Raw genomic sequence first — 72089 nt, 5'->3', positions numbered from 1 at the left:
TGCCACCACATCAAAATAATTAAACTAATTTCAAGATAGAATTCAAAATTCATGAACTTCTTGTTCTTTTGCAAATAGAAACATTTTTCTTTTAAGAAAGGTGAAGGATTCATGGAACACTCATAGCTTTAAGACATAGACACTAGACATTAATGATCATGTAATAAAGAAACAAACATAGACAAAACATAAAGCATAAAAACCAAAAAATAGAAAAAATTAAGAACAAGAAAATTAAAGAACGGGTCCACCTTAGTGAGGGCGGCTAGTTCTTCCTCTTGAGGATCCCATGGAGTGCTTGAGCTCCTCAATATCTCTTTCTTGCCTTTGTTGTTCCTCCCTCATGGCTCTTTGGTCCTCTCTAATTTCATGGAGGATAATGGAGTGCTCTTAGTGCTCCATCCTTAGTTGCTCCATGTTGGAACTCAAATCTCCGAAAAAGGTGTTGAGTTGCTCCCAATAGTTGTGTGGGGAAAAATGCATCCCTTGTGGCATCTCAGGGATTTCTTAATAAGGGACTTCCTCATGCTCTTGTTGAGGTCTATAACTGGGCTCTCTTGTTTGCTCCATCCTCATTTTAGTGATGGGCTTGTCCTCTTCAATGAGGATGTCTTTCTCTATGATAATTCCGGCTGAATTGCATAGGTGACAGATGAGATGAAGAAAGGCTAACCTTGCCAAAGTGGAGGGCTTGTCAGCCACCTTGTATAGTTCTAGAGGTATGATCTCATGAACTTCCACTTCCTCTCCAATCATGATACTATGGATCATGATAGCCCGATCCACAGTTACTTCGGACCGGTTGCTTGTAGGAATGATGGAGCGTTGGATGAACTCTAACCATCCTCTAGCCATGGGTTTGAGGTCAAGCCTTCTCAGTTAAACCGGCTTGCCTTTGGAGTCTCTCTTCCATTGGGCTCCTTCCACACAGATATCCATGAGAACTTGGTCCAACCATTGATCAAAGTTGACCCTTCTTGTGAAAGGATAAGGATCTCCTTGCATCATTGGCAAGTTGAATGCTAACCTCACGGTTTCTGAACTAAAATCTAAGTATTTCCCCAGAACCACTATGAGCCAATTCTTTGGGTTCAGGTTCACACTTTGATCATGGTTCTTAGTGATCCATGCATTAGCATAGAACTCTTGAACCATTAAGATTCCAACTTGTTGGATGGGATTGGTGAGAGCTTCCCAACCTCTTCTTTGAATCTCTCATCGGATCTCCGGATATTCTCTCTTTTTGAGCTTGAAGGGGACCTCGGGGATCACCTTTTTCTTGGCCACAACTTCATAGAAGTGATCTTGATGGACCTTTGAGATGAATTTCTCCCTCTCCCATGACTCGGAGGTGGAAGCAATTACCTTCCCTTTCCTCTTTCTAGAGGTTTCTTCGGTCTTAGGTGCCTGGTGCACGAAATTGTAAACCACACTTTTCACAACCCGTACAACTAACCAGCAAGTTTACTGGGGTGGTCCAAGTAATACCTTACGTGAGTAAGGGTCGATGCCACGGAGATTGCCGGCTTGAAGCAAGCTATGGTTATCTTATTGTTCTTAGTCAGGATATCAATAAGGGTTCTTAGTTTTAATTGTGAAAAATAAAAGAACATGAAATAATTACTTGTTATGCAGTAATAGAGAATGGGTTGGAGTTTTGGAGATGCTCTGTCTTCTGAATCTCTGCTATCCTACTGTCTTCTTCTTCACGAACGCAAGGCTTCTTCCATGGCAAGCTGTATGTTGGTGGATCACCGTTGTCAATGGCTACCATCCATCCTCTCAGTGAAAATGGTCCATGTACATGGCTAATCATCTGTCGGCTCTCACTTGTGTTGGAATAGGATCCAGTGATCCTTTTGCGTCTGTCACTACGCCGAACGTTCGTGAGTTTGAAGCTCTTCACAGTCATCCCATCCCAGATCCTACTCGGAATACCACAGACAAGGTTTAGACTTTCTGGATCTCAAGAAGACTGCCAATTGATTCTAGCTTATACCACGAGGACTCTGGACTCACGGATTGAACACTCTGTTGTCAGGAGAGGCAATCAAACTCGTGAACCAGGAACCCAAGAGATAAACACTCAATCTAAGGTAGAACGGAAGTAGTTGTTAGACACGCGTTCATAGGTTGAGAATGGTGATGAGTGTCATGGATCATCACATTCAGCATGTTTAAGTGCGAGTGAATATCTTAGAATAGAATCAAGCGTGATTGAATAGAAAACAGAAGTAATTGTATTAATTCATCGAGACACAGCAGAGCTCCTCACCCCCAACCATGAAGTTTAGAGACTCATGCCGTCGGAAATGCAAATTTAGATGTAAAATGTCATGAGGTATAAAATAAATCTCTAAAAGTAGTTTTTATACTCAACTAGTAACCTATGTTTACAGAAAATGAGAAAACTAAGATAGATAGTGCAGAAATCCACTTCAGGGGCCTACTTGGTGTGTGCTGGGGCTGAGCATTGAAGCTTTCACGTGCATAGGCTATTCCTGGAGTTAAACGCCAAGTTGTAACCTGTTTTTGGCGTTTGACTCTAGCTTGTAACCTGTTTCTGGCGTTTAACGCCAGAATAGGACAAAAGACTGGCGTTGAACGCTAGTTTGCGTCATCTAAACGCGAGCAAAGTATGAACTATTATATATTGCTGGAAAGCCCTGGATGTCTACTTTCCAACACAATTGAGAGCGCGGAATTTCGACTTCTGTAGCTCCAAAAATTCCATTTCAAGTGAAGGGAGGTTAGAATCCAACAGCATCTGCTGTCCTTTTTCAGCCTCTGAATCAGATTTTTGCTCAGGTCCCTCAATTTCAGCCAGAAAATACCTAAAATCACAAAAAAACACACAAACTCATAGAAAATTCCAGAAATGTGATTTTTGCATAAAAACTAATAAAAAATATACTAAAAGTAGCTAGATCCTACTAAAAACTATATGAAAATACCCCCAAAAAGCGTATAAAATATCCGCTCATCAATTCCATTAATGGTTATGAAAAAATAAAAAGCAACACTTTTTCCCACACCAGACTTAAGAGGTTTGCTCGTCCTCGAGCAAAAGAAGAAAGAAAGGAGGACAGAGGGGTTGAGTGGTTCAACCAAGGAGGGTTTTAGGTGGTTATGATGTGTGAAAATGAAGGAGTGAGCAGGGGTATTTATAGGGTAAGGGTGAGAGGGAGTCCGTGTGAGAAGGGGTGGGTTTTGGAGGGGAATAGTTTGAATTTGAATGGTGAGGTAGGTTGGGTTTATTTTGGGAAATAGTGGATGGATGTGATTGGTGGAGAGATTATGGGTAAGAGGGTAGGATTTGATAGGTGAATGGTGTTTGGGGAAGAGTGTTATAGAAGGGTGTGAAGAAGGGAGAGAGTGAGTTGGGGTAGGTAGGAATTCTGTGGGGTCCACAGATCTTAAGGTGTTAAGGATTTCGCATCCCTGCACCTTTCTGGCATTTAAATGCCCACTGTGTGCCATTTCTGGCGTTAAATGCCAGGCTTATGCCCTTTTCTGGCGTTAAACGCCAGTCTGGCTACCAATTCTGGTGTTTAACGCCCAGAATGCTGCCAAAAAGCATATAAAATATACCCAAAAGCGTATAAAATATTCGCTTATCACAACACCAAACTTAAACTGTTGCTTGTCCCCAAGCAACTAGATAAACAAAATAGGATAGTAAGAAGATCAAGAGGCAATCTTAGAGTTTTACATGAAGCTCAATTCTAATTAGATGAGCGGGACTAGTAGCTTTTTGCTTCTGAACAGTTTTGGCATCTCACTTCATCCTTTAAAGTTTAGAATGATTGGCATCCATAGGAACTTAGAATTTAGATAGTGTTATTGATTCTCCTAGTTTAGTATGTTGATTCTTGAACACAGTTACTTTATGAGTCTTGTCCGTGGCCCTAAGCATTTTGCCTTCCAGTATTACCACCGGATACATAAATGCCACAGACACATAACTAGGTGAACCTTCTCAGATTGTGACTCAGCTTTGCTAAAGTCTCCAATTATAGGTGTCCAGAGTTCTTAAGCACACTCTTTGGATCACGACTTTAACCACTCAGTCTCAAGCTTTTCACTTGGACCTAAGTGTGACGATTGAATTTTTGACGGTTTAGAATTTCACTAATGAAATCTCATTGTAAAGTATAGTTTCTAAATCAAGCAATAATCCTTTCATACAGAAGATTGTTTGGCACAAATAACAAACCCCTAAAATTTATAAACCGAAGTATTGAACCTCGAGTCGTTCTCCATAGGAATTACAATAAAGTGTCTTGTTATTGGTTATGAGTTATTTTTGGGGTTTTGATAAGAAACATGAAAGATAAATGGCAAGAAAGTAAACTAATAGCTAAAAAGGTCTTGGCAAGGTTTGGTGGTCAAGGATCTCTATCCTAATCACTAATCACAACTTGAGAATTGGCAAGGATTAATCTCATTAAAATCATCCTCTAACTAGTAGTAAAGGAAAGTTAAATGAGATATATCAATCCAAGTCCATAGGTCCTAATTCTCCACTAATTCAATTAGTGAGAACTAGAGTCAATGGCTCCCAATCATCAATCACTTGGACATTAGTAACTCAAGAGTTCCTAACTTACTTTTCCAAGCCAAGAGCATAAAATTCTACTCTAAAATCCAACCAAACATTTCATCAAACACTTGGAAGGCATAAAAGGAAAGCTTAGTAAATCAACAACAAGAAAAAAATCTAACAACAACTAATTGCAAAGAATTAACAAGAACAAATCAAATGAACACAATTATTATGAATTACTTCTAATTGAATTGAAAGAAAAGAGAAGGAACAAGAGTAGATCTACAACAAAATATAGAAGCAACATAAAGGAAATTACAACAAAAGAATAGAGGAAGATGAATGTAACAACAAGGAATTGAAAGGTAGAAGTAGATGAAAGCAAAGATTAAAACCTAGATCTAAGAACTAAACCTAATCCTAATCCTAATCCTAGAGAGAAGTGAGAGCTTCTCTCTCTAAAACTAACTCTAAACTAATCCTAATGAGTGTGAATGATGGAATCCCCCTTGCTCTTCAATCCTTGGCTTTAAATAGCATTTTTGGCGCCAAAGTTAGTTGGGATTGGGCCCCACAACCCTTCTGAATTTACTGGCCATGTTTTCATTAAAAAATCATATTCCAGCATCGACGCGTACGTGCACAGCATGTGTACGCATCCATGGGGTAATTCGCAAGGTGCGCGTAAGCGCCTGGTGCACGCGCGCGTCCATGGGCGAGTTCAATTCTTTGGCTTTTCATGATTTCTCCACTTTGCATGCTTTCCTCTTCACTCCATTGATCCATTCCTAGCCTTTTCAATCTGAAATCACTAACAAACACATCAAGGCATCTAGTGGAATCAAAGGGAGATTAAAATCATCAAGTTAAAGGCCTAAAAAGCATGTCTTCACACTTAAGCACAAATTAAGGGACAATCATGAAACCATGTTATTTCATTGAATAAATGTGGGTAAAAGGTGTCAAAATCCCCTAAAATCAATACAAGATAAACCCTAAATATGGGATTTATCAGCGTGCCACAAGCACATGGTTAGGGATAGCTTGATTCAGTCGCTTAGGCCAGGATTTTATTCCTTTGGCCCTCCTATCCCTTAATGCTCAAAGCCTTGAATCCTTTTTACCCTTGCCTTTTGGTTTAAAGGGTTATTGGCTTTTTCTGCTTGCTTTTTTTTTTCTTTATTTTTCTTTTGCACCAATTTTTTTTTTATTCATTGCTTTTTATTGCTTCAAGAATCAATTTTATGATTTTTCAGATTATCAATAACATTTCTCTTTTTCATCATTCTTTCAAGAACCAACATTTTCAACATTCATAAACAACAAGATAAAAAAATATGCACTATTTAAGCATTCTTTCAAAAAACAAAAAGTGTTGCCACCACATATAAATAACTTGAATTTTTCTTATTAAGAACTCGAAAAAGTTGCCTCCTTATTCTAAAAATATTTGCTATTTCATTCATGTTTAATGATGATGAGAAAAATAAATTATAGCTTACTTGGAGATGATAAAAATAAAAATAAAAATACTAACTACTACTACTCATATGACTCCTAAAATAGATTTCTAATAGCAGAAGTTATCACAGAGTTAAGATTAGGACTCAACAACCTTTATTTTGGGAGATGGATGCTCCTTCAATCTGTGGGGTGTCTGGTCCCTCAAGGGAGAGCCTCTGGCACTTCAGTTCCTGTAGCTCATGCCCTTACTTTTCTTGTTCTTTAAGTAGCTTACAGATTATACTATTTTGATTTTGCTGTTCTTCCTTAAGTTGATCCATAGTTTCTTGTAGCTTGGTGACAGATGCTTCTAGGTGGGTCCAGTAGTCAATCTGATGGATTTCTGGGAGGAACTCCTGCGCCCTCCTTTTGATGGAGTTTTCTTATACTTGTTGTCACTCCATTGACTTCTTGGTGATTGGATGTTCGACTGGGATGAACTCATCTACTCCCATGTTCACCCCAGTCTCTTTACATAGCAGAGAAATCAAGTTTGGGTAAGCCAATTTGGCTTTCTTGAGTTCTTATTTGCAATTGTGTAGAGCTCACAAGAAATCGAATGATGAATCTCCACTTCGTTTCCTTGCATAATACAATGGATCTTCACTGCTCTCTTGATAGTGACTTCAGAGCGGTTGCTGGTAGGCAGTATGGAACGCCCAATAAAATCCAGCTAGCCCCTAGCAACTAGTTTGAGATCCCCTTTCTTGAGTTGGTTTGGAACACCTTTTGTGCTGGTTGTCCACTTGGTTTCAGGGATGCATATGTCCTCTAGAATTTGGTCTAAGCACTTATCTGATCTCACCATTCTCCTATTAAAGGATTCTGGATCATCTTGTAGTTGAGGTAGCTTGAAGACCTCTCTTATTTTGTCAAGGTGGAAGTAAATAATCTTCCCTCTGACCATGGTTCGAAAGGTATAGAAAGTGGTTCCAGTCATTCTCTACCTCTCTGTTTGCCACAGATTTAAGTAAAATTCATGAACCATGTTTCTACCCACATTTGTCTCAGGATTAGCTAGAATTTCCCAGCCTCTGTTTTGAATCTACTCTTGGATCTCTGGATATTTGTCTTCTTTCAGATCAAATTTAACTTCTGAGATCACTGACCTTAGACCCATTATTTTGTGGTAATGGTCCGAATGTTCCTTGGTTAAGAACCTCTCTTGATTCCAAAGTGATTTTAGATTATTCTCTTTCTTGCCTCTTGAAGTGGTTTGTTTTCCCTTAGGAGCCATGATCTTAGTGAGTCTTAGCTTAGTGATCATGCAAAACACACCAAACTTAGAGGTTTGCTTGTCCTCAAGCAAAAGAAAGGAAAGGAGAGGAGAAGGAGGAGAGCCGAATTCGAATTGTGGAGGAGAGGGGGTGGCCAAACGTGAATTTAAAAGGAAGGGGTGGGTTCAAAAATTTTTGAAAAAGATATGATAGAAGATATGATTTGTAAAAGATAAGTATGAAATGCAAAAGATGCAATTTTAAAATTGAAAAGATATGAGAGAATTTTGAAAAAGATAAAACTAAATTGGAAAAGATAGTATGATGAGTTGAAAAAGATTTGAAAAGATATTAAAAAGATAGATGGGTTTTGCAAAAGATTTGAAAAGAAATAAAAAAGATATATGAGTTTTGAAAAAAAGATTTGAAAAGAAGAAAAGATTTTTAGGATTAAGAGTTATTTTTGAAAATGAAATTGAAAGATGAGGATTTGTAATATGTTTATGCAAGAAATTATGGATGAAAATATAAAAAATAAAATATTTGAGTTGGAAAAAAAAACTACCCCCCTCCACGTTCTTGGCGTTAAACGCCCAACTGTTGCCTGTTTTGGACGTTTATCGCCCATTTGTTGCTTGTTTTGGGCGTTTAACGCCCAGCCAGGTACCCTGGCTGGCGTTAAATGCCAAAAAGCCTTTGTCACTGGGCATTTTTCTAAATGCCCAGGATACTGTAAGTCTGGCGTTAAACACCCAGAATGGTACTCATTCTGGCGTTTAACGCCCAGAAAGGTATCCTTACTGGCATTAAATGCCCAGAATGATGCTCATTCTGGCGTTTAACGCCCAAAAGTGCCTTTTACTGGCGTTTTCGTGCCAGTGAGCTTCTTTTCTCTGCTCTCTGCTCTGAACTCTTCTATAACTCTGTGAACTGCTGTAAATGAGAATTAATTCTGATGATAATTTATTAAACTCCTATAATTATTATTTAAATGACAAATAAACTACAATAATGGCTGGGTCACCTCCCAGCAAGCGCTTCTTTATTGTCTTTAGCTGGACCTTACTGAGCCTTAATCTAGTCTTAGTTCTGAGCATTCTTGCTCAAAATTGCTTTCAAGATAATGTTTGACTCTCTGTCCGTTAACAATGAACTTTTTGTCAGAATCAATATCTTGAAGCTCTACATATCCATATGGTGACACACCTGTAATCACATATGGTCTTCTCTACCGGGATTTTAGTTTCCCAGGGAATAGCCTGAGCCTAGATTTAAACAGCAGAACCTTTTTTCCTGGCTCACAGACTCTGGATGACAGGTTCTTATCATGCCATCTTTTTGCTTTCTCCTTGTAAATTTTGGCATTTTCAAAAGCATTGAGTCTGAATTCCTCTAGCTCATTCAGCTGGAGCAATCTTTTCTCTCCAGCTAATTTGGCATCAAGGTTTAGGAATCTGGTTGCCCAGTAGGCTTTATGCTCGAGTTCCACGGGCAGGTGATAGGCCTTCCCATACACAACCTAGTATGGAAAGGTTCCTATAGGAGTCTTGAATGCTGTTTTGTATGCCCATAGAGCATCATCCAAGCTCTTTGCCCAATCCTTTCTATGGGCAATTACAGTCCGTTCCAGGTTTTTTTTAGTTCTCTATTAGAGACTTCAGCTTGCCCATTGGTCTGTGGATGATATGGAGTTGCCACCTTGTGGCTAATTCCATATCGGACCATGGCAGTATAAAGCTGTTTATTGTAGAAATGAGTGCCTCTATCACTGATTAGTGCTCTAGGGACACCAAATCTGCTAAAGATATGTTTCTGGAGGAACTTCAGTACGTCTTAGTATCGTTAGTGGGTGTTGCAATTGCCTCCACCCATTTAGATACATAGTCTACTGCCACCAGAATGTAAGTGTTTAAGTATGATGGTGGAAAAGGTCCCATGAAGTCAATACCCCATACATCAAACAACTCAATCTCTAAGATCCCTTGTTGAGGCATGGCATAACCATGAGGCAGATTACCAGCTCTCTGGCAACTGTCACAGTTACGTACAAACTCTCGTGAGTCTCTATAGAGTGTAGGCCAGTAGAAGCCACATTGGAAGACTTTGGTGGCTGTTTGCTCACCTCCGAAATGTCCTCTATATTGTGATCCATGGCAATGCCATAGGATCTTCTGTGCCTCTTCTCTAGGAACGGACCTACGGATTATTCCGTCTGCGCATCTCTTAAAGAGATATGGTTCATCCCACAAGTAGTACTTCACATCAGAAAGTAATTTTTTCTTTTGCTGCCTACTGTACTCCTTGGGAATGAATCTTGCAGCTTTATAGTTTGCAATGTCTACAAACCATGGCACTTCCTGAATGGCATAGAGTTGCTCATCCAGAAAGGTTTCAGAGATCTCAGTGAGGGGGAGAGACATCCCTTCTACTGGTTCTATTCGGGATAGGTGATCTGCTACTTGATTCTCTGTCCCTTTTCTGTCTCTTATTTCTATATCAAACTCTTATAGAAGCAACACCCATCTTATGAGCCTGGGTTTTAAATCTTGCTTTGTGAGTAGATATTTAAGAGCAGCATGGTCAGTGTACACAATCACTTTTGATCCTACTAGATAGGATCTAAACTTGTCAATGGCATAAACCACTGCAAGCAGCTCTTTTTATGTGGTTGTGTAATTCTTCTATGCGTCATTTAGAACACGACTAGCATAGTAAATAATGTGTAGAAGCTTATTATGCCTCAGTCCTAATACTGCAACAATAGCATGGTCACTGGCATCACACATTAATTCAAATGGTAATGTCCAGTCTGGTGCAGATATGACAGGTGCTGTGACCAACTTAGCCTTCAGAGTCTCAAAAGCTTACAGACACTCTGTGTCAAAGATAAATGGCATGTTAGCAGTGATAAACCACTATTTTATGATTCGTATTGTGTTTAATTGTGTGGTTTTATCAAGTCTTTGCCCACTTATTCATATGATTTGCATGTATTTACAATTCCTTCGTAAAAATATTCAATGATTGATAACTTGCTTCCTAAAGATCTTTTAGTTATATATTTTTATCTTCCTTCGTACCATTCGATGCCGTGATCTGTGTGTTAAGTGTTTCAGGCTTCATAGGACAGGAATGGCATGAGGAATGAAGAGGAAGCATGCAAAAGTGGAAGGAATACAAGGAATTGAGGAGATGACCAGCGAGAAGTCACGCGGTCGCATGGCTCACGCGACCACGCGAAATGGAAGAAATCAAAGTGAGGCACCCGCGTGCCTCACGCGGCCGCGCGGATTGGAAGCTGCACGAACGACGCGAATGCGTGGACGACGTGCACGCATGGTACGAGAAACGCTGAGTGACGCGGACGGGTAGACGACGCGGCCGCGTGACGTGCGCGATCTGTAGAATTTCAGAAGTCGCTGGCACAGATTCTGGGCTGCATTTCAACCCAGTTTTCGGCCCAGAAACACAAATTAGAGCCAGGGAACATGCAAAGACAAAACAACAATTCATTCTGCACAATTTCAAGTTTTTTAGATCTAAATTTACTCCTCCCCTAGGTTTCTCACTTGAACATTCATAATTAGGATTTTGAAGATTTTTGGCTTTAGCTTTTGAGAAGAGTCTACCTCCAGTACTAGTCATTATAGCTTGTTATTTTACTTTTCAGTTACTTTTCCATATTTTTAATTTGTCCAATGTTGACCATGGATGGCAGGATAACTCCAACCAAGGTTGGAGGGACAATCACAACAGAGGAGGCAGAGATAATAATGGAAACTAGAGGTGGAATAACAATAACAACTTCAGGCAACAGAATCAGAATAAGGCTTACAGAGCACCTCATCTAAGGCAGCCTCAAGCATCTCAGCAGACCCCTTAGATCACTTATCCCTCTTCATCTCATAATGATGAGTTACTACAATCTATTGATCAGAGACAGCAGACCATGGAAAACAATCTTACATCTACTCTAAATGGTCTGAATTCTACCTTGCAAACCCTGGTCTCACAGATTGGATCACTGAATAACTCTAACAACCAGTCCTCAAGCTCTGGTGGACTCCCCTCTCAACCATTACCCAACCCCAAGGGTGGCATCAATACTATTACCCTAAGATCTAAAACCACACTGCAAGAGATGAATCCAGAGGAACCAGGCCCACCAGAACACACCCCAGCTGTGGATACGGTTGAGGTAGAGGATATTGAAGAAGAAGATGAAGCACAAGGCATGGCTGAAGCAGAAGCAGCCCAACCTATGAATGCAGAACCGCAGCAAGCTGAAGCTTTGAAAGATGTCACTCCTATTCCATTTTCACACCTTGCTAAGAAGCCCAGAAAGCAAATGGAACTAGATCCCAAAATGGTAGAGATCTTCAAAAAGGTTGAGGTAACTGTTCCCCTTTTTGTTGTTATTCAGCAAGTGCCTAAATATGCAAGGTTTCTAAAAGAGTTGTGCATACATAAAGACAAAAGTAATGAATTAGAAACTATTCCTTTAGGTAGTTCTATATCTGCTTTAATGGGAAATATACCTGAAAAATGTAGTGACCCAGACCCATACATGGTTAACTGTACCATTGGAGGTGTGATATTTTCTGACTGTATGTGTGATTTAAGAGCATGCGTGTGATGATTAGATTTTTGACAGTTTAGAATTCACAAATGAATTCTCGTTGCAAGTATAGTTTCTAAACTAATCACTAATCCTTTCATACAAAAGATTGTTTGTCACTAAAACAAACCCCTAAATTTATAAACCAAAGTATTGAACCTCGGGTCGTTCTCCCTATGAATTACAATAAAGTGTCTTGTTATTGGTTATGAATTATTTTTGGGGTTTTGATAAGAGGCATGAAAGATAAATGGCAAAAAAGTAAACTAATGGCTAAAAAGGTCTTGGCAAGTGTTGGTGGTCAAGGATCTCTATCCTAATCACTAACCACAATATGAGAATTCGCAAGGATTAATCTCATTAAGTCATCCTCTAACTAGTAGTAAAGGAAAGTCAAATGAGCTATATCAATCCTAGTCCATAAGTTCTAACTCTCCACTAATTCGATTAGTGAGAACTAGAGTCAATGGATCCCAATCATCAATCACTTGGACATTAGTAACTCAAGAGTTCCTAAGTTACCTTTCCAAGCCAAGAACATAAAACTCTACTCTAAAATCCAACCAAGCATTTTATAAAACACTTGGAAGGCACAAAAGAAAAGCATAGTAAATTGACAACAAGAACAAAATCTAACAACAATTATTGAAAGGAATTAACAACAACAAATCAAAAGGAACACATTTATTATGAATTACCTTTATTGAATTGAAAGAGAGTAGAAGAAACAAAAGTAGATCTACAACAAAATGCAAGAACAACATAAAGGAAATTACAACAAAAGAATAGAGGAAGATGAATGTAACAACAAGGAATTGAGAAGATAGAAGTAGAAAAAGATGAATAAAAACCTAGATCTAAGAACTAAACCTAATCCTAATCCAAATCCTAAAGAGAAGTGAGAGCTTCTCTCTCTAAAACTAACTTTCCCTCCAAAACTAAGCTAAACTAAACTAATGGTAACTAACTTCTAAAGTATGAAAAGTATCTCCATTCCCCCTTCAATCCTTGGCTTAAATAGCATCAGAAATAAGTTGGATTGGGCCCACAAGGCTTTAGAATTCGCTGGCCACGTTTTGCTTTAAGTGAACCAGGTGGCAACAACGGCGCTTGCACGTACTATGCGCGTACGCGTCAACATGCGCGGTTCAACCATAGCAAATCTTATATCATTTCGAAGTTCCGGATGTTAGCTTTCCAACCCAACTGGAACCGCATCATTTGGACCTCTGTAGCTCAAGTTATGGCCGATTAAGTGCAAAGAGGTCGGCTTGACAGCTTTTGCGTTTCCTTTATTTCTTCATGAGTTCTCCATTTCTACATGCTTTTCCTTCATTCCCTTGGTCCAATCCTTCCCTCCTAAATCTGAAATCACTTAGCAAACATATCAAGGCATCTAATGGAATCAAGGAGAATTAGATTTAGCTATTTTAAGACCTAAAAAACATGTTTTCACTCTTAAGCACAATTAAAGGAGAAGTTATAACACCATGCTATTTCAATGGATAAATGTGGGTAAAAGGTTATAAAATCCCCTAAATCAAGCACAAGATAAACCCTACCAATGGGGTTTATCAACCTCCCCACACTTAAACCAAGCATGTCCTCATGCTTAAACCAAGAATGAAGTAAGGGTATGGCATTTATTCAATGGGAACTAACTAAATGCAATCTACCTATATGCAACTATCTACATGAATGCAATTGCTTGGTCAAAATAAATCAATTTCTCAAGAATAAATATATGCACAAGGGCTAAGGACTAGCAAGTCTAATCCACAATTGAATTGAACTATTAAATATTTTTACAAACTTGCATGAAAATTATGATCATAGGTGAAAACATGTAATTGAGCATTAAACCCTCACCGGTAGTGTTTGCACTCTATTCGCTCAAGTGTTTAGGGTTGATTCTCTCAATTCTCTCCTAATCATGCTTTCTAAGATTTGTTTTTCTTCTAACAATCGACATATATTTCATGCATGCATACAAGTATCATGAGGTCTTTTCTTTGGTTGTAATGGGGCTAGGGTCAAGGTAGGATGCATATATGGTTAAGTGAGCTTGAAATTTGAATCTTTGATAAGCTTAAACTTCCCACCTAACCTATGACATCCTATACAATTTCAAAGCTAGCCTAACTACCCATTTTTCACCTTTTCACATACTCGTGCATTTTCTTTTTCATTTCACAACACTTATGCACTGATCTTATTGAGCTTCGCTTTGGGGCATTTTGTCCCCTTTTTATTATTTTTCTTCTTTTTCTTTCTTTTCCTATTTTTTTTTCTTTTCTTTTTCTTTTGTTTTTCTCATTTTTTTTCTTTCTATATACAAGAACATCAATGCATAAGGTTTTACATTTGATCAATACATGAGTATGTACCCAATTCCCAATATTTCCAATAAAAATACAAAACTACCCTTTTATTCACCCAATGTCCCAAGATTCCCACACTTGAATGATACTCACACACACTAGCCTAAGCCAATCAAAGATCCAAATAAGGACTTTTATTGTTTTCCGCTTTAAGGCTTGTAATGTGCTAAAATAAGAACAAGTGGGCTAAGCGTAGGCTCAAATTGGCTAACAAAGGAATATAAAAGGTTGGCTATTTGGATAAGTGAGCTAATAAAATGATGGCCTCAATCATATAAATGCATGTATACACAAAATAATGGACATAAAAAATCAAACAAATCAAAGATTACAATCATAGGAAGAGAATAATGCACACAAGAAGGAAAAATAAGTGGTTATAAGATGTAACCACGCCATTAGGCTCAAATCTCACAAGCTTGGGTTCTTAGCTCAAAACATGATCCACAAGATATATATAATTCAAGCAAGCTCTATAAAAAGTTTCCACTCAAATCAATTGAGGTGCCCTATAGATAGAAATCTTCAAAAATTTTATTATTTTGACTAAGCTTATTTTGTCTATATATGCAAAATTAGGAGAATACAACAAAAATAAATAAAATGCAAAAGTGTTGGGATTAAAAATTTGTCACCCAAAATCGCCGACCAGTCGGACGACCTCCCCACACTTAAAAGTTTGCACCATCCTCGATGCATTGAAGGATGAGCAAGGGGGTACGGTGAGTCTCCGGATTGCTGCGTGTTCTTAGTCTTGCTTCCGTGTTTGCTTGTGGTGCATTGTTCATGAAAAACAAAAATATGACACCATACGATGAGAAGATATAAAAACAAGGAAGCATACATTGTTGGAATGAGGTACTAATCACTAGAATTGAGTGAGTGAATTAGTGTGACATTAATGACAAATAAGTGTGTGAATTCTAAATTGCGCGATTTAGAACACACATTAGCATAAAGAGCTATGTCACAAAAGAAGCATGCACTTCACTTATCCTAGTGTGCTTGAGATGCTTTAAGTAAACTTGTAAGGTAAAACAAGCATTAAAGAAGCATGAAAGCATTCAAGTCAAACACATATGGATGCGTATGATCATGAAATAAATGCATTAAGGTAAATGCACAACATCATCCATCAAGAGGTTGCCTAATCGAGGAAAAGGATTCAAATTACATGGTGGCCAAATCATGCAATTCAAGAAGAGTTACAAACTCGAAGGCAATTCTCATCACTTGGTATTTTAAAAAGGTAAGCATGAAAAATTCAAAACCAAGTAGTAAAATATAACCTCAATCATAGAATCCAACAAAGATTATCTAAAAACATTCATGCTAAAATAGCATTTAGGCAATAAGGGCAGTAATGTATAGTAAACAAAGTCAATAATCCAACACTTATAATGAAAAGAGAGAAAATAAAATGAAAACTAAACTAAAACTAACGAATTAACTAACCGACTAACTAATTAACTAACTAAAATAAATGGTTATCCATGGTGTTTGGAAGTGTTGGATGAGGGGTAGGAGGAGGGAAGAAGAAAGGGGAAGGAAAGAAATAGAAAGAGGAGAAGAAACGAAATATGGTGAAGGAAGGAAATCCGCGCGTACGCACGCATGGCGCGCGAGCGCGGATGGTAGTGTAATGGACGCGACGCGTACGCGTACAGAGTGCGTCCGTGTCGATGGCTTATTCCGAGAGTGGCGCGTACGCGTCATGTGCGCGAGCGCACAAATAGGTTTGTGCCAAAGGCACAACATTGGCGCGGCGCAGGCACAACTCTCTGGAAAAATGCATGGAGGGTAGAACTTCTCAATCCACGCGTATGCACGCATGGCGCGCTCGCGTGGAGGGTCCAAAACGCTTGATGCACACGTACGCACGCAGTGCGCGTACGCGTGGATGGTGCTCTGTTTTTCAAAAAAAAATTTTTTGCTATGTTTTTGCACCAATCCAAGCATTCTAAACCTCCAAACAGCTACTAAAATACCATAAAACCTTATTTAACATACTAAACTACCAATTAAACTCATTAAAACAATCAAAACAAGAATTTAAGCTAATTCTACCAATATGTACAAAAAGAGAAAATGAAAAGAAGTTACCATGGTGGGGTGTCTCCCACCTAACACTTTTGTTTATTGTCCTTAAGTTGGACTTATGGGGAGCTCCTCTCAAGGTGGCTTGTGCTTGTATTCATCCTGGAACTTCCACCAATACTTGGACTTCCAATAAGCTCCATTATTCAAGATTAATATCTCCAAGCTTTGATGGAGTTCTTCACAAACCATGGGCTCCCAATGTTGATCCTCATGTGTTCCCGGATCCCATATTTTGTCTTCACACCCATCTCCAAATTGATTATCATTAATCCATGTGGGTGGTAAGCAAGGTGAATTCTCAACAAAGTGACCAAACATCATCCTAGATCCAAGCAATCTAGTTCTACACCAACTCTTGCTATTAAGCTTTGAACATGTAACCATGGTGAACCTAGAATGGCAGTTCCAACCACGAACCATCTCCTTTTTACTCTTAAAGCCACAAATATATCTAAGTTGACCATCCGTTTCAAGCAAACCATATTTAAGGGGAATAATAAAGCTTGAGTATAAGGAATTTACCCACTTGAATGAGATAGTGGATGGTGGTGGCTTGGGGAGAGGTATTACCAATGTGCTAGTAAGCTCCACTCCCTTATTTTCTTCCTTGATTGCCTCCACCTTTTCACAAACTTCTTCACTTTCAATCCTTTGTTCATCATTTTCATCCCACTCTTCTCCATCACTCAAATCATAAATGGGAGGACGAGAGAAATCTACCTCCATATCACTTTCAAATTCATTAGGAGAAAGTTCTTCAAATTCAAAGGATTCTTCACTAAGAAGGTTGGATGCATGATCTTCATCACCAAGGAAACTCAATTCTTGCTTCACTCCTTCCATGTCTTCATATGGGATATGCCTTGGAGGTTGTGCACATTCATCCTCAACATCAACTTCAATCTTCTTGGAGGAGCTTTCTATAACTCTAGGTTCCCATGGAGGTTCCGCATCTCCTAGGTCTTCAACCACTTCTTCCCCTTCTTCAATAATCATAGGCTCCTCCAATTGTTCCAATACAAAGCAACTTCCCTCATTTTCCACCAGAATTTCCAATATCTCCTTCATGTTATGTTCTTCATTTGATTCTCCACATGTAGCCATGGGAGTTCCTTGAGTGATCAAGCATTGTGAGGCTAATTGATTTGTTACCGCATCCAAGGCGGCCATGAAATTTTGCACATCCCTTTTCATCTCTTCTTGCCCTTGAACAAGAACACCAAGGGTTTTATCCATTAGAGATTGGGGTGGGTTGAAGGGTTCATCTAATTGGGGGGAGTGTTTCATAGTAGGAAGGTGGTTCTTCTTGGTAGAGTTGTGGTGATTCTATGTTTTCCATTCTTTCCACTTGTTGCACAACACACTCCATGGTTGCTTGAAATTGATCCAATTCTTCCTTGAGATAATCCCTTGACTCTTGTTCCTCTTGGATAATATGATTAGGATCATAGGGCTCTTGGATTGAAGGACATAAGTATTCTTCCATGGGAGGTTATGGTGGAAAGTAGTATTCATCTTTTGGTTGGAAATTTTCATTTATTGGAGGTGGTTCATCTTGGTAATAATATGGAGGAGGTGGCTCTTGAAAATATTGATGTTGGAATGGTGGTGGCTCTATATGTAGTTCATATGGCTTATATGGTTGTTGGTATGATGGATATGGATTAGGGTCATATGAAGGTGGTTGGTAAGAAAGGGCTTGTGAGTATGGTTGAGAGTTATGTTGAGGATATGGTTCATAAGCATATGGTGGTGGTTCTTGAAAGTCACAAGGTGATTCACCATAGCCATTGGATTGGTATGCATCATAGAATGGCTCTTCTTCATAGTGCATTGGTGGAGGTTGTTGCCATGAGGATTGATCATAAGCATATGGCTCTTCCCACCTTTGGTTGTCCCATACTTGATACACATTCTCATTATAGTTCTCATCACCTACAACATAATTGTAACTACACTCATAGCCAAAATGAGAATTCATGGTAGCAAGAGAAAATAAGAAACAAAAACCAATAAGAAATAATAAAACAAAATACTAAGACTAGCAAAAACTAACAAGCAATCCAAAAGCAAGCTATTCACAATATTCACATATATACAATAACCAATAACATAACACCGTTGCAATTCCCCGGCAACGGCGCCATTTTGATGATTAGATTTTTGACGGTTTAGAATTCACAAATGAATTCTCGTTGCAAGTATAGTTTCTAAACCAATCACTAATCCTTTCATACAAAAGATTGTTTGTCACTAAAACAAACCCCTAAATTTATAAACCGAAGTATTGAACCTCGGGTCGTTCTCCCTAAGAATTACAATAAAGTGTCTTGTTATTGGTTATGAATTATTTTTGGGGTTTTGATAAGAGGCATGAAAGATAAATAGCAAGAAAGTAAACTAATGGCTAAAAAGGTCTTGGCAAGGGTTGGTGGTCAAGGATCTCTATCCTAATCACTAACCACAATATGAGAATTGGCAAGGATTAATCTCATTAAGTCATCCTCTAACTAGTAGTAAAGCAAAGTCAAATGAGCTATATCAATCCTAGTCCATAAGTCCTAACTCTCCACTAATTCGATTAGTGAGAACTAGAGTCAATGGATCCCAATCATCAATCACTTGGACATTAGTAACTCAAGAGTTCCTAAGTTACCTTTCTAAGCCAAGAACATAAAACTCTACTCTAAAATCCAACCAAGCATTTTATCAAACACTTAGAAGGCACAAAAGAAAAGCATAGTAAATTGACAACAAGAAAAAAATCTAACAACAATTATTGAAAGGAATTAACAACAACAAATCAAAAGGAACACATTTATTATGAATTACCTTGATTGAATTGAAAGAGAGTAGAAGAAACAAAGGTAGATCTACAACAAAATGCAAGAACAACATAAAGGAAATTACAACAAAAGAATAGAGGAAGATGAATGTAACAACAAGGAATTGAGAAAATAAAAGTAGAAGAAGATGAATGAAAACCTAGATCTAAGAACTAAACCTAATCCTAATCCTAATCCTAGAGAGAAGTGAGAGCTTCTCTCTCTAAAACTAACTTTCCCTCCAAAACTAAGCTAAACTAAACTAATGGTAACTAACTTCTAAAGTATGAAAAGTATCTCCATTCCCCCTTCAATCCTTGGCTTAAATAGCATCAGAAATGAGTTGGATTGGGCCCACAAGGCTTTAGAATTCGCTGGCCACGTTTTGCTTTAAGTGAACCAGGTGGCAGCAACGGCATGTGCGCGTACTATGCGCGTACGCGTCACCATGCGCGATTCAACCATAGCAAATCTTATATCGTTTCGAAGCCCCGGATGTTAGCTTTCCAACCCAACTGGAACCGCATCATTTGGACCTTTGTAGCTCAAGTTATGGCCGATTAAGTGCGAAGAGGTCGGCTTGACAGCTTTTGCGTTTCCTTTATTTCTTCACGAGTTCTCCATTTCTACATGCTTTTCCTTCATTCCCTTGGTCCAATCCTTGCTTCCTAAATCTGAAATCACTTAGCAAATATATCAAGGCATCTAATGGAATCAAGGAGAATTAGATTTAGCTATTTTAAGACCTAAAAAGCATGTTTTCACTCTTAAGCACATATTAAAGGAGAAGTTATAAAACCATGCTATTTCAATGGATAAGTGTGGGTAAAAGGTTATAAAATCCCCTAAATCAAGCACAAGATAAACCCTACAAATGGGGTTTATCAGCGTGAGTATTATGCCCTTGTCTATATATAATGCTTTAAGGCTCCCTCCCTTAAAAAGGTCGACAGCTCGTTTTGTGTTAGCAGATAAAAGCATTATCACAGTGGTTGAAATTGCTGAAGATGTATTAGTGAGCATTAAGGGGCTCACGTTTCCCATTGATTTCTATATCCTGGAGATGCCCCAAAATGACTCAGGGAGACCTTCATCAATCCTGCTTGGTAGACCATTTTTGAAGACTTCAAAATTCAATCTGGATGCCTTTTCGGGTAGCTATTCCTTTGAGGTAGATGGCAGAACAGTGACCTTCAATCTAGATGAAGCTATGAAGCATCCCCAGAAGATCACTCCATATTCTAATGTGACATCATTGATGAAATTATAGCTGCAACCCACCAGGAAGATATGGAAGAGAGTCACATGGAGTAAGATCCAAGTGTGGGGACACCCTCTGAACCACTGAAGATTCATTACCATTTTCACTAGCCCCAGAAAATCCAGAACCGAACCATGAGCAAAAACTGGAATTAAAGCCCCTTCCTCCACACCTCAAGTATGCATACCTTGAGGACAAGCAGAAGTTTCCCATTATCATTGCAATGGAGCTCACTTCCCAACAAGAGGAACAACTGCTTAGTGTATTAAGGACGCATAAGAAAGCAATTGGATGGAGCTTAGCGGATATAGTAGGCATCAGCCCTCAAGTATGTGAACATAGAATATTCTTAGAAGAAGGAGCAAAGCCTGTCCGTCAACCTCAGAGAAGATTGAATCCCACCATATTAGAAGTTGTCAAGAAGGAAGTAACCAGACTACTTGAAGCAGATATCATTTACCCCATTTCAGATAGCGAATGGGTCAGCCCAGTACAAGTGGTGCCCAAAAAGTCTGGAGTCACAACAATAAGGAATGAGCATGGAGAACTTCTGACAACCAGAGTGCAGAATGCATGGAGAGTTTGCATTGACTACAGGCGTCTCAACCAAGCCACTTGCAAGGATCATTACCCATTGTCATTCATTGATCAGATGCTTGATTGCCTGTCAGGTAAATCTCACTATTGCTTCTTAGATGGTTATACAGGTTATTTTTAAATCCATATAGCTCCTGAGGATCAGGAAAAGACTACTTTTACATGTCCTTTTGGGACTTATGCTTATAAGAGAATGCCCTTTTGGCCTGTGCAATGCACCAGCTACTTTCCAAAGGTGCATGATGAGTCTTTTCTCTGATCTCATTGAGACTTGTATGGAAGTTTTTATGGATGACTTTAGCGTCTATGGTGATTCATTTAACCAAGGATAGTTTATCTAAAGTATTGGACAGGTGTGTTAGTTCAAACCATGTTTTAAATTTTGAAAAGTGTCATTTTATGGTAAAACAAGGTATTGTTCTAGGACACGTTGTTTTTAATACTAGTATCTCTATAAACCCAGCAAAGGTAGATGTTATTTCTAGTTTACCTTACCCCTCCTCTGTGAGGGAAGTCCGTTCGTTCCTTGGCCATGCAGGTTTTTACAAGAGATTCATCAAGGACTTCAGTAAGGTAGCACTACCCTTATCCAGACTACTGCAGAAAGAGATTGAGTTCGAGTTTAGTGAGGATTGCAAGCAAGCGTTTGATAAGCTAAAGACCGCCTTAACTCAAGCTCCGATTGTGAGGGGACCAGACTGGAGTCAACCATTCAAAATCATGTGTGATGCCTCCAATCATGCAGTAGGAGTAGCATTGGCTTAACATGAAGGTAACGATCCTTTTGTAATTGCTTATGCATCTAAGACTTTAGATGCTGCTCAATCTAATTACACTACTACTGAAAAAGAGCTTCTAGCTATTGTTTTTGCTCTGAATAAATTTCGAGCCTATTTACTTGGTACTAAGGTAGTAGTGTACTCAGACCACGCAACTCTAAAATATTTATTAGCTAAAAAGGAGTCTAAGCAAAGGCTAATACGTTGGATGCTACTACTGCAAGAATTTGATCTGGAAATTAAAGATAGGAGTGGTAACCAAAATTTAGTGGCTGACCACTTGAGTTGCCTTGAGCACATTAAAGATGACTCCATTCCTATCAATGATAATTTCCCATTTAATAGCTTACAGGCAGTATCTGATGTAGTCCCTTGGTATGCACCTGTAGCTAATTATCTAGTTAGCCATACTATTCCTCCTAATTTTACTAAGCATTAGAGAGACAAGCTGAAAAGCGAGTCCAAATACTATGTATGGGATGACCCATATCTATGGAGGTGTGGTGCTGACCAGGTAATTAGACGGTGTGTACCTCAATCAGAATTCTAGTCCATTTTAGAGGCCTGCCACTCATCTAAGAGTGGAGGACATTTTGGCCCTCAACGAACTGCTAGAAAAGTTCTAGACTGTGGATTCTGGTGGCCTACTCTTTTTAAAGAGGCTGCTGATCTTTGTAAATCTTGTCCTCCATGCCAAAGGTTTGGTAATATATCCCAAAGGGATGAAATGCCTCAACAAATTATGATTTTCTGTGAAATTTTTGATGTTTGGGGCATGATTTTATGGCTCCATTTCCAAATTCGAATGGCCACCTTTATATACTGTTGGCTGTAGATTATGTTTCTAAATGGGTGGAAGCAATTCCTACATGTACTGATGATGCTAACACTATTGTTTCCTTTGTTAGAAACCATATTATTTGTCGCTTTGGGTCACCACGAGCAATCGTGAGCGATCAAAGCACTCACTTTTGTAACAAGAGACTAACAAATTTACTAAAGAGGCATGGGATAATTCATAAAGTATCAACAACCTATCACCCCCAGACTAATGGGCAATCAGAGGTGTCTAACAGGGAGATAAAGAGCATAGTTCAAAAGGTAGTCAAGCCTCATAGAAAGGACTGGACGCACTTTGGGCATATCGGACAGCATACAAGACACCGATTGGGATGAGTCATTTCCGCTTGGTTTTATGGAAAGGCCTGTCATCTCCCAGTTGAGTTAGAACACAAGGCCTTCTGGGCGGTAAAGGAATGCAACATGGACTATGAGAAATCCGGAGCTGAACGAAAGTTGCAACTGTAAGAATTAGAGAGCCTTCGCCTAGAAGCTTATGAAAACTCCAGGCTGTATAAAGAGAAGGTGAAGGCTGTGCATGACAAGAGCATTAAGAGAAAAGAATTCTAACCAGGGGACTTAGTCCTACTTTACAATTCCAAAATGCGACTCATTCCAGGCAAGCTGAGATCTAGATGGGATGGTCCGTATCGAGTAGAGCGGGTGGAACCATATGGAGTCTTTCACTTGAGCCATCCTTCAAGCTCTGAACTTATCAAGGTCAATGGACATCGCTTGAAGCTATTCCATGGTGAAAAGATGGCGAAAAACCAGGAACTAGAGATCTTCATCTTGGAAGACCCACCCACAGCAGAAGACTGAGCTAGTGGAGCGTCCAACTTACGGACGTTAAAGCAAAGTGCTGGGTGGGAGACAACCCACCATGGTATGATCGTTCCTTCCCCTCTCCTTATCTTCCCTTATATATAACTCTTCTCAGTACTAATACCTATATCTTGCATCTCATCTGCATACTGCATTAGCATTTTTATCAAAAAAAAAAAAAAGAGAGCACACGACGCGACAGCGTCGATGACGCGTCCGCGTCATAGTGCCTTGGATACGAGAAGAAAAGAAACAGAGAGTCACGTAAAAGTGTGGCTGGAAGCGTGCCTTGGCACAAATTGATCCACGCGGCCGTGCCACTGACGCGTCCGCGTCATGTGGAAAATAGGCCTCCCACGCGTCCGCGTCACCCACGCGAACGCGTGCCCTATAAATCGATGTAAAAAAGGGTGTATGGCCGAAAGTTGAGCTGGAGCTGGGCTGCACTTGTGCTAGTCGCACGAGCCTTGCCACGCGAACGCGTGCCCCACGCGTCCGCGCCATTTTCTCCATCTGGCCATCCACGCGATCGTGTCAACCACGCGATCGCGTCAACCACGCGATCGCATCACCCTAAATTTTGGCAAAACATAATTTAAACAGAGAGTTGTGCGAGAACGAAGCTGCCCTTGCGCCACTAGCACAAATCATGTCACGCGTTCGCGTGACCGACGCGTCCGCGTCATTTCATTTAAGGGCTTTCCATGCGACCGCGTGCCCCACGCGTTTGCATCGGTTGTGCCGCCAACTCATTCAAATATGCCAGATTATCTTTTCTTTTCTCTTCCCATTCCTATTTTATTTCCCCCCTTCCTTCTCCCTCCCTTCTTTTTCTCTTCTACCCCCTCTTTCCTACCACCATTATCAAGGTTTTTCTTCTCTTCTCCCCTTCCTACCTTTTCATTCTTCTTTTTTAGTTTCATGTTTTCTTTTTTCCTTCTCTTCTACTTTCTCTATCTATGTTTCTTTTTTCTTTCCTCTTCCTCCTATTGGTGTTGGAAATTTATTAGGGTTATTATTTTTATATGTTGCTTATAGATTGTTTAGGACTTGTTTAACAATTATATATTATTTTTTATCGGGTTACTTGTATGTTCAAATTAATATTTTCCATTTCTTATTTAACATGCATGCTATGTGTTTGTGAAAACGCCCATATGGCATTTTGCACTACTTCTTTTTAGATTCATTTTAAATCTACTACCATAAATGCTTGCTTTTCACAAAATCCTTCTTATATTTTATTTATTAAATATAATTGTTATTACAAGCATCTTGTTTGATTGAATGACTTGGTAATCTAACTTGGACATTGAATGCTTGATCTATGCTACTCATGCCCTTGCCGGCATGCCAATAAACACCATACATTTAACTGTCATCACTTGCACTTACTTTATTTCCATTGTTGATTTGTCACATGTAGTCATGACCATGTGTTCACATCATTATCCATTCCTGTGCATTGATTACCACTTTTCCCATTCTTTTTCTTGCTATAACCCTTGCATTATTCATGTCTTTCCTCGTTCCCTTTCAGGATGGCCACCAAGAAAGGCAAGGAGAAAGCTACCCCTAAATTCACAGCAAGGAAAGGAACAAAAAGAGCATTAGTTGCAGAGCCTTCTTCAACTGCAGTCAAGCCCTCAACAAAAAGAATTAAAAGGATTATAAAGATTGATGAAAAGGAGAGAGCCTTCCCAGCAAAGGACACTGCACGATTTTCCAATCGCTACTGTGAGCAGATGTTCCCCATTCTGGCAACTCGAAATTACAACAATGAACACCTTCTTATCCTTCCGCCTCGTATTGCTGAATTTGTTGAGCCGCAAATTGCACAAAGACATTGGGGATTCCTACAGAGACAGCCCCGACAGGTTAATCTTTCTTGGGTAGTTGAGTTCTACTCCAACTTCCACCTGCCGACCTTGCATTCTTTTTATGTCCGTCAGAAGCAAATCCCCGTTACAGAAGAGGCCATTCAGCGAGCCTTCGATCTTCCCCTTCTCCAGAAGGATTGGACACATTTCAAGAAGCCGCACTCAAGCGCCAGGCGTACAAATTTGACTGGGACGCTGTTCTCAGAGTTATCGCACAACCTGGCAGCAAATGGATTTTTGGATACCATCGTTCCCGTCCTAAAGGAATATCGGCTTCTGCACTCACCTTAGAGGCTCACGGATGGGCACAGATTATGTCCCATTACGTCTTCCCGAGCACTCATGAGTCCTCCTTCACCGCAGACATGGCCGTTCTACTATGGTGCATCCTCACAGACCAGCCTCTCAGTCTACCAAGTCACATCAGGAATGCTATGGGACACGTGCAAATTGCGGGCAACCTTCCTTTCCCCGCCTTGGTCTCTGATCTTGTCTCAGCAGCCGGAGTATCCTACAGAGCTGGGGACACCAAAGCCATACTTCCACGGGATGATCAGTATGTCCCTAACGGGAGATATCTCAGGCCACCACTTGCCACTATCAGCCAGTCCACAGACGATGCTGCAGACATTCCACCATCTACTAGTCAGCTGCTGCATCAAATACTGAAGAGGTTGGACCAACAAGACCAGAAAGCAAAGCTCCGAGAGCGCCGTAACCACCGCCGATTCAAATACCTCAAGGAGCTACTCACAGGCAACCACATACTTGACGAGGACCCAGGCACTACGGACTCCACTTCTTTCACCAACACAGGGAGCCATGACGGTCCTGACTGTGGAGATACTGCCACCAGCCCACCCTTGTTCCTGACAGAAGGCACCGAGGATGGTGCAAAGCCTTAAGTGTGGGGAGGTCGGTCAGTACCTGACTTCCGGAGGTAATTCTTTTCCCCCTAACACCAATTTCTTCTTCTTGAGAATATGATAGATCACAAATTAGTAGGTTATCTGCATGCATGTTCTACCTGATTGAAAATACAATAAGTTTCTCTTAAGACCATATATTTTTCAAAAATTTCACTAATTTAAATCAAAACATTTATGTTAAATTTGTTTGAAGTTGAATTTGGAATAGGATTTTTGAGCTAAAAGAACACTATTTAACCATAAACATTTTTTCTCATGTGTTTACTTCTCTGTGATTGTAATCTGAATTTTGTTTTATCCTATATATCCAATGTTAATGTGTTATGTGCATGCATATGATTGAGGCCATTGTTTGTTTAGCTCACATACCCCAAATAAGCCAACCCATTTAATTACCTTTGTTAACCACTTTGAGCCAATTTTAATCCTATTTGTTCTATATTTTACCACATTACTAGCCTTAAGCGGAAAAACAATTGAAATGTGAATGCTTTTACCACATTACACAGACCAAATGGCATCCTTATGTAGGCATATACTCCAGATGCACATGTGAATGCTGTTTTCTCTTGATCTTGGGGATCTACTACAATTTGGTTGTAGCCTGAGTAGCCATCCAGAAAGCAGTAATAGTCATGACCTGCTAGCCTTTCTAGCATTTGGTTTATGAATGGTAAAGGAAAATGATCCTTTCTGGGGGCTATATTGAGTATTCTATAGTCAATACACATACGCCACCCTGTAACTGTTCTTGTAGGAACTAATTCATTTTTTTCATTATAAACCACTGTCATGCCTCCCTTTTTTGGGTATAACTTAGACAGGGCTCACCCAGGGGCTATCAGAAATGGGATAAATAATCCCAGCCTCTAGTAATTTAGTGACCTCTTTCTGCACCACCTCCTTCATGGCTAGATTCAGCCGCCTTTGTGGTTGAACCACTGGTTTGGCATTATCCTCCAATACGATCTTATGCATGCATCTGGCTAGGCTAATACCCTTGAGATCACTAATGGACCACCCAATAGCTGTCTTGTGTGTCCTTAGCACCTGAATTAGTGCTTTCTCTTCCTGTGGCTCTAAGGCAGAGCTTATGATTATAGGAAAAGTTTTACCTTCTCCCAGAAATGCATATTTTAGGGATGGTGGTAGTGGTTTGAGCTCAGGTTTAGGAAGTTTCTCCTCTTCCTGATGAATTTTCAAAGGTTCTTTTATTTCCTATGGTTCTTCCAGATCAGGCTGAACATCTTTAAAGATATCTTCTAGCTCTGATTCGAGACTCTCAGCCATACTGATCTCCTGTACCAGGGAGTCAATAATATCAACACGCATGCAGTCTTTTGATGTGTCTGGGTGCTTCGTTGCTTCAATAGCATTCAGCCTAAAATCATCCTCATTGACTCTCAGGGTTACTTTCCCTTTTTGGACATCAATAAAAGTTCGTCCAGTTGCTAGGAAAGGTCTTCCTAGAATGAGAGTTGCACTATTGTGCTCCTCTATTTCCAGCACTACAAAGTCAGTGGGAAAGGCGAATGGCCCAACTGTGACAATCATGTCTTCAATCACACCTAATGGGTATTTAATGGAGGCATCAGCAAGTTGAAGACATATCCTGGTTGGTTTGACCTCTTCAGTCAAGCCAAGCTTTCTGATAGTGGATGCAGGGATTAGGTTGATAGTTGCCCCAAGATCACATAGAGCTGTCTTGGTACAGGTACCCTCTAATGTGCATGGTATCATAAAGCTTCCAGGATCCTTAAGCTTCTCTGGTAAGCTCTTTAAAATGATTGCACTGCATTCTTCAGTGAGAAAAACTTTTTCAGTTTCTCTCCAATCCTTCTTATGACTTAAGATCTCTTTCATGAACTTAGCATAAGAGGGTATTTGCTAAAGTGCCTCTGCAAACAGAATCTTGATTTCAAGAGTCCTAAGATAGTCTGCAAAGCGGGCAAATTGTTTATCCTATTCCGCTTGGCGGAGTTTCTGAGGATAAGGTGTTTTGGCTTTGTATTCTTCAACCTTTGTTACTGCAGGTTTATTTTCTATAGAGGTAGGTTGAGAAGCCTTTTTGAGGGAGTTATTATCAGCACTTGCAAGTGCCTGATCCCTCATAGGCGTTTGAACGCCAGGATTGGAGGCTGGATTGGCGTTTAACGCCAGATTTCTTCCCTTTTCTGGTATTTGAACGCTAGAACTAAACATGGGTTGGGCATTTAACGCCAATTTTCTCCCTTTTCTGGCATTTGAACGCCATAACTGGGCGTCCACATGGCGTTTAACGCCAGTTTTTCACCATTTTCTGGTGTTTGAACGCCAGAATCATTCCTCTCTGAGCTCTTACTGTCCTTAGAGGGATTTTGAGTAGCACTTTGTTCATTCTCTATTATTTGTTCTTTTCTTGGCTTTCTGCTGCTTTGAGTTGAGGTATTCAATATTTTTCCACTTCTTAATTGAACTGCTTGGCACTCTTCTGTTATCTGTTTTGATAACTGCTGTCTTGTCTGGTCAAGTTGTGCTTCCATGTTCCTATTAGCATCCTTAGTGTCTTGTAACATCTCCTTAACTTCTGCCAACTGTTCTGTTAGATAACATAATTGCTGATTGATTTCAGCAACTTGTTCTGGAGGACTAAGTTCAGTGGATACTACCTTAGCCTCTTCTTTTATGGAGGACTCACTACTTAAGTACAGATGCTGATTTCTAGCAACTGTATCAATGAGCTCTTGAGCCTCTTTAATTGTTTTTCTCATGTGTATAGATCCACCAGCTGAGTGGTCTAGAGATATTTGAGCTTTTACTGTAAGCCCGTTGTAGAAGATGTCTAACTGCACCCATTCTGAAAACATTTCAGAGGGGCATTTCCTTAGCATCTCTCTGTACCTCTCCTAGACATTGTAAAGGGATTCATTATCCACTTGTTTAAAGTCTTGCATGTCCAGCCTTAGCTTTGTCGTCCTCTTAGGAAGGAAATATTGATTCAGGAATTTGTTTGACAACTGTTTCCATGTTCTTATGCTAGCTTTAGGTTGGTTATTTAACCACCTCTTAGCTTGGTCTTTTACAGCAAATGGAAACAGTAATAATCTATAGACATCCTGATCTACTTCTTTATCATGTACTGTGTCAGCAATTTGTAAGAACTGTGCTAGAAACTCAGTAGGTTCTTCCTGTGGAAGACTAGAATACTGGCAGTTTTGCTGCACCATGATAATGAGATGGGGATTCAACTCAAAACTACTGACTCCGATGGAGGGTATATAGATACTACTCCCATATGAAGCAGTAGTGGGGTTAGCATATGACCCCAGAGTCCTTCTGGACTATTTATTTCCACTTAGGGCCATGATGGAGAAAGGGAGATGATGTGGATTTATTTTATTTATTTTATTATATTTATTTATTAAATTTTTTTCGAAATAATAAGAATAAGAAAATGGATATTAAAATAATAAAATAAAATAAAATAAAATAATTTGAAAATATTTTATGAGGATTTTTGAAAAAGAATGACGAGAGAGAAAGTGGTTAGGAGTTTTTGAAAAAGATCTGATTTTAAAAAATTTTGACCAAATCAACCTAATGAATTCGAAAATTATGAGAAATTAAAGGAAAAGATATTTTTTATTTTTGAATTTTATCATGAAAGAGAAAAACACACAAAAGACATAAGACTTAAAATTTTTAGATCCAATGCTCCTTGTTTTCGAAAATTTTCGATGGAAAACACCAAGGCACACCAAACTTAAAAATTTTAAGATCAAAACACAAAGAAGACTCAAGAACACTTTGAAGACTCACAAGAACAACAAGAAAAAAAAGAAAGCACACGAAACTAAAAATTTTTAGAAAACCAAAATAAAATTTTCGAAAACTAAAGAAAAATTAACAAGAGAACACCAAACTTAAAATTTGGCACAAGATTTAATCAATGAAAAATTATTTTTAAAAAGATTTTAGAAAGGAAGACTCAAAGGAGCAACTATTCCCAAGAACATAGACACATTCAACAAATGCAAGGATTGAACAGAGAAAAATTATTTTTTTTTTAAAAAAGTTTTAATTATTATATTAATTTTTTTTGAAAAAAAAAAGTAAAAGACTCTAAACCAAAAAGACAAATTTTTCTTAATTTAAGTAACAAAATAAACCGTCAGTTGTTCAAACTCGAACAATCCCTGGCAACGGCGCCAAAAACTTGGTGCACGAAATTTTAAACCACACTTTTCACAACTCGTACAACTAACCAGCAAGTGCACTGGGTCGTCGAAGTAATACCATACGTGAGTAAGGGTCGATCCTACGGAGATTGCCGGCTTGAAGCAAGCTATGGTTATCTTATTGTTCTTAGTCAGGATATCAATAAGGGTTCTTAGTTTTAATTGCGAAAAATAAAAGAACATGAAATAATTACTTGTTATGCAGTAATGGAGAATGGGTTGGAGTTTTGGAGATGCTCTGTCTTCTGAATCTCTGCTTTCCTACTGTCTTCTTCTTCACGCATGCAAGGCTTCTTCCATGGCAAGCTGTATGTTGGTGGATCACCGTTGTCAATGGCTACCATCCACCCTCTCAATGAAAATAGTCCATGTACATGGCTAATTATCTGTCGGTTCTCACTTTTGTTGGAATAGGATCCAGTGATCCTTTTGCGTCTGTCACTACGCCCAACATTTGTGAGTTTAAAGCTCTTCACAGTCATCCCATCCCAGATCCTACTCGGAATACCACAGACAAGGTTTAGACTTTCCGGATCTCAAGAAGACTGCCAATTGATTCTAGCTTATACCACGAGGACTCTGGACTCACGGATTGAACGCTCTGTTGTCAGGAGAGGCAGTCAAACTCATGAACCAGGAACCCAAGAGATAAACACTCAATCTAAGGTAGAACGAAAGTGGTTGTCAGGCACACGTTCATAAGTTGAGAATGGTGATGAGTGTCACGGATCATCACATTCATCATGTTTAAGTGCGAGTGAATATCTTAGAATAGAATCAAGCGTGATTGAATAGAAAACAGAAGTAATTGTATTAATCCATCGAGACACAGCAGAGCTCCTCACCCCTAACCATGGAGTTTAGAGACTCATGCCGTCGGAAATACAAATTCAGATGTAAAATGTCATGAGGTACAAAATAAATCTCTAAAAGTAGTTTTTATACTCAACCAGTAACCTAGGTTTACAGAAAATGAGTAAACTAAGATAGATAGTGTAAAAATCCACTTTCGGGGCCCACTTGGTGTGTGCTGGTGCTGAACATTAAAGCTTTCACGTGCATAGGCTATTCCTGGAGTTAAACGCCAAGTTGTAACCTGTTTCTGGCATTTGACTCTAGCTTGTAATGCCAGAATAGGGCAGAAGGCTGGCGTTAAACGCCAGTTTGCATTGTCTAAACTTGGGCAAAGTATGGACTATTATGTATTGTTGGAAAGCCCTGGACGTCTACTTCCAACGCAATTGAGAACGCGTTATTTGGACTCTTGTAGCTCCAAAAATTTCATTTCAAGTGTAGGGAGGTCAGAATTCAACAACATCTACAGTCCTTTTTCAGGCTCTAAATCAGATTTTTGCTCAGGTCCCTCAATTTCAGCCAGAAAATACTTGAAATCACAGAAAAACACACAAACTCATAGCAATGTCCAGAAATGTGATTTTTGCATAAAAACTAATAAAAATATACTAAAAAGTATCTAGATCCTACTAAAAACTATATGAAAATACCCCCAAAAAGCGTATAAAATATCCGCTCATTAGTGCCATTAATGGTTATGGAAAAACAAAAAGCAACGTTTTTTCCCACACCAAACTTAAGAGGTTTGCTCGTCCTCGAGCAAAAGAAGAAAGAAATGAGGAGATAGAGGACGGTGAGTGGTTCGGCCAAGGAGGGATTTAGGTGGTTATGATGTGTGAAAATAAAGGAGTGAGGAGGGGTATTTATAGGGTAAGGGTGAGAGGGAGTCCGTGTGAGAAGGGGTGGGTTTTGAAGGGGAATGGTTTGGATTTGAATGGTGAGGTAGGTGGGGTCTATTTTGGGAAATATTGGATGGATGTGAGTTGTGGAGAGATTATGGGTATGAGGGTAGGATTTGATAGGTGAATGGTGTTTGGGGAAGAGTGTTATGGAAGGGTGTGAAGAAGGGAGAGAGTTAATTGGGGTAGGTAGGGATCTTGTGGGGTCCACAGATCTTGAGGTATTAAGGATTTCGCATCCCTGCACCTTTCTGCATTTAAACGCCCACTGTGTGCCATTTCTGGCGTTAAACGCCAGGCTGATGCCCTTTTCTGGCGTTAAACGCCAGTCTGGCTACCAATTCTGGCGTTTAATGCCCAGAATGCTGCCAGACTGGGCGTTAAATGCCCATTCTGCTACCCTTACTATCGTTTAACACCATCCAGACACCAGACACCCTTTTCTGGCATTAAACGCCAGTCTGGCTGCCATTTATGGCGTTTAACACCCAGAATGCTGCCAGACTGGGCGTTAAATTCCCATTTTGCTATCATTACTGGCGTTTAAATGCCAGTAAGCTCGTCTTCTAGGGTGTGCTATTTTTTATGCTATTTTTTATTCCGCTTTAATTATGCAGCTGTTTTTGTGACTTCACATGATCATCAACCTAAAAAAAACATAGACTAACACTTGAAAATAAAAATGAGAAAGTGATTAATATAGATAAATAAGATTGGGTTGCCTCCCAATAAGCACTTCTTTAATGTCAATAGCTTGACAGTGAGCTCTTATAGAGCTTCATAGACACTCAGAGCATGATTGTGGCCTCCCAACACCAAACCTAGAGTTTGAATGTGGGGGCTCTGTCTGACTCTGCATTGAGAGAAGCTTTTCATGCTTCTTCTCCATGTTTATAGAAGAAGATCCTTGCGTCTTAAACACAAGGTAGTCCTCATTCAATTGAAGGACTAACTCTCCTCTGTCTACATCAATTACAGCCCTTGCTGTGTCTAGGAAGGGTCTTCCAAGGATGATGGATTCATCCTCATCCTTCCTAGTGTCTAGGATTATGAAGTCAGCAGGGATGTAAAGGCCTTCAACCTTCACTAAGACATCCTCTACAAGTCAATAAGCCTGTTTCATTGATTTGTTTGCCATATCTAGTGAGATTCTTGCAGCTTGTACCTTAAAGATCCCTAGTTTCTCCATTACAGAGAGTGGCATGAGTTTGATACCTGACCCCAGGTCACACAGAGCCTTCTCAAAGGTCATGGTGCCTATGGTGCAAGGTATTAAGAACTTTCCGTAATCCGGTTTCTTCTGATGTAATGTCTGCTGAATCCAGGTATTCAGTTCATTGATGAGCAATAGAGGTTCATCCTCACATGTCTCATTACCGAATAACTTGGCATTTAGCTTCATGATTGCTCTTAGATAATAAACAACTTGCTCTTCAACAGTGTCTTCATCCTCTTTAGAGGAAGAATACTCATTAGAGCTCATGAATGACAATAGTAAGTTCAGTGGAATCTCTATGGTCTCTGTATGAGCCTCAGATTCTTTTGGTTCCTCAATAGGGAACTCTTTATTGGTCAGTGGATGTCCCTTGAGGTATTCCTTACTAGGAATCACTGCCTTTTCACTCTCTCCATGTTCGGCCATTATGGTTATAGTTATGGCCTTGCACTCTCTTTTGGGATTCTCTTCTATATTGCTTGGGAGAGTACTAGGAGGAGTTTCAGTAACTCTTTTACTTATCTGACCAACTTGTGCCTCCAAATTTCTGATGGAGGACCTTGTTTCATTCATGAAACTGAGAGTGGTTTTAGATAGATCAGAGAATATGTTTGCTAAGCCAGAGAGGCTCTGCTCAAAATTCTCTATCTGTTGCTGAGAAGATGATGGAAAAGGCTTGCTATTGCAAAACCTATTTCTCCCACTATTATTGTTGTTGAAGCCTTGTTGAGGCTTCTGTTGATCCTTCCATGAGATTTGGATGATTCCTCCATGAAGGATTATAGGTGTTTCGATAAGATTCTCCCATATAATTCACCTCTTCCATTGTAGGATTCTCAGGGTCATAAGCTTCTCCTTCAGAGGAGGCTTCTTTACCACTGCCGAATGCAGCTTGCAATCCAGTCAAATTCCGAGAAATCATATTGACTTGCTGAGTCAATATTTTGTTCTGAGCCAATATGGCATTCAGAGTATCAATCTCAAGAACTCCCTTCTTCTGAGTTATCCCATTATTCACAGGATTTCTTTCAGAAGTGTACATGAACTGGTTATTTGTAACCATCTCAATGAGTTCCTAGGCTTCTGCAGGTGTTTTTAGATGAAGAGATCCACCAGCAGAATGGTCCAATGACATCTTGGACAATTCAAATAGACCATCATAGAATATACATATGATGTTCCATTCGGGAAGCATATCAGAAGGACACCTTTTAGTTAATTGCTTGTATCTTTCCCAAGCTTCATAGAGGGATTCACCTTCCTTCTGTTTGAAGGTTTGGACGTCCACTCTAAGCTTGCTCAGCATTTGAGGTGAAAAAAATTTGGTCAAGAAAGCGTTGACCAACTATCCCAAGAGTTCAGGCTTTTTCTAGGTTGTGAGTCCAACCATGTTCTAGCTCTGTCTCTCACAGCAAAGGGGAAAAGCATAAGTCTGTAGACCTCAGGATCAACCCCATTGGTCTTAACAATATCACAGATCTGCAAGAATTCAGCTAAGAACTGATGAGGATCTTCCGATGAAAGTCCATGAAACTTACAATTCTGCTGCATTAGAGAAACTAATTGAGGCTTAAGCTCAAAGTTGTTTGCTCCAATGGCAGTAATTGAGATGCTTCTTCCATAGAAGTTGGAAGTTGGTGCAGCATAGTCACCAAGCATATTCCTTGCATCTCTAGCATTGTTGTTGGGTTCGGCTACCATGTTTGCTTCTTTTTCAAAATATTCTGTAAGGTCCTCTCCAGAGTGTTGTGCTTTAGCTTCTCTTAGCTTCTTCTTAAGAGTCCTTTCAGGTTCAGGGTCAGCTTCAACAAGAATGTTTTTATCCCTATTTCTGCTCATATGAAAAAGAAGAGAATAAAGGGAGTAGTAGAATCCTCTATATCACAGTATAGAGATTCCTTGATGTGTCAAAAGAAAAGAAAAATAGGCGAATGAGGTAGAGAGAGAATGAGAAGATTTCGAACACAGAGGGAGAGAGAGGGTTCCAATTATAAGTAGAAGATAAGTGTTAGCAAATAAAATAGAAAGAGATGAGAGAGAGAGTATTCGAAAATTAAAACTAAAATAATTAGTTAATTAAAAAGACTTTTGAAAAAGTGGTTAGTGATTTTTGAAAATTGGAAGTGGAAAAGTGGTTAGGTGGTTTTGAAAAAGATAAGAAATAGTAATTAGTTGAAAAAGATTTGAAAATAATTTTGAAAAGAGAAGAAGTTAGAAAAAGATTATGAAATTAAGTTTTTAAAACAAGATATGATTGAAAAAAGAAATTAAAAAGATTTGATTTTTAAAATTGATGACTTGACTAACAAGAAACTAAAAGATATGATTCTGGAATTCAAAGATTGATCCTTTCTTAACAAGAAAGTAACAAACTTGAAATTTTTGAATCAAAACATTAATTTTTAGCAAGGATTTTTTTTGAAAATGTGATATGAAAATGATAAGATTTTAAAATTATGAATTAAAACAATGAAAATTTGAAAGAATTTGAATTGGAAAGGAAATTACCTCCCTTGTGTCATCCTAGCGTTAAACGCCCAGAATGCTATCCATTCTGGCGTTTAACGCCCATTTGGCTACCTCTTTGGGCGTTTAACGCCCAGCCAGATACTCTGGCTGCGTTAACCGCCAGGAATCCTTTACTGGGTATTTTTCTAAACGCCCAGAATGTTGCCATTTCTGGCGTTAAACGCCTAGAATGCTGCCCATTCTGGCGTTTAACGCCCAAAATGATAGCTTTACTGGCGTTAAACGCCCAGAATGGTAATCCTTTACTGGGTATTTTTTTGAACGCCCAGAATGTTGCCATTTCTGGCGTTAAACGCCTAGAATGCTGCCCATTCTGGCGTTTAACGCCCAGAATGATAGCTTTACTGGCGTTAAACGCCCAGAATGGTAGCCATTCTGGCATTTAACGCCCAAAGGGCCTCTTTACTGGCGTTTTATTGCCAGTGAGCTCTTTTTCTCTGTGATTCTTCTGCTTTATGTTCTGAATCTTTATTTCTCTGTATTATTTACTTGAAAAGATATATATTTTTCATTTTTTTGAATTTTTTAATGAGAAGAGAGAAAAACTCAAAATGACTTAAAACATATGAATTTAAGATCAAACCGATAATGCATGCAAGAACACTTTGAATGTCTTTGAATGTCAAGATGAACATCTAGAACACTATGAATGTCAAGATGAACATCAAGAACATATTTTTGAAAAATTTTTAAGAAAAGAAAGACATGCAAACACCAAACTTATAAATTTTGAATGTTTAGACACTATGGATTCAAAAATGCACAAGAAAAACATGAAAAGACACAAAACAAAAAAATTTAAAGATCAAATAAGGAAAATCATCAAGAACAACTTGAAGATCAAAGAAGAACACAATGCATGAATTTTCAAAAATTTTAAGAAACTAAAAAAAATGTAGCTGACACCAAACTTAAAATTTGATGCTAGACTCAAACAAGAAAGAAGATTACCCAATCTAAGGAACAAGATGAACTGTCAGTTGTCCAAACTCGAATAATCCCCTGCAACGGCGCCAAAAACTTGGTGCACGAAATTGTGATCACACTTTTCACAACTCCGCACAACTAACCAGCAAGTGCACTGGGTCGTCCAAGTAATACCTTACGTGAGTAAGGGTCGATTCCACGGAGATTGACGGCTTTAAGCAAGCTATGGTCATCTTCTAAATCTCAGTCAGGCAGATTCAAATGGTTATGAGGTATTGGTAATTAAAAGGTAAATAAAACGGAAAATAACATAGAGATACTTATGTAATTCATTGATGGGAATTTCGGATAAGCGTTTGGAGATGCCTTATTGCATCTGAACCTCTACTTTCCTATTGTCTTCATCCAATCATGTGTCCTCCCTTCCATGCCAAGCTGTATGATCCTCTCAGTGAAAATGGTCCGGCTACGGTTTTTGTACGGCTAATCAACTGTCGGATTTCTCATCTCAGATGAAAAATACCAGGCACAGCTACCGCATGGCTAATCATCTATCGGTTCCCACTTGTGTCGGAAAAGGATCTCTCTATCCTTTTACACTGTCACTGTGCCCAATAGTTGTGAGTTTGAAGCTCGTCACAGTCATCCCGTCCCAGATCCTACTCGAAATACTACAGACAAGGTTTAGACTTTCTGGATCTCAGGAATGCTGCTGATGTGTGGAAAACGATCCAACACAAAACTCACCGGCAAGTGTACCGGGTCGCATCAAGTAATAAAACTCACGGGAGTGAGGTCGATCCCACAGGGATTGAAGGATTGAGCAATTTTAGTTCAGTGGTTGATTTAGTCAAGCGAATCAAGTATTGGTTGAGTGATTTTGTATCCAACAGTAAGTAAATAGCAGAAAATGTAAAGGGAGAGGGATGAATTGCAGAAATTAAAGAGAACTGAAAGTAAAGGTGCTGAATCTTAAAGAACAAGAAATTAAATGACTAAAACTTAAAGTGCAAGAAATGTAAATTGCAGTAACTTAAAGTGCAAGAAATATAAATTGCTTGAATGGAAAAAGGGATTTGAGGACTGGGAATTCAGAATTTAAGTAAAGGAAATTAACTTGCAGCAATTATCAAAGCAAGAGATGAATTGAAATTGTCTAGATCTCAAACAGAAATGGAAATTTGATTGCAGCAGTGGTTCAACAGAAGAACCAAAAGTAAAATTGGATCTCAGGACTCCAGAGACTAGATAGCAAAGTCTAGATCTCAATTGCCTTCCCAGATCCAAGTTCACAACGCAATTAAAGAGAAATTGAAGATTGAAGCAGTAAAGGAAATTGAATTCAACTCAATTATGCAGTAGGAAAATCAAAGAGATCTTAAATGGAGATTGAGATAGAAGTTCCTCAATTCTTCACACTCAAGACTCAAACAAGAAAAGTAAAAAGTGCTCAAGCAAGAACAAGGAAGAAGAGAGATCAATTCTCCTTCCCGATTCTCTAAGATCTCAATTCAAAACTCTCACAGAAAATGAAGTCTAAAGATGTAAAAATTCAAAAATCCAAAAGAAGGTCCTCATTACATCAAACTATCTCCTATTTATACACTTTCTATTCTTGGATTTTGGAATTTGGATGGGCTTTTGATTTGGTGAAGAAATGAAATAAATTGGATTTTTAATCCAATTTTCAGCCCATGAAGAAATTGGCTCCAGGAGGCTGCTCTGCTCTTGTGGAGGGCAGAGCAGGGAAATTGTGCATGAGGCCTCGTGCATGCTTGTGCTGCGTGTGATGCTGCCCTGCCCTTGCGGAGAGCAGGGCAATGTGCGTGCATGTTTGCCTCCCGTGCGTCCAATGCTGTGCACGCACGCTCCTGGCCGTGCGTGCTTGTGTGCGCGCCCAAGCTCCTAGCCGTGCCAAAATTGCTGCCCGTGCCATGCTAAGGAACGCTGCTCTGCTCTCCTTGTGGGCAGCGCAGCAAAGTTTCCCAAGGGTCCCTGGTTCGAATCTTGATGAAGGGAGATTGTTGCATTTCTTCCTTGGTTTCTTGGCACCAAAGTAGCGCCTAATTCCTTGCTTCCCCAAGGTGCTGTGTTCGATCCTTGAAGGTTGAAAGCAAGCCAAATTTTGGCTTGTTTTCCTTGTTTTTGAGTGCTACTTCCTTCCCCTCTTGTCTTGGGTTCGAAACCCATGGGTAGCACTAGGAGACAATTTCCTTTGAATTTTTCTTGCATGGAGCCCGATATTGCTCTTGAGGAGGGCAGGGCAGAATTTTTTCTTCCTTTGGTCCTTGGCATAGAATTGTGCTCCGCTCTTATGGAGGGCAGGGCAGTGATGTTTTGGAAGCTTGGTTCATTATGCTGCTCTCTTGGAGAGCAGTGTGCTCTTGTGGAGAGCAGTGTTGCTTCCTCCTTCAATGTTGTGCCACACTTCTCCTTCTTTCACCACACCATTTTCTTCCCTTGGCCACACTTCTTAAGCCCAGTTTTTCTTCTTTTCTTCTTTTCTTCGCCTACAAGAAATCAAAGCAACCAATCAAAGTATCTCCCAATTCATAAGGTTTATAAATCATTAAAAATCAATTAATTTTAGCTCAAACCTAATGATTTAGCATCAATTAAATGGTAGTTGTTTGATTTAAAGAAGTCAAACATTTTCATTCCAAATTACTTACTTAGGATGCAAGAAAGTGCATAAAGACTAGTGAAACAAGTGAATTTAGCTTGAAAAATGGGTATATGATGACTTGTCATCACAACACCAAACTTAAATCTTGCTTGTCCCCAAGCAAGCATCAAAACTAAGAGGAAATGAAATGAACATGAAGAGCAACATATCCTTATTAGGCAAATAGAAGAACTTGATTCATGGAGTTTTTATGCAGATAATGATAACTCAGTTATTGTTTACTGTTACATAATATACACTTTTCCTCAAAGGCTTACTAAGCTTGTTGTTATAAGGTCTACTTTTTACTTGCTCCTTTGCTAACTTTTCTTTCCTTTTTTTTTACTTAACAAGCTTATTCTTCTTTGAAGGCTTGGTGTCAAATGTTGCAGTAGCCTTTTGCTTTATTTTTACTCAACATTTTTCCACCATAGACACATAGCTCACTATTTCCTCCTAGGATCATTGATGCCCAGTATCTCTTTGGATAACTAAATGTTCTGTATCTAGGTTGCTCTTTATTGTGGACTTTCAATTGGCCATCCCAAATCAATTGATCTAAGTGGCCGGGTTTTGAAATACCCCTCAGAATTTACTTGTCCAAGCATATCCTAGTACAAGAACACCACAGGCATGTGTCCTAGGGTCCAAGCTATTGGTGTCCAGCCTTTATTCTTTGTTTTTCTTGCCACATTGGCTTTTTCTACTTCCTTTTCTTTCTGTTTTATTTTGTACTCAAGGGATTTTTTTTTCTTTACTGATAGGAACCTTCATGACAGCAAGCTAGCTCACACTTCAATGAAAATGACACTATGCAGCAATTATTTCATGAGTTATGCATTTAATCAGACACATATACCACCATTAACTTCCATTCTAACTTATGCAACATTGGATATTTACTTTCTAATTCAAACAATTCTCTTTTATTTAAGCATATGGGAAACAAAACAAAATTTAGCTAAGTGATGAATGACAAGCATTATGCAGATAAGCATACTTAATCAAACAACTTCACTTGCAACAAGGATATATAATGGTTCCCAGATTCAAAACAATTCACAGCAGCAAGGATTAAGTTTAGATACAACCTTTGAAGTTGCAGCCCTTTGATTCTTCCTTCTGTTGTGTTCTCCTTGAGTTAAGATGCACAATATCTTCAATGGTTGACTAATGTCCTGCATAGTTCTCAAAGGTTGCTTGTTTCTCAAGCCCTTAAGTGCATGGTTAGTATGCATAAATTGAGTGTGGCTCTTGGATTTATTTTGGTGTGGGAACACCAAATTTAATTGCTTGCCACTGCCTCTGATGCAACAAGTTAACCATATGTGAAACCTTGTGTCCTTGCTAAAGGTTATGGAATTAAAGCTAAAAAGCAGTTAAATAGTTGAATAATTTGTCTGATTGCTTGGAGCTAGCAGTATGCAGGAAGTGAGAATGTTCTTTTAAATGAGATTTTGGTGGAACACCAAACTTAGAATCCTTCATTCTCCCTTAAATTGTTTTGGTGGGCAACACCAAACTTAGCTCCTTGCAATGCATACCAATTATTCAACATTTTTATTAAAAAAAACTTATGAAAAGAAAACTACCTCAGGTTGGGTTGCCTCCTAACAAGCGCTTCTTTATTGTCAATAGCTTGACATCCTCCATTTTTTTGCTTCAAGAAGGCAGTAGGCTCTGGACCTCTTTTTCCTTGTCCCATTGTCCTCCTAAGTACAGCTTTGCTCTGTGACCATTTGCTGTGAATTGATTCTTTGTTGCTTCGTCTAACAATTCAATGCTTCCATAAGGAAAAACCTTAGTTACCAAATATGGACCAGTCCACTTAGATTTAAGCTTTCCAGGGAACATCTTGAGTCGTGAGTTGTACAAGAGTACTTGTTGCCCCAGTTTGAATTCTTTCTTTAAGATCTTCCTGTCATGCCACCTCTTGGCTCTTTCCTTGTATATCTTGGCATTTTCATAGGCTTCTAACCTAAATTCATCTAGCTCATTTAGCTACAACAATCTTTTCTTCCCTGCTACTTCAGAGTCAAGGTTTAGGAGTTTAGTGGCCCAAAAAGCTTTGTGTTCAAGCCCTACAGGAAGGTGACAAGATTTGCCATATAATAGCTGAAAGGGGGACTTCCCAATACGAGTTTTGAAAGCTGTCCTGTATGCCTAGAGTGCATCTTCCAACTTCCTAGCCCAATCCTTTCTTGTGCTTCCTACTGTCTTCTCTAGGATTTTCTTCAATTCTCTGTTTGCTAATTCAGCCTGCCCATTAGTCTGAGGGTGGTATGGTGTGGCTACTTTATGAATAACTCCATACTTATGGAGAAGTTTCTCCATTTGTTTGTTACAAAAATGACCACCACTATCACTAATAAGACCCTTGGGCACTCCATATCTAGTGAAAACGTGCTTCTTGAGGAATTGAAGGACAATTTGCGCATCACAGGTAGTTGTGGCTATGGCTTCCACCCACTTTGAGACATACTCCACTGCTACCAAGATATATCTGAAAGAATAGGAAGGGGGAAAGGGTCCCATGAAATCAATGCCCTATAGATCAAATAATTCTAATTCCAAAATGAAATTCTGCGGCATCTCATTCCTTCTTGTCAATCCTCCTGCTCTCTGGCATTCATTACATTGGTGAACAAACTCTCTGGCATCTTTGAAAATAGTTGGCCAATAGAAACCTCTTTGCAGCTGTTCTTTCTGGACCAAAATGTCCACCATAAGCTGAGCCATGGCAATTCCACAATATATCTCTTATTTCACTCTCAGGGACACATCTCCTAATCACTCCATCAGAATATCTCTTGAACAGAAAAGGTTCATCCTACAAGAACTTCCTTGCTTCATTGATTAGCTTCTTCACTTGTTGCTTAGAGAATTCTTGAGGTATCTTCCTCCCCACTTTGTAGTTTGCTATGTTAGCAAACCAAGGTGCTTGTTGGATCTACAATAGGTGTTCATCTGGGAAGCTTTCATTCACAGGTTGTGAGGCTTCTTGAATTGTTTCTTGTGGTAACCTCGACAAATGATCAGCAACTCGGTTTTCAGTGCCCTTCCTATCCCTTACCTTAATGTCAAACTCCTGTAGGAGTAGTATCCACCTGATAAGTCTTGGTTTAGCATCCTGCTTTGACAGCGAATTTTCTTACATTTGTAATGAAAAAACTTCAAATACTTAAGGGCAGCATGGTCAGTATAAACCACAATTTTGGATCCTATCAAGTATGATCTAAACTTATCAAATGCATAGACTACAGCTAACAATTCCTTCTCTGTTGTGGTGTAATTTTTTTTAGCCTCATTCAACACCTTACTTGCATAATATATGACATGATGCAAGTTTCCCTTCTTTTGTCCAAGTACAGCACCAATTGCAATATCACTTGCATCACACATGAGTTCAAAAGGTAGTTCCCAATCCGGGGGTGTGATGATTGGTGCTGTTGTGAGTTTGTTTTTTAAAGTTTCAAAGGCATGCTGGCAGTTTTCATCAAAAATAAAAGGATTATCAATCATTAACAGATTACTCAAAGGTTTGGCTATTTTAGAAAAATCCTTGATAAACCTTCTATAAAATCCTGCATGCCCTAAGAAACTTCTAACATATTTCACATTAGTTGGTGGAGGGAGCTTCTCTATAATCTCCACCTTTGCCTTGTCAACCTCTATCCCTTTTCATGAAACTTTGTGACCAAGAACAATCCCCTCAGGCACCATGAAATGGCACTTCTCCCAGTTCAAAACCAAATTAGTTTCTTGGCACTGTTTCAAGACAAGAGTTAGATGTTTCAGGCAAGTATTGAAATTGTCACCAAAAACAGAAAAGTCATCCATGAAAACCTCTAAAAGCTTTTCGACCATATCTGAAAAAATGGAGAGCATACACCTTTGAAAGGTGGCTGGGGCATTGCATAGCCCAAATGGCATTCTTCTATAGGCAAAAACTCCAAATGGACATGTGAATGAAGTCTTTTCTTGGTCCTTTGGATCTACCACTATCTGATTATACCCAGAATAGCCGTCCAGGAAGCAATAGTAAGCATGGCCAGTCAATCTTTCAAGCATCTGGTCAATGAAAGGAAGTGGGAAATGATCTTTGCGTGTGACATCATTCAGCCTCTTATAGTCAATACACATCCTCCATCCTGTCACAGTTCTTGTGGGAATGAGTTCATTTTTCTCATTAACAATGACTGTCATCCCACCCTTGTTTGGTACCACTTGAACTGGGCTTATCCATGAGCTATCAGAGATAGGATATATTATCCCTGCATTCCACAACCTCATTACTTCCTTCTGGATAACTTCCTTCATTGTGGGATTTAACCTTCTCTGAGGTTGAACCACTACTTTGGAATTATCCTCCAAGAGGATTTTGTGCATACACACTGTAGGGTTGATGCCTTTCAGGTCATCAATGGTCCATCCTAAAGCATCCTTGTGAGCTCTGAGTACATCAAGAAGTTCTCCTTCTTCTTCCTTTGTCAGGGATGAATTAATGATCACTGGGAAACTCTCTGATGGGCCAAGGAATGGATATTTGAGATGGGTGGGTAATGGCTTCAGTTCTTATTTTTGCACTTCTTCCTTCTTGCTTGGTTTCACCTCCTTGTCAATAGAGATCTCAGCTGCTTGTTCCTCTACTGTCTTTTGATTATTTTCCTCTTCTTGCTCATGATGATTAGTGTCTAACATTTCTTCCACCAGGCTCTCTATCATATCCACTCTCAGGTAATCCTCTTGCTCAGGAGGGTGTTGCATTGACTTGAAAACATTTATGATCATTTGCTCATTGTGTACTCTGAAGATCATTTCTCCTTTTTCCACATCTATAATGGCTCTTGCAGTTGCTAGAAATGGTCTTCCCAAGATGATTGAATTGTTTCCTTCCTCTTCGGTGTCCAAGATCACAAAATCTGCAGGGAAGATAAACTCCCCAACCTTCACTAACAGATTTTCCACAATTCCATTAGGTGTCTTGATTGATCTGTCGGCCATGACTAGTGACATCCTAGTGGGTTTGAGTTCTTCTATAGCATGCTTCCTCATCATGGACAGGGGCATTAAGTTGATACTAGCTCCAAGATCACAGAGAGCTTTTTCCAAGGTTAGTTTGCCTATGGTGCATGATACTACAAAACTCCCTGGATCTTTAAGCTTTGGTGGGATTCCTTTTTGGAGCACAGCGCTACATTCCTCAGTGAGCAGCACAGTCTCCTTCTCCAGCCAACTTCTTTTCTTGTTGATGAGCTCCTTTAGGAACTTGGCATATAGAGGCATTTGCTCCAATGCCTCAGCCAAGGGTATGTTGATCTCTAGCTTCTTGAAAGTCTCAAGGAATTTGTGGAAATGTTGATCCTTTGCTTCTTTTTGGAATCTCTGTGGATAAGGTAGTGGAGATGTACGACTCTTCTCCACTTGCTGCTATTTTGGATTTGGTTCTTCCATGATCTGCTTTCCCTTCTTTAAATTCTGTGGTTAGTTGTTCTCTTCTGTGAGCCTTTCTGGGACATTCTTACTTGTTATGTCCTTGTTGTTAGCTTCATCTTTCCCTGTTGGTTTTTTGTCTCTTTCCGTAAGTTTCTAGGTTGCCCCTTGGTTGCCATCCACCAATGTCTTTCCACTCCTTAGTTGCACAGCTTTGCACTCTTCTTTTGGATTAGGAATGGTATCACTTGGTAGTAAGCTTGAAGGTCTCTCAATAGAAATCTACTTGGAGATTTGTCCAATCTGCCTTTCTAGGCTCTTCATGGAAGCTTCTTGGTTCTTTGTTGTCAATTCTTGGTTCTTCATCATCTTCTCCATGAGCATCTCTAGATTAGTAATCCTCTGAGAGTCTTGTGAGATTGGTTGGTTTTGGGATGTTGATGCATGATGGTAAGTGTTTTAGTTAGTTGGTTAGTTATTGGATGGATAATGGTTGGAGTTGGGGTAATTATTTTGTGGTTTTCTGTAAGAATTTTGGTTAGTTGGCTGTTGGTTGTGATTTTGGTTGTTTCTTGGAGTGTTTTGAGCTGAGTTCCTTTGCCATGGTTGTTGGTTTTGGTTGTGGTTATCTCCCCACCTAAGGTTTGGATGGTTCTTCCAAGATGGATTGTAGGTGTCACCATACACTTCATTTGATCCAGAATTTTGGTTGTGCATATAGTGCACTTTCTCTTGTTGCTGTTCTTCTTGGTTCTCTTCATTCTGCCCCTAAGGAGTTGATGGTTGGCTTGTGGCACTCACTGATGCAACCTGAAGGCTATCAATTCTCTTGGCCATTTGCTCAAATTATTGCTGAATCTGCTGCTGCATCACTTTGTGTTGAGCCAAAATTGTATCCACTCCTTCCAATTCTAGCACTCCCTTCCTCTGTGATGGTTGGTGTTGCCTTTGGTGAGCAAAGAAATATTGGTTGTTGGCCACCATATCAATGAGGTTCTGAGCTTCCTCTACAGTTTTCATCAATTGCAATGATCCTCCAGCTGAGTGATCAAGTGCCTCTTGAGCCTTCAGAGTAAGTCCTTCATAGAAGTTCTGCAGCTTGTCCCACTCAGTGAACATCTCTGGTGGACATTTCCTCAGCAAAGCCTTATATCTTTCCCATGCCTCATATAGATTTTCAGCATCCATTTGAGTGAATGTCTGCACCTCAGTCTTCAATCTTATGATCCTTTGAGGGGGATAAAATTTGGCAAGAAACTTGCTCACCAAATCATCCCAAGTGTTGATGCTCTCCTTTGGAAATGTTTCTAGCCATTGAGTGGCTTTGTCCCTGAGAGAGAATGGGAACAACAGCAGCTTGTATATGTCAGGGTGCATTCCATTGCTTTTAACTATGTCACAGATCCTCAAGAAAGTGGATAGATGTTGATTCGGGTCCTCCAATGGCCCTCCTCCAAAAGAGCAGTTGTTTTGGACCAATGTGATGAGTTGTGGCTTTAGTTCAAAGTTGTTTGCATTGACAATAGGGATAAGAATGCTACTCCCACAATGTCGAGCATTTGCAAATGTATAGGAGGCCATTACTCTCCTCTGTTGTGGGTTATTGTTGGCCCCTCCTTCTGGCTGATTGAGATTTGATGGATCTCCTTCCATCTCTTGGAATTCCTCCTCAGATTCTTCCTCTCCAACAATGTTCTTCCCTCTTTCAGCTCTTCTTAATCTTCGAAGAGTTCTTTGGTCAGTTTCAGAGAAAATAGGAGAAGCTCTCCCTGTACCTGACATACAAATACACAACAAGAAACACACAGAACCAGAAAACCAATGAAACTTCAATCTATTGCTAGAATGAAGTTTTAGTTAGCTTAAGCAAAAATTCAAACAGTTAATGGGTTAATTAAGAATTAAAGAAACAGAAAAGAAAAAGTGCTTGATCTAGATCTCCACTTCACTTAATCATTGTCAATCTATTTCAATCCCCGGCAACGGCGCCAAAAACTTGATGTGTGGAAAACGATCCAACATAAAACTCACTGGCAAGTGTACCAGGTCGCATCAAGTAATAAAACTCACGGGAGTGAGGTCGATCCCACAGGGATTGAAGGATTGAGCAATTTTAGTTCAGTGGTTGATTTAGTCAAGTGAATCAAGTATTGGTTGAGTGATTTTGTATCCAACAGTAAGTAAATAGCAGAAAATGTAAAGGGAGAGGGATGAAATGCAGAAATTAAAGAGAACTGAAAGTAAAGGTGCTGAATCTTAAAGAACAAGAAATTAAATGACTGAAACTTAAAGTGCAAGAGATGTAAATTGCAGTAACTTAAAGTGCAAGAAATATAAATTGCTTGAATGGAAAAAGGGATTTGAGGACTGGGAATTCAAAATTTAAGCAAGGGAAATTAACTTGCAGCAATTATCAAAGCAAGAGATGAATTGAAATTGTCTAGATCTCAAACAGAAATGGAAATTTGATTGCAGCAGTAGTTCAACAGAAGAACTAAAAGGAAAATTGGATCTCAGGACTCTAGAGACTAGATAGCAAAGTCTAGATCTCAATTGCCTTCCCAGATCCAAGTTCACAATGCAAGTAAAGAGAAATTGAAGATTGAAGCAGTAAAGAAAATTGAATTCAACTCAATTATGCAGTAGAAAAATTAAAGAGATCTTAAATGGAGATTGAGACAGAAATTCCTCAATTCTTCACACTCAAGACTCAAACAAGAAAAGTAAAAAGTGCTCAAGCAAGAACAAAGAAGAAGAGAGATCAATTATCCTTCCCAATTCTCTAAGATCTCAATTCAAAACTCTCACAGAAAATGAAGTCTAAAGATGTAAAAATTCAAAAATCCAAAAGAAGGTCCTCATTACATCAAACTATCTCCTATTTATACACTTTCTATTCTTGGATTTTGGAATTTGGATGGGCTTTTGATTTGGTGAAGAAATGAATTAAATTAGATTTTTAATCCAATTTTCAGCCCATGAAGAAATTGGCTCCAGGAGGCTGCTCTGCTCTTGTGGAGGGCAGAGCAGGGAAATTGTGCATGAGGCCTCGAGCATGCTAGTGCTGCGTGTGATGCTGCCCTGCCCTTGCGGAGAACAGGGCAATGTGCGTGCATGCTTGCCTCCCGTGCGTCCAATGCTGCGCGCGCAAGCTCCTGGCCGTGCCAAAATTGCTGCCCGTGCCATGCTAAGGAACGCTGCTCTGCTCTCCTTGTGGGCAGCGCAGCAAAGTTTCCCAAGGGTCCTGGTTCAAATCTTGTTGAAGGGAGATTGTTGCATTTCTTCCTTGGTTTCTTGGCACCAAAGTAGCGCTTAATTTTGGCTTGTTTTCCTTGTTTTTGAGCGCTACTTCCTTCCCCTCCTGTCTTGGGTTCGAAACCCATGGGTAGCACTAGGAGACAATTTCCTTTGAATTTTTCTTGCATGGAGCCCGATATTGCTCTTGAGGAGGGCAGGGCAGAATTTTTTCTTCCTTTGGTCCTTGGCATAGAATTGTGCTCCGCTCTTATGGAGGACAGGGCAGTGATGTTTTGGAAGCTTGGTTCATTATGCTGCTCTCTTGGAGAGCAATGTGCTCTTGTGGAGAGCAGTGTTGCTTCCTCCTTCAATGTTGCGCCACACTTCTCCTTCTTTCACCACACCATTTTCTTCCCTTGGCCACACTTCTTAAGCCACGTTTTTCTTCTTTTCTTCTTTTCTTCACCTACAAGAAATGAAAGCAACCAATCAAAGTATCTCCCAATTCATAAGGTTTATAAATCATTAAAAATCAATTAATTTTAGCTCAAACCTCATGATTTAGCATCAATTAAATGGTAGTTATTTGATTTAAAGAAGTCATACATTTTCATTCCAAATTACTTACTTAGGATGCAAGAAAGTGCATAAAGACTAGTGAAACAAGTGAATTTAGCTTGAAAAATGGGTATATGATGACTTGTCATCAGCTGCCAATTGTTTCTAGCCTATACCACGAAGGTTCTAACCACGTGGACTCGGTCTGTGGATCAGAGACCCAAGAGAGTATACTCCAGCTGTCGTCCAATGACTACATTGAACATCATGTAGACCGCTTGTGGTTGTCAGGCACGCAGAACTTGGCTAAGCGAGTAATGAAGATAGTGGGTGATTGTCACGGGTCACCCCCTTTATTCTAACTTAACTGAATTAAGTACGAGAGTGTATCTTGGAGAAGAAGTAGGTGTGAATTGAAAGAGAAATAATAATACTTGCATTATTTCATGATGAACAGCAGAGCTCCTCACCTTAATCTATGAGGTGTAGAAACTCCACCGTAGAAAATACATAAGAGAAGAAGGTCTAGGCATGGCCAAATGGCCAGCCTCCCTCAAAGTAATCAAAAGATCAAAAGATGATCCAAAGATGAAATACAATAGGCAAAAGTGCTATTTATACTAAACTAGTAACCTAGGTTTACAGAAAATGAGTAAGTAGTGCAGAAATCCACTTCCGGAGCCCACTGGGTGTGTGTTTGGGCTGAGCTTTGAAGCTTTCATGTGCATAGGCCATCCTTGGAGTTAAACTCCAGCTTGGATGCCATTTTGGGCGTTTAACTCTAGTTCTGGTGCCAGTTCCGGCGTTTTACGCCAGAAAAGGGTCTCTGGTGGGCGTTTGGATGCCAGTTTGGGCCATCAAATCTCGGGCAAAGTATGGACTATTATACATTTCCGAAAAGCCCAAGATGTCTACTTTCCAAATAAATTGAGAGCGCGCCAATTGGGCTTCTTTAGCTCCAGAAAATCAACTTCGAGTGAAGGAGGGTCAGAATCCAACAGCATCTGCAGTCCTTTCTCGGCCTCTGAATCAGATTTTTGCTCGGGTCCCTCAATTTTAGCCAGAAAATACCTGAAATCACAGAAAAACACACAAACTCATAGTAAAGTCCAAAAATGTGATTTTTGCATAAAAATATACTAAAAAGTAACTAAAACATACTAAAAAGTACCTAAAAACAATGCCAAAAAGCATATAAATTATCTGCTCATCACAACACCAAACTTAAATTGTTGCTTGTCCCCAAGAAACTAAAAAAAAAATAGGATAAAAAGAAGGGAATATACAGTAAATTCCCAAAACATCAATGAAGCTTAGTTTCAATCAGATGAGCGGGACTAGTAGCTTTTTGCTTCTAAACAGTTTTGGCATCTCACTTTATCCTTTGAAGTTCAGAATGATTAGCATCCATAGGAACTCAAAATTCATAGTAAAATCCAGAAATGTGATTTTTGCATAAAAACTAATAAAAATATACTAAAAATTAAATAAAACATACTAAAAACTACCTAAAAATAATGCCAAAAATCGTATAAATTATCCGCTCATCAGGTATCTTATGGGTATAATTCCAATCCTAATGCATATCAATCCAATGGATATGGTGACCCTTATTGTAGTTGTCAACAACCACCACCACATGCCTATGAACCACCCCCTCAACCTAATTTTGAACCACCATACTCACAAGCTCCCTACCACCAAACACCTTATCATGACCCTAATCCTTATCCACCATATCAACCACCTTATGAGCCATATGAACCATACACGGAACCACCACCATTCCAACATAATTACTCTCAAGAACCACCTCCATACCCTTACCTAGATGAACCGACTTCTAACTATGAAGCTTCCCTCCTAAACAATGAACCTTCTTTTCTCCCACCACCTTCTATGGATGATTCTCCCCGAGGATGTATCCGCTCTTGCCTCCAAGGGAAAGAAGAGAACCAAAAGGAGTTCAAGGAGCTAGATTCCAAGATAGCCACCTTGGCGGAAGCCGTTCACAACATAGTCTCCTTCCGCCTAAACCTATCCGATCAAAGCACTCCCATTATTGAAAGTGGAGAAGCAATAAAAAAGCTTGGGGAGGGAGTAAACTCAAAGCTCCAAGGTAAAGAAGAGAAGTTGAAGCGAGAATTGCACCAAAAGGAGGAAGTTAAGGTTCACAATATTAAGGAAGTGGATGATGCGTAAGCATCATTCCTATCTTTTCCTAGTGAATTTGCATTTAAATTGTTGAGTTTAATCAAGAATTAATTATCTTTTAGCCACTATTGATGCTACTTTGAGACTTGTGCAATTCTGTTTATTTTAGGTAGCATTCGGCTGGATTTGATGGAGTTTCTGCAACACAAGAATTAAAGTAGATGACAACTAGGAGCGACGCGTGCGCGTACCTGACGCGTGCACGTACATGACGCATGCGCGTGATTTGGAGCTTTCCATGGCGACACGTGCACGTGCCTGACGCGTACGCGTGAAAAGCGAAGTTGCACAGCGACGCGTGCGCGTACTTGACACGTAGGCGTGACATGCACCACGTGTAGAAAACGCATAAAACACTGGAGGCGATTTCTGGGCTATTTTTGACCCAGTTTTCAGCCTAGAAATCACAGATTAGAGGTTGTAGAATGAAAGAATCAGGGGAACACTTCCTATTACTTCCCAAGTTAAGCATAGACCCTACAAAGCAAGTGGTCCCCATCCATCAATTGAAAACTTGCTGATTATTTAGTTAATTCTGATTTATAACTTTATTTTTATCTTTAAATTAGGAAAAGATATTTTTTAGTTTTTAGAAACAAGATTTTAAATTTATTAGGATTTGATATAAAAGGGAAAGAAACTTCCTTTTTAGGGGATTCCATTAGTTAACTTTTCATTCCACCTCAGCCCAATTTACAATCCTAGTTTTCTTCTCTAAATCATGAGCAACTAAACCTCCACTGTTAAGGTTAGGAGCTTGACGATCGGATTTCCATCGGTAAAGAAATTTAAAAAGTATAATCGCGTTGTAAGTATAGTTTCTAAACTAACAGAAAATCCTTTCGTACAAAAGTTTTGGTTGTCACTTAAGCAAACCCAATAAAATTTATAACCGAAGCATTTATACATCAGGTCGTCTTCTCAATGAATTGCAGGGAAGTGTGCTTTATTATTGGTTATGGAAAACAGTATTTTTGCGTTTTTAAAAGGTTTGAACAAGAGAAATAAATTGCAGGAAATAAATTAATAATGATAAAACTCTTGGCAAGGTATGAAAATTAGAAGTCCTATCCTAGTTATCCTTATCAGGTGTGATGAGAATTGGGTTTTAATCCTACTTAGTTAACCTTTACTAAACAAAGGAAGGCGAAGTGGATTAATTAATTTGATCCCTCAAGTCCTAGTCAATTCCTAAGAAAAGACTAGAGTTATTGGAATTCAAATCAATTAGCAAAAATAACAATTATCGATCACGATGAGTTTGATAACTCAAGAGTCTCCAATTAATCAATTAAAGCCATGAATATAAAAAGCTAAATTAAAATAATAGATCTAAAATACCTCAAATTGAGAAAATCAACCCAAACATAAAGAGTTCATAAACCAAATTGAGAAAATAAGTAAAAGGAACATTAAACCTGTGATTGAATAAAATGAAATCCTAATCCTAATAGAAATCATAATCCTAATCCTAAGAGAGAGGAGAGAACCTCTCTCTCTCTAAAGACTACATTTAAACCTAAAAATTGTGTGTATGATGTGTATGATGTGTCTTGAATGAATGGATGGATTCTCCCACTTTATAGCCTCTAATCTGTGTTTTCTGTGCCAAAAACTAGGTTAAAAACAGCCCAAAAATTGCCCCCAGCAATTTCTGGTACGTACAAGTCGCAGCAAAGTGACGCGGATGCGTCGTCCACGCGTTAGCGTGGATTGGATTTTTGCCAGGTCACGCGTCCGTGTGATCCACACATTCGTGTCACCTGGCTTCGAGGCAGCTATATCAAACTATATATCGTTGCGAAGCCCCAAACGTTAGCTTTCCAACGCACCTAGAACCGCATCCTTTGGATTTCTGTAGCTCAAGTTATGGTCGATTTAGTACCAGAAGGTCAGGTTGGACAGCTTTAGCAGTTCCTTCAGTTTCTTGTGTTCCTTCCACTTTTGCATGCTTCCTTTCCATCTTCTGAGCCATTCCTGTCCTGTAATCTCTGAAATCACTTAACGCACATATCACGGTATCGAATGGTAATAAGAGAGGATTAAAATTAGTAAATTTAAGGCCAAAGAAATATGTTTTTAATCATAGCACAAAATCAGGAAGGAAAAAGTTAAACCATGCAAATAGTATGAATAAGTGAGCGAAGAGTTGATAAAAATCACTCAATTGAGCACAAGATAAACCATGAAATAGTGGTTTATCAACCTTCCCACACTTAAACATTGGCATGTCCTCATGCTAAGCTCAAGAGAGACTATAAGATAGTGAAGAGGAATGGTGGAATGTATGAAATGCAACCTATGATTGCAACTAAATGCAGAATGCTTTTTTTCTGCTTGGTTAAAAGTAAACAAATCCTTCAAGAACAAATATGAACTAGATTTCACTAATTCAAATCATAAAATAAAGTACAAGTAAAATTGCAGAAGAAAATAGCTCATGAAAGCAGGGAACAAGGAATCGAGCATCGAACCCTCACTGGAAGTGTATACACTCTAATCGCTCAGGTGTTTAAGGTTCGATTCTCTCAACTCTCTACTAACCTTGCTTTCTAAGACTTGCTCTTCTTCTACCAATCAACAGAAATTTAATGTACCAATACACAAATCAAGAGGTCTTTTAAGGCTTGAAATGGGGTTAGGGTCAAGGTAGGATTGTATTTGGCCAAGTGGACTAAAATCCGAATCCTTAATTAACTTAAACTTTTCCCAGCTAACTTAAGACAATCCATGTAATCACAGTACAAAACCTAACTATCCATTAACCATGTTTTCCACATATTGATGCATCCAAATTTGAGTACCACTCATATGCATTGATATTATTACTTAACTTGGGGCATTTTGTCCCTTTTTATTATTTGCTCTTTTTCTTTTCTTTTTCTCTCTTTTTTTTCTTTTTTTTTATTTTTATCAATGCGTACGATTAAGATATTGAATGCAAGAATACATGATCAACTATTGTTTTGCACATTTTCACAAGAATACACAACACCCAATTCTCAAACTAAATGTTTTCAATCCCAATTTCCCACACTTAAATCATGAGCACTTTCGCTAGTCTAAGCTAACCAAGGATTCAAATTAAGGACATTATTGTTTTCCGCTTAGAGTTAATGATGTGCTAAAATAAAAAACAAATGGGGGTAAAATAGGCTCAACATTGGTTTGCAAAAAATAATGAAAGGGTAAAGCCATATGGGTATGTAAGCTCAGTGAAACAAAGCCTCAATCATATAAGTGCATGCATACATCAAATAATGGAAATATAGAACAAAACTAGACCAAGATCACAATTATAGAGAGAAAAACATACACCAACATAAAATATTGGTTGATAAAATGCAACCAATCAAATAGGCTCAAAATCTCACAGGTTTTGTGTGTTCGAGCTCTAAACCATGTTCCAAAATAATATTTCTTCAAACAAGTTTTTCAAAAAATTTAATTCAAATTAGTGAAATGCTATAAAAAGTTTCTTGAAAAAGAAAATATTACTTTAACAAAGTGGTAAAATATGCACAAAATCAAGAAAATATGAAATCAAACATGCAAATGCAACAATTAACAAACTAACATTAGTGTTGGAAAAAAAAGAAGTAACTAACCCACGGAGATCGGTATCGACCTCCCCACACTTAAAGATTGCACTGTCCTCGATGCATGCTAAGATGTGCAGGTGGACGGGTTGCTCCAACTAATGCTTTTCTCCAAAGGTCGTGCAGATGGACTTGTTTGTTGCCCCATATGGAAGTTTCTTCCTTTTTCCTTTGTGAGTGGCTAGCCTGAAAGAAGAGACAAAAGAAGAACAGGAACCCAAAAACAATGATAGAAAACAAATAAAATATGAGTGGGTAATGCTAAATAATAAGGGTCTCAAGTACATGGTAGCTACAACATGCAGTGAGTAAACAGTAGAAGCATACGACATATCAATAGTGTAAGAATTGCAACAATGGGGAAGAGAGTGTGGGTAATGCAAGATAGTATAAGTGCATATCAATGCAAAATGAATACCAATATTATAAAAATTAGCATTGACTTATGAATAATAATACCCAATCAGAATAAAATAAGTCATGAAGCACTGGAATAATTCAAGAAAATATGCAACAGCTAAATAAGAAAATTTAACACCAAGGAAAAAATAATAAATTTATAAAAGAAAATAAAAATATGCACAAAAGTAAAATGTAATGAATGAAAGTATGCAAATAAATTAAGTAAAATAGGATGAAAGCGAAGAAGGATGAGAAGTTAAAGAGATGAAGTAAGACAGAAAGAAGAAAGAAGAAAAGATAGAAGAAATTAGGATTAGAAAAGAAAAGATAAGATAAGTGGCGCTGATCTGGATAAGCTGTGTGGCACAGGCGACGCGGACGCGTGAATGACGTGGTCGCGTGGTGCACAATAAGGTCAGGTGACGCAGACGTGTGGGTCACGCGATCGCATGGCCTGATTTGTGCGATTGGCGCGAGTGCAGCCTCGCGTTCGCGCAACTCTCTGTTCGAAACTCTTTTTGCCAGATTTTAGGGTGACGCGATCGCATAGATGGCCGTTTTTGGAAAACGATGCGGCCGCGTGTGGCACACATTCGCGTGGGAGGGCTTCGGCTTCTAGCACGAGTCCAGCCCCATTCCAGCCTAACTTACTGCCATAAACCCATTTACGTCGATTTCACAGAGCCACGCGTTCGCGTGGATGACGCGGACGCGTGGGAGGCTATTTTGCACATGACGCGGACGCGTGGTGCACGCGATCGCGTGGGCATAATTGTGCCTAAGGCACTCCTCCAGCCATGCTTTTGCGTGACTCTCTGTTCACTTTTCTTTTCTTCCTAATGCACCAGCGACGCAGACACGTCAGCGACGCTTTCGCGTCGTGTGCTTTCTTTTTTTTATGCAAAATGCAGAATGCAGTATGCAGATGCTGATGCAGATGTTATGAATAATTCCATGTTCAATGAAATAAAATAAAATAAAACTCAAAAACAAACAAAACTAAATAAAATTATAATTGAAAATAAAAGAATGATCTTACCATGGTGGGTTGTCTCCCACCTAGCACTTTTAGTTAAAGTCCTTATGTTGGACATTTGGTGAGCTCCTTGTCATGGCGGCTTGTGCTTGAACTCATCCAGGAATTTCCACCAATGTTTGTAATTCCAATGGCCTCCCGGATCCCAAACCAGGCACGGAAAGTTTTCAAGCAAGTTGAAACAAGTGACAGGACCCCAAGAGTGTTGATTGCCAGAATGAATTCCGAGGTCCCAAACTTTGCTTTTACACCCGTCTTCTTGTTGATCATTATTGTTCCAACCGATTGGCAAGCAATCTGAATTCTCTACGGAGTACCAAACTCTTCTTTTAGATCTAACAAAATTATCACCAGTTGAGTCCTTATATCTAACTCTTGAAATATCAACCTTGATGAGCCTTGATTTGCAACTCCAACCACTAAACATTTTTTTCTTACGCTTAATGCCACAAAGCTTCCTAAGTTGGCTATCCGTTTCAAGAATACCGTACTCAAGTGGGATAGGAAGATGAACAGAGATAAGTTTTACCCACTCAAGTGAAGGAGTAGACGACAAACTAGGTGGAGAAGTCTCCAATGTTCTTAACAAAGCGTACTCAACTCCCGTCCGCCTTTTTCTAAGGATTTCCGCTTCCACATTATTCTCAGACTCAATCAGAGAAGAGTCTTCATATTCAAGGAGTTCATTTGCGGATGTAAATTTATTACTAGGAGGACTTGATGCATGATTCTCATCACCAAGGGAACTTACTTCTTGACCTATTCCATCCAAGTCTTCATAAGGAATATGCCATGGAGGTTGTGCACTAGCCTTTTTGACATCAATTTCAATCTCATTGGAGGGGTACTCTACAACTCTAGATTCCCTTGGAGGTTCAGCATTTCCTAGATCTTCAACCACTTCTTCCTCTGCAAATATTATGGCTTCCTCCACTTGTTCCAATACAAATTCATGCTATTCACTGTCCACCGGAGTTTCTAGTTTTGCCTTCATGCTACGCTCTTCTTTGGATTCTCCACATGTAGCCATGGGAGTACCTTGAATGTTCAAATGTTGGGAAGCTAATCGGTGTACTACCACAGTAAAGGCAGTCACGAATTCTAGTACTCCCCGTTTCATCTCTCTTTGCCCTTGAAGAAGAACACCAATAGTGTCATGCATTGAAGGTTGAGGTGGATGTGAGGGCTCATTAATTGGGAGAAAAGGTTCATGATAAGATGGTGGTTCATCACTCTCCATCTTTTCAACTTGTTGTACAACACACTTCAATTCCTTGTTCTCAAGTTGAGATTCTTTAGCCATGAAAGCTTCAGGTGCTGTTCAGTTTATTGCTCGGTCCAACTGACACAGGGTTGCTTAAAATCGATTCATTGTTTCCTTGAGACTATCCCTTGACTCTTGTTCTGCTCGAATATCACAAGTAGGATCATAAGGCTCTTGGATTGATGGATATGGAGGTGGTGGTTCTTGGGAGTAATTGGGTTGAAATTGGGGTGGATCTATGTATGGCTCATATGGCTCATAGGGTGGTTGATATGGCGGATAAAGGTTAGAATCATGTGATGGTGTTTGGTAGTGGGGGGCTTGTGAATATGGTCGTTCAAACTTTCGTGGAGGAGGGGGTTCATAGGTATTTTATGGTGGGTGTTGATTGTCACGAAGAGGTCCACCATAACCATTGTCTTGGTGTGTATCATAGAATGGTTGTTGATAGTGCCTTGGAGGTGGTTGTTGCCAAGAGGGTTGATCAAATCCTTGTGGCTCCTCCCATCTTTGGTTTTCCCATCCATGACCCAAGCTTTCATTGTAATCTCCTCTTCCTGTAACATGATTACAACCGAACTCATAGCCAAAGGGGTGAGAATTCATAATAGCTAATAAAAATTAAAAACAAAAATAAATAAACAAGCAAAAGAAAATATTTGCAATAACCAATAATAAGGCACACATTTGCAATTCCCCGGCAACGGTGCCATTTTGACGATCGGATTTCTATCGGTAAAGAAATTTAAAAAATATAATCATGTTGTAAGTATAGTTTATAAACCAACAGAAAATTCTTTCGTAAAAAAGTTTTGGTTGTCACTTAAGAAAACCCAATAAAATTTATAACCGAAGTATATAAACCTCGGGTTGTCTTCTCAAGGAATTGCAGGGAGGTGTGTTTTATTATTGGTTATGAAAAACAGTATTTTTTGGGTTTTTAAAAGGTTTGAACAAGAGAAATAAATTGCAGGAAATAAATTAATAATGAGAAAACTCTTGGCAAGGTATGAAAATTAGAAGTCCTATCCTAGTTATCCTTATCAGGTGTGATGAGAATTGGGTTTTAATCCCACTTAGTTAACCTTTACTAAACAAAGGAAGGTCAAGTGGACTAATTAATTTGATAACTCAAGTCCTGGTCAATTCCTAAGAAAAGACTAGAGTTATTGGAATTCAAATCAATTAGCAAACATAACAATTATCGATCACAATGAGTTTGATAACTCAAGAGTCTCCAATTAATCAATTAAAGCCAAGAATATAAAAAGCTAAATAAAAATGATAGATTTGAAATACCTCAAATTGCATTAATAAAAGAAAATCAATCCAAATATAAAGAGTTCATAAACCAAATTGAGAAAATAAGTAAAAGGAACATTGAACCTGTGATTGAAGAAGATGAAATCCTAATCCTAATAGAAATCCTAATCCTAATCCTAAGAGAGAGGAGAGAGCCTCTCTCTCTAAAGACTACATCTAAACCTAAAAATTGTGTGTATGATGTGTCTTGAATGATTGGATGAATTTCCCCACTTTATAGCCTCTAATATGTGTTTTTATGGGCCAAAAACTAGGTCAAAAACAGGCCAGAAATCGCCCCCAGTGATTTCTGGTACGTACAGGTTGCGGCAAAGTGACGCGGACGCGTCGTCCACACATTAGCGTGGATTGGATTTTTGCCAGGTCATACGTCTGCGTGATCAACGCGTTCGCATCGCCTGGCTTCAAAGAAGCTATAGCAAATTATATATCCTTGCGAAGCTCCGGACGTTAGCTTTCCAACGAAACTAAAACCACATCATTTAGAACTTTATAGCTCAAGTTATGGTCGATTTAGTACCAAGAGGTCAGGCTGGACAACTTTAGCAGTTCCTTCAGTTTCTTGTGTTCCTTCCACTTTTGCATGCTTCCTTTCCATCTTATGAGCCATTCCTGCCCTGTAATCTCTGAAATCACTTAACGCACATATTAGGGCATCAAATGGTAATAAGAGTGGATTAAAATTATTAAATTTAAGGCCAAAAAAATATGTTTTCAATCATAGCACAAAATCAGGAAGGAAAAAGTAAAACCATGCAAATAGTATGAATAAGTGGGTAAAGAGTTGATAAAAACCACTCAATTGAGCACAAGATAAACCATGAAATAGTGGTTTATCAGAGCTTTGTCTATTGTATGGATTGATACTATTATTTTTCTATTTTAATTTATGTTTTGATTTATATTTCAAGAATTGTTTTTGTTCTTTATCTTATGAATTTGGGTGGAACGAAAGTATGACCCTCTTTCTAATTGAGTTCTTGTATAACTTGGAAAAGCTCTTTAGTTGAACAACAACTTGAAAACAATTTCTCCTAAATTCTAATTATCTGGACTTAACGGGATACGTGACATATAATCCTCTTATATTTGGGTAATTAGGATTTTTGTGGCATATAAACTGGAATTTGATCTTTACCCTCTAATTGGAATTAATTGACCAAGGAATTGGCAGTTCATGAATTTTAGAGGAGACTAGGAAGGTCTAAGGAATTAGGGTCTAGTCACATATAGTTTGCCATGAATTAAATCTTGCATGATTAAAATAGTTAGTAAGAAAAGTTAATCCAGAAAATAGATATCTCTGAAACCTTAACTGCCTTTTTCATATTGTTCTTCCCAACTTATTTACTTGCCTGTCTTCAAACTCTGAATTTACTGTTTAATGCTCTTTGAATACCAAAACACTCTTTTCTGCTTGCCTAACTAAGTAAATCATTTAACCAATGTTGCTTAGTCCATCAATCCTCGTGGGATCGACCCTCACTCACCTGAGGTATTACTTGATATGACCCGGTGCACTTGCCGGTTAGTTTGTGGGTTATAAATTCTGCACCAAGTTTTTGGCGCCGTTGCCGGGGATTGACAGTGATTAACAACTATTAGTTGTTTGATTGCTTAGTTTAGGTGTTTTAGTTTTAATTTTATTTAAATTTTTCTATAGTATTTTCGAAAAAAAATTATTTTTTTTAATTAGCACTAATATTTTTCTTAATTTTTGAAATTAAGTTTGGTGTCTCCTAGTTAGCCTTATTTTAATTTTTCTTATTTAATTTACAAAATTATTTCAAAAAATTTTAGTATTAATTTTTCTAGTAATTTTTAAATTATTCAATATTTTTATCTCTTTATTCAGGTTACCTCATTGGGAATTCTCTGCACTTTGACGTAGAGAGTTCCATCTTTTCTTATTTTTTGTCTGTTTATGCGCAGGAACAGAGACAAAGAACATCTCTTAGACTTTGATCCTGAACCTGAAAGAACTTTCAGGCGGTGTTTGCAACAAGCAAGACTTTACAAGGTTGCAAAATCTATTATGGATCCTAACGATGCTGCTAATGCCAATTTGGCAAATCCGAATGGGAATGAGCAAAAAAGGAGAGTTATTGGCTCTTACTCCTCTCCTAATGCAGATATTTATGGAAAAAATATTGTGGTGCCTCCTATAGCTACGAACAACTTTGAGTTGAAGCCAAAATTGGTCACCCTGGTGCAACAAAACTACCAATATCATGGTCTTCTCCACGAAGATTCAAATCAATTTATTTCTAATTTTTTGTAGATTTGTGATACTGTGAAGACAAATAGAGTGAACCCAGAGGTGTACAAACTCATGCTCTTCCCGTTTGCTCTGAGGGATGGAGCAAAGCTAAGGCTAGATTCTCAACCTAAGGAGAGTTTATATACTTGGAACAAGGTTGTTACTGAGTTTCTTACTAAATTTTTCCCACCAAAGAAGCTGACAAAGCTTTGGTGGAGGTTCAGACCTTCAGGCAGATGGATGGTAAAACTCTTTATGAAGCTTGGGAGAGATACAAGCTACTGACTAGGCAAAGTCCTCCGAACATGTTCTCCAAATGGACCCAACTAGATATCTTTTATGAAGGTTTGGGTGAAATTTCCAAGATGTGCTTAGATAACTCTACAGGAGGTTCATTGCACAAGAAGAAGACACTGGAGGAGACTATTGAGCTTATTGAATTGGTTGCTAGTAACCAATATTTATACTCATCTAAATTTTGAGCAAAATGATAATTATGATTATGCTCAATCCTATTCTGAACAGGTTAATTACATGGGGAGTGGTCCTAAAAATCCCAGTAATGATCCATATTCTAAGACATACAATCAGGGGTGGAGAAATCACCCAAATTTTAGGTGGAGGGACCAAGCTCTGAGACTTTAGGATTTCAACAATAATTCTCAGGGCAGTTTCCAATAGAACAATTACAATAACCGCCAATTTTAGTCTCAGCAGCAATAATCACCTCCGGAGGCAAACTCTAAATCCTAAGAAGATTCTAATTGGGAGATGATGAGGAGCTTTATGCAGGAAACCAGAGCCTCTATTAGAAATTTGGAAGTGCAAATGGGCCAAATGAGCAAGCAATTACCTGAGAGGTCTACAAGTACATTTCCAGGTGATACAGTGGTGAACCTAAGAGAAGACTGCAAGGTTATTTAGTTGAGAAGTGGTAAAGTAGCTGGCTCTGAGACCAAGGCCAATAAAGAGTTAGCTGAAAAAGAAGCTCCAGAGGAGAAGAAGGAAGAAGTAGAGCACGCCCCTCCTAAGCGTGTAGGCAACCCATTTCCTGATTCTCTTGACACTTATCCTACCTTGCCAAAGGCTCTTGAATACAAGCCAAAAATGCCATATCCTCAAAGGCTTCAGAAGGCTTCCAAAGAAAAGTAGTTCTCTAAATTTTTAGATGTCTTCAAGAAGCTACAAATCAACATTCATTTTGCAGAGGCTCTTGAGCAAATGCCTCTCTATGCTAAATTTATGAAAGAATTGTTGACCCACAAGAGGAATTGGAAGGAACAAGAAACGGTGGTGTTAACCAAGGAATGCAGTGCCATTATTCAACACAATATTCCTGAGAAGATGCCAGACCCAGGGAGCTTTATCATTCCTTGCACCATTGGAGATGCCACCATTCAGAGAGCTTTATGTGATCTTGGAGCTAGCATCAATCTAATGCCACTTTCAGTGATGAAAAAGCTTCAAATTGAGGAGGTAAAACCCACTCGTATTTCTCTTCATCTTGCTGATCTTTCTATCAAATTACCTGTGGGTGTTGTTGAGGATTTACTTGTTAAAGTAGGACCATTTATTTTTCCTGTTGATTTTGTTATATTAGAGATGGAAGAGGAGGTAAAATCCTCTATTATACTCGGTAGACCTTTTTTAGCTACAGGTAAAGCTCTGATTGATGTGCAAAAGGGTGAATTAACCCTGAGGGTCAATGAAGAATAGGTGGTCCTCAATGTTTTTGAAGCTCTCAAGCACCCTAATGATTCTGAAGGGTGTATGAAAATAGATGTTATTGAACCACTTTTTCAAGAGGTATTGAAAGCTGAGGTACTTGATGACATTTTGGATCCTATTTCTGAGTATGAATTAGTGGAAGTTGATGATTCACCACCCCAGAAGGCTATGGTTCACACGCCTAAAGCAGAGGAGGAAGCCCCCAAGCTTGAGCTCAAACCTTTACCTCCTTCTATGAAATATGTATTCTTGGGTGAAAATGATTCCTATCCAGTGATTATTAGCTCTTCCCTGAAGCCTGAAGAGGAAGAGGCACTTATTTCAGTGCTCAGGAGGCAAAAAATAGCTCTTGGGTGGACCATTGGTGATTTGAAGGGGATTAGTCCAACCAAGTGTATGCACAAGATCCTTCTTGAAGATGATGCTAAATCAGTTGTGCAACCATAAAGGAGACTCAATCCAACCATGAAAGAGGTGGTCAAAAAAAGGTAATGAAATTGTGGGAAGCAGATATTATTTACCCTATTTTTGACAGTCCTTGGGTAAGTCCCGTGCAAGTAGTTCCCAAGAAAGGAAGGATGACAGTGATCAAGAATGAAAAGAATGAGCTTATTCCTACAAGGACAATCACAGGATGGAGAATGTGTATAGACTACAGGAGGCTCAACACTGCTACAAGGAAGGATCACTTCCCCTTGCCTTTTATTGATCAAATGCTTGAGAGGTTAGCTGGTCATGCTTTTTATTATTTTCTAGATTGATATTCTGGATATAATCAAATTACAATGGACCTTTAAGATCAAGAGAAGACAGCATTCACATGCCCCTTTGGAGTATTTGCCTACAAGAGAATGCCATTTGGACTTTGTAATGCTCCAGCAACTTTTCAGAGGTGTATGCTTTCAATTTTTTCTGACATGGTTGAAAAGTTCATTGAGGTATTTATGAATAACTTTTCTATTTTTGGTAATTCTTTTGAATCCTACATTAAGCATTTATCTCTTGTCTTGAAACAGTGTCAAGAATCAAACCTTGTTTTAAATTAGGAAAAAGGCCATTTTATGGTCACATAAGGTATTGTTCTTGGACACTGGATTTCAAGTAAGGGGATTGAGGTTGATAGAGCAAAGGTGGAGGTAATTGAAAAATTACCACCACCAGCTAATGTTAAGGCAATCAAGAGTTTCTTGGGCTATGCTGGCTTTTATAGGAGATTTATAAAGGACTTTTCTAAAATTGCTAAACCATTGAGCAACCTGTTGGTTATTGATGTTCCTTTTGTGTTTGATGCTGAATGTCTGCATGCTTTTGAAACTCTGAAAGAAAACCTTACCTCTGCTCCCATTATAGCTCCCCCTAACTAGGATTTACCATTTGAATTGATGTGTGATGCCAGTGACTTTGCTATAGGAGCTGTTTTAGGACAGAGGCATGGCAAGCTTGTACATGTCATTTACTATTCTTGCCGTGTGTTAAATGATGCTCAAAAGAATTACACAACTACAGAAAAAGAATTATTAGCTATTGTGTATGCTGTTGATAAGTTTAGGTCCTATTTAATTGGTTCTAAGGTTATTGTTTATACTGATCATGCTACTTTGAAGTACCTTCTAACCAAACAGGATTCTAAACCAAGATTAATCAGATGGGTGTTGCTCTTTCAGGAGTTTGATATTGAGATAAAAGACAGGAAAGGGTTAGGAAATCAAGTAGCTGACCATCTCTCCAGAATTGAGCCTGAAGCAGGAGTACAACCACCCACAGCTATGACTGAGACGTTTCCGGATGAGCAATTGTTCCTCATTTAGTAGGCTCCATGGTTTGCAGACATTGCAAATTATAAGGCCATGAGTTTTATTCCAAAGGAGTACAGTACGCAACAAGGAAAGAAGCTATTAACTGATGCGAAGTTCTACATTTGGGAGGAACCATACCTTTTTAAAAGGTGTTCAGATGGTATCATTCGGAGATGTGTCCCAGATGAAGAAACACAGCAGATTCTCTGGCACTATCATGGTTCGGATTGTGGAGGCCACTTTGAAGGTGAAAGGATAGCTACAAAGGTCCTTCAGAGCAGGTTTTACTAACCAACTCTCTTAAGGGATTCAAGAGAATTTGTGAAGCACTGTGACAGATGTGAAAAAGCCACGAATCTCCCTGCCAACCATGAAATGCCACAGCAGGGGATTCTTGAGGTTGAGTTATTTGATGTGTAGGGTATTGATTTCTTAGGACCCTTCCCACCCGCACATTCAAACAACTATATTCTAGTGGTAGTTGATTATGTGTCCAAGTGGGTGGAAGCTGTGGCTCTACCCACCAATGATGCCAAGGTGGTAATGAGCTTTCTTCAAAGATATATCTTTAGCCGGTTTGGTGTCCCAAGGAAACTCATTAGTGATGGAGGAAGCCAGTTCCATAACAGACAGTTGGTCTCTCTTCTGCAGAGATATGGAGTCCGTCATATAGTGTCAACCCCCTATCACCCTCAGACAAGTGGACAGGTTAAAGTTTCCAACAGGAAACTCAAGAGGATTCTAGAGAAGACCGTCAGTGTTTCAAGAAAAGACTGGTCTAAGAAGCTTGATGATGCTCTCAGGGCATAACAGACATCGTATAAGACTCCCATTGGCATGTCCCCTTACTAGTTGGGCTATGGCAAAGCTTGCCACTTGCCAGTTGAGCTGGAACATAAAGCTTACTAGGCAATCAGGGACCTAAATCTTGATTCAGAAGCTGTAGGAATTAAGTGAATGCTTCATTTAAATGAGCTTGATGAATTCAGATACTCAGCCTATGAGAATGCCAAGCTCTATAAGGAGAGAACCAAGAAGATTGCCATCAGATTCTTTGAGCCAGGACAGAGAGTGTTTCTGTATAATTCAAGGCTCAAATTCTTTCCTAGGAAGCTGAAATCCCGGTGGTCAGGACCGTTTATGGTTACCAGAGCTTCACCATATGGTCATGTGAAAATACAGGAAGAGAATTCTGACAGAAAATTTGCAGTGAATGGCCAGAGGTTGAAGAACTATCTTGGAGGCGAGATCGATCGCCAGAGGTCCGCTCATCTGCTGAATTAGCAGAATTGACCGTCAAGCTAGTGACGTTAAAAAAGTGCTTGTCGGTAGGCAACCCGATAATTTAGTAACCCTAAGTATTTATCAAGTAGTGGTTTTCTTATTTATTTGAGTTTTATTAAGTTTTCACTGTTTTTCTTTCGTTTTACGTGTGTTGTGATCATGCAGCTATTTTAGAACAGAAACCGAACACTTCAAAAAAAAAGACGTAGAAGAAAAGTTACCTGAGAGATGAGAAGGATCGACGTTGTGATGCGTGGTCAGGAGCACATATTTGTCATCTTAGAGCTAAGGGACGGAATGGTAATCTTGTCATATTCAAGGATCTGAATACTAGAAGAATTGTACCATACCAGTCTTGGACATCAAGAAGACCAAGAGTTCGTCTCAAAAATAGTGGTGCTAAAATGGCAACAACTCATAAAGCCCATTGGGCTAAGTTAGGATATCAAGAAGCCCAATAATGTTTTTTAAATTCAATGAGAGGCATAATTTATTATTAATTTTCGAATTTTTAGGCATTTATGTTAGTTTGTTTTGTTGTTAGAGTTTGATGAAAGATTTGAATTACTCCTGATTTGCTTAGTAGTATTTTTAGGAATTTTAAATTTAAATCAAATCTGATCTAATCAATTAAAATCAAATCGGATTTAAATTAGTTATCATATCTTTAGGATTTTAAAATTTAAATCAAATCTGATCTAATCCAATAAGATCAAATATGATTTAAATTAGTTATCTTATCTTTTAGTTAGTTTGTTAGGTGCCTATTTAAACACCTTTGGTGAGACAATTTACATAACTTTTGATGAATAAATTTCAGTTGCTTTTAAGCACATTGTTATTGTGTGATCAAGTGAGGTGAGTGATTTGCTTCGCTTGTTGCATGGAGAAAATTGAGTGATTCAATTTTCATCCCTCTGATCTAGGTTGTCAAGGACAAGTTCTTTGAAGGTTTAGTAGGGAGCCCCTTCCGGTGACCTAGGTTGCAAAGAACAGGTTTCTTAGAGGTCTAGTAGGAAATAAACTCCATTTATCTATCCTTTTATTTTTCTGTTGCGTCTTTTCTCTATCTTTTTCTTATCCTTGTATGCTTTTGTTTTTTTTTCCTTATCATCTGTTATCAGTTACAGGTCGTAGGTAAATTCTTATTTATCTACACGTTCCATGGGTCTTGTTTAGTTTCTTTGGTTTTTTTTCTTTTATTTCTGCAAATTCACCTTAGAGTTCCTAAAAAAAAAAGAGTCAAAAAAAATGTTTTCGTATTACGATAGTGATGCTGAAGGAAGCTCATATGCGAAAAAGGGTTCTCAATTGCAAATCCCTGTATTCAAAGGAAGGAATGATCTTGAAGCGTATTTCAGATGGGAAAGGAAGGTAGAATCAATTTTTGCAAATTGCATCCTTTCAAAGGCGAAGAAGGTTCAACTGGTACAAGCCAATTTTTCTGATGCTGCCCGTATATGGTGGACCGAATTAGGAAGATCTAGAAGACAGTACGGAAAGAGCCCAATTTGCAGCTCGAAGAAGATGAAGAAAATCATGAGGAGGCAGTTTGTGCCATCATCATACCACATGAGGAATCGAGTTGTGCCATCATCATACCACAATGAATTTTCGGAAGATTTTGTAAGTTGCAACAAGGTTCACAATCAGTAATGGAGTACCACACAGAATTTTTATATTTAATGGGCAAAGCTAATATTTAAAGGAGTCCTGAGGTTCTTATGGAACGATTTTTGTTTGGATTATGTGAAGAACTTGCAGATACAGTCCAACGTTACCGTTACGCAACCATGGAGGATTTGGTCGAATTGGCCATTGGCTGGGAGCAGGTACAACAAATGAGAGATCACCAAAACAACAGAATTTCTTCTACAACAATCTTTCATTATTCTTCAAAGCCAGAGATGGAAGAATCTGTTGAGTTTGCTGTAGATGGTGATGTATTCTTGGAAGATTCAAACGTGCAAAATTTCTCAACTGAGTCCTTGGGATATGAGCAATTTGAAAACTATGAGACAAAAGAAATTGAAAAAGAGAGTGAGTGTTTGAGTGAAAAGAATCCATGTTTGTTTGAAAGCGAGAATTTTGAGAGAAAAGATGAGAGTAGTGAAAGAGTGGAGTCAATGAGTGACAAAGAAAATGAAAGCAATAAACACACCTGTGAGAGAGATCTAGAAAGTTCTAGCTTAGACAAGAATGCATTCGTATCATTGAATTCTCCGAAATCCTTAGTTTCTCATACATCTAACCATGACATTCCTAGTGTTTTTATATCAACTTTTCCAGGCTTTGTAGATTCACTGATCAATTATGGAAGCATTAATATGGATGAAAAGAAAGGAAGACAAATTGCACACTTTGGACAAGATGGTGAACGTATGGTTGGAAAGATTGAACTGGCACACATGAAGGAGATAGCCACAATTTAGTGGGTAGAAAAAAGTCATCAAACCATGGTATTTAAACCTAGAGATTGGGTTTGGATTCCTTGGAGAGACGAAGAGCATCTCATGCAAGATTCGAGGACGAATCTTTTTGAAGAGGGAGAGAATGATACGTGGTCAGGAGGGCATTTTCGTCATCATAGAGCTAAGGGACGGAATGGTAATATTGTCATATTCAAGGATCTGAATACTAGAAGAATTGTACCATACCAGTCTTGGACATCAAGAAGACCAAGAGTCCCTCTCAAAAACAGTGGTGCTGAAAGGGCGACAACTCATAAAGCCCATTGGGCTAAGTTAGGACAGCAAGAAGCCCAATAATGCTTTTCAAATTCAATGAGAGGCATAATTTATTATTAATTTTCGAATTTTTAGGGATTTAAGTTAGTTTGTTTTGTTGTTAGAGTTTTTTGAAAGATTTGAATTACTCCTGATTTGCTTAGTAGTATTTTTAGGAATTTTAAATTTAAATCGAATCTGATCTAATCAATTAAGATTAAATCTAATTTAAATTAGTTATTATATCTTTAGGATTTTAAAATTTAAATCAAATCTGATCTAATCCAATAAGATCAAATCTGATTTAAATTAGTTATCTTATCTTTTAGTTAGTTTGTTAGGTGCATATTTAAACACCTTTGGTGAGACAATTTACATAAATTTTGGTGAATAAATTTCAGTTGCTTTTAAGCACATTGTTATTGTGTGATTAAGTGAGGTGAGTGATTTGCTTCGCTTGTTGCATGGAGAAAATTGAGTGATTCAATTTTCATCCCTCTGATCTAGGTTGTCAAGGACAAGTTCTTTGAAGGTCTAGTAGGGAGCCCCTTCCGGTGACCTAGGTTGCTAAGAACAGGTTTCTTAGAGGTCTAGTAGGAAATAAACTCCATTTATCTATCCTTTTATTTTTCTGTTGCGTTTTTTCTCTATGTTTTTCTTGTCCTTGTATGCTTTTGTTTTTTTTCCTTATCATCTGGTACCAGTTACAGGTCGTAGGTAAATTCTTATTTATCTACACATTCCATGGGTCTTGTTTAACCTCTTTGGTTTTTTTTTTATTTTCTGCAAATTCACCTTAGAGTTCCCAAAAAAAAGAGTCTTAAAAAAAATGTTTGTGTGTTATGATAGTGATGATGAAGGAAGCTCATATGCGAAAAAGGGTTCTCAATTGCAAATCCCTACATTCAAAGGGAGGAATGATCCTGAAGCGTATTTCAGATGGGAAAGGAAGGTAGAATCAATTTTTGCAAATTGCATCCTTTCAGAGGCAAAGAAGGTTCAACTGGTACAAGCCAATTTTTTCGATGCTGCCCGTATATAGTAGACCGAATTAGGAAGATCTAGAAGACAGTACGAAAAGAGCCCAATTTGCAGCTCGGAGAAGATGAAGAAAATCATAAGGAGGTACTTTGTGCCATCATCATACCACATGAGGAATCGAGTTGTGCCATCATCATACCACAATAAATTTTTGGAAGATTTTGTAAGTTGCAACAAGGTTCACAATCAGTAATGGAGTACCACACAGAATTTTTATATTTAATGGGCAAAGCTAATATTTAAAGGAGTCCTGAGGTTCTTATGGAACGATTTTTGTTTGAATTATGTGAAGAACTTGCAGATACAGTCTAACGTCCGTTACGCAACCATGGAGGATTTGGTCGAATTGGCCATTGGCTGGGAGCAGGTGCAACAAATGAGAGATCACCAAAACAAGAGAATTTCTTCTACAACAATCTTTCATTCTTCTTCAAAGCCAGAGATGAAAGAACCCGTTGAGTTTGCTGTAGATGGTGATATATTCTTGAAAGATTCAAACGTGCAGAATTTCTCAACTAAGTCCTTGGGATATGAGCAATTTGAAAACTATGAGAGAAAAGAAATTGAAAAAGAGAGTGAGTGTTTGAGTGAAAAGAATCCATGTTTGTTTGAAAGCGAGAATTTTGAGAGAAAAGATGAAAATAGTGAAAGAGAGGAGTCAATGAGTGACAAAGAAAATGAAAGCAATAAACACACTTGTGAGAGAGATCTAGAAAGTTCTAGCTTAGGCAAGAATGCATTCGTATCATTGAATTCCACGAAATCCTTAGTTTCTCATACATCTAACCATGACATTCCTAGTGTTTTTATATCAACTTTTCCAGGCTTTGTAGATTCACTGATCAATTATGGAAGCATTAATATGGATGAAAAGAAAGGAAGACAAATTGCACACTTTGGACAAGATGGTGAACGTATGGTTGGAAAGATTGAACTCGCACACATGAAGGACATAGCCACAATTCAGTGGGTAGAAAAAAGTCATCAAACCATGGTATTTAAACCTAGAGATTGGGTTTGGATTCCTTGGAGAGACGAAGAGCATCTCATGCAAGATTCGAGGACGAATCTTTTTGAAGAAGGAGAGAATGATATGTGGTCAGGAGGGCATTTTCATCATCATAGAGCTAAGGGACGGAATGGTAATCTTGTCATATTCAAGGATCTGAATACTAGAAGAATTGTACCATACCAGTCTTGGACATCAAGAAGACCAAGAGTTCGTCTCAATAACAGTGGTGCTGAAAGGGCGACAACTCATAAAGCCCATTGGGCTAAGTTAGGACAGCAAGAAGCCCAATAATGCTTTTCAAATTCAATGAGAGGCATAATTTATTATTAATTTTCGAATTTTTAGGGATTTATGTTACTTTGTTTTGTTGTTAGAGTTTGTTGAAAGATTTGAATTACTCCTGATTTGCTTAGTAGTATTTTTCTGAATTTTAAATTTAAATCGAATCTGATCTAATCAATTAAGATCAAATCTGATTTAAATTAGTTATCATATCTTTAGGATTTTAAAATTTAAATCAAATCTGATCTAATCCAATAAGATCAAATCTGATTTAAATTAGTTATCTTATCTTTTAGTTAGTTTGTTAGGTGCCTATTTAAACACCTTTGGTGAGACAATTTACATAACTTTTGATGAATAAATTTCAGTTGATTTTAAGCACATTGTTATTGTGTGATTAAGTGAGGTGAGTGATTTGCTTCGCTTGTTGCATGGAGAAAATTGAGTGATTCAATTTTCATCCCTCTGATCTAGGTTGTCAAGGACAAGTTCTTTGAAGGTCTAGTAGGGAGCCCCTTCCGATGACCTAGGTTGCTAAGAACAGGTTTCTTAGAGGTCTAGTAGGAAATAAACTCCATTTATCTATCCTTTTATTTTTCTGTTGCGTCTTTTCTCTATGTTTTTCTTATCCTTGTATGCTTTTGTTTTTTTTTCCTTATCATCTGGTATCAGTTACAGGTCGTAGGTAAATTCTTATTTATCTACACGTTCCATGGGTCTTGTTTAACCTCTTTGGTTTTTTTTTTCTTTATTTTCTGCAAATTCACCTTAAAGTTCCCAAAAAAAAGAGTCGCAAAAAAAAAATGTTTGCGTGTTATGATAGTGATGATGAAGGAAGCACATATGCGAAAAAGGGTTCTCAATTGCAAATCCCTGCATTCAAAGGGAGGAATGATCCTGAAGCGTATTTCAGATGGGAAAGGAAGGTAGAATCAATTTTTGCAAATTGCATCCTTTCAGAGGCAATGAAGGTTCAACTGGTACAAGCCAATTTTTTCGATGCTACCCGTATATGGTAGACCGAATTAGGAAAATCTAGAAGACAGTACGAAAAGAGCCCAATTTGCAGCTCGGAGAAGATGAAGAAAATCATAAGGAGGCAGTTGGTGCCATCATCATACCACATGAGGAATTGAGTTGTGCCTTCATCATACCACAATGAATTTTTGGAAGATTTTGTAAGTTGCAACAAAGTTCACAATCAGTAATGGAGTACCACACAGAATTTTTATATTTAATGGGCAAATCTAATATTTAAAGGAGTCCTGAGGTTCCTATGGAACGA

The 72089-nt window shown here is 38.7% G+C and overlaps 1 protein-coding gene and 1 non-coding gene across 3 annotated transcripts; both read left to right on the top strand.

The window, feature by feature from the left end:
* The first annotated feature begins 25039 nt into the window (after window positions 1-25039).
* Window positions 25040-60668, top strand: LOC130973756 (uncharacterized). Of its 2 annotated transcripts, none has more exons than XM_057898407.1 (2): window positions 25040-26312; window positions 60608-60668. In XM_057898407.1, the coding sequence occupies exon 1, from the start codon at window positions 25687-25689 to the stop codon at window positions 26275-26277; it is 591 nt and encodes a 196-aa protein (XP_057754390.1). In that variant the 5' UTR covers window positions 25040-25686; the 3' UTR covers window positions 26278-26312; window positions 60608-60668. The 2 variants fall into 2 exon arrangements, with proteins under 2 accessions (XP_057754390.1, XP_057754391.1); XM_057898408.1 differs by lacking the exon at window positions 60608-60668 and adding an exon at window positions 40374-40484.
* Window positions 34678-34785, top strand: LOC130978317 (small nucleolar RNA R71). The gene has a single exon (XR_009085967.1). It is a non-coding gene; the product is annotated as a small nucleolar RNA R71 (small nucleolar RNA).
* Window positions 60669-72089: the final 11421 nt, after the last annotated feature.

The sequence above is a fragment of the Arachis stenosperma genome, chromosome 4, assembly GCF_014773155.1.
Source record: "Arachis stenosperma cultivar V10309 chromosome 4, arast.V10309.gnm1.PFL2, whole genome shotgun sequence".
Taxonomy (NCBI): domain Eukaryota; kingdom Viridiplantae; phylum Streptophyta; class Magnoliopsida; order Fabales; family Fabaceae; genus Arachis; species Arachis stenosperma.
The sequence above is the reverse complement of the archived record's forward strand: the minus strand, read 5'-3'. Positions and strand labels throughout refer to the sequence as shown.

Coding starts and splice junctions, on each gene's coding strand:
- LOC130973756 (XM_057898407.1), top strand. CDS start 25,687: ATGTCCCATTACGTCTTCCCGAGCACTCATGAGTCCTCCTTCACCGCA.